This window comes from Poromitra crassiceps (assembly GCF_964638095.1).
Source record: "Poromitra crassiceps genome assembly, chromosome: 5".
Classification (NCBI taxonomy): domain Eukaryota; kingdom Metazoa; phylum Chordata; class Actinopteri; order Beryciformes; family Melamphaidae; genus Poromitra; species Poromitra crassiceps.
In genome coordinates, this window is record NC_139642.1 from 45,044,300 (window position 1) to 45,116,108 (window position 71,809).

General features: G+C 43.3%; 6 protein-coding genes across 10 annotated transcripts in view; 3 read left to right on the forward strand and 3 right to left on the reverse strand.

Moving 5' to 3' along the window:
* Window positions 1-6,602, reverse strand: part of proca1 (protein interacting with cyclin A1) — a 12,108-nt gene extending 5,506 nt beyond the window's left edge. Inside the window, exons 1-2 of the mRNA XM_083637290.1 lie at window positions 6,032-6,602; window positions 5,796-5,928 (exon numbers count right to left, since the gene is read on the reverse strand). Of these exons, the coding sequence (XP_083493416.1) occupies window positions 5,796-5,928; window positions 6,032-6,548 (650 nt within the window). The 5' untranslated portion in view covers window positions 6,549-6,602. The remainder of the gene's footprint in view (window positions 1-5,795; window positions 5,929-6,031) is intronic.
* Window positions 6,603-13,858: 7,256 nt separating this feature from the next.
* Window positions 13,859-16,352, forward strand: LOC310776512 (adenine phosphoribosyltransferase; the record flags this gene model as incomplete). The annotated part of the gene is made up of 5 exons (XM_083636695.1): window positions 13,859-13,981; window positions 14,242-14,335; window positions 14,688-14,834; window positions 15,753-15,848; window positions 16,210-16,352. The coding sequence occupies 5 exons, from the start codon at window positions 13,859-13,861 to the stop codon at window positions 16,350-16,352; spliced, it is 603 nt and encodes a 200-aa protein (XP_083492821.1).
* A 266-nt stretch (window positions 16,353-16,618) lies between these two features.
* rab34a (RAB34, member RAS oncogene family a) lies at window positions 16,619-21,070 on the reverse strand. Of its 5 annotated transcripts, none has more exons than XM_083637462.1 (11): window positions 20,894-21,070; window positions 20,146-20,224; window positions 19,921-20,012; window positions 19,710-19,778; window positions 19,131-19,232; window positions 18,985-19,049; window positions 18,655-18,706; window positions 18,494-18,575; window positions 17,721-17,811; window positions 17,521-17,624; window positions 16,619-17,425 (listed from the first exon to the last, which is right to left on the reverse strand). In XM_083637462.1, the coding sequence occupies exons 2-11, from the start codon at window positions 20,218-20,220 to the stop codon at window positions 17,339-17,341; spliced, it is 819 nt and encodes a 272-aa protein (XP_083493588.1). In that variant the 5' UTR covers window positions 20,221-20,224; window positions 20,894-21,070; the 3' UTR covers window positions 16,619-17,338. The 5 variants fall into 5 exon arrangements, with proteins under 5 accessions (XP_083493588.1, XP_083493589.1, XP_083493591.1 ...); XM_083637463.1 differs by having other exon boundaries at window positions 19,710-19,775; window positions 20,146-20,227; XM_083637465.1 differs by having other exon boundaries at window positions 17,517-17,624; window positions 19,710-19,775; window positions 20,146-20,227.
* A 2,742-nt stretch (window positions 21,071-23,812) lies between these two features.
* On the reverse strand, window positions 23,813-32,349 carry tlcd1 (TLC domain containing 1). The gene is made up of 4 exons (XM_083637278.1): window positions 31,649-32,349; window positions 30,426-30,508; window positions 27,629-27,711; window positions 23,813-27,170 (listed from the first exon to the last, which is right to left on the reverse strand). The coding sequence occupies exons 1-4, from the start codon at window positions 31,852-31,854 to the stop codon at window positions 26,766-26,768; spliced, it is 777 nt and encodes a 258-aa protein (XP_083493404.1). The 5' UTR covers window positions 31,855-32,349; the 3' UTR covers window positions 23,813-26,765.
* Window positions 32,350-43,761: 11,412 nt separating this feature from the next.
* On the forward strand, window positions 43,762-56,354 carry nek8 (NIMA-related kinase 8; the record flags this gene model as incomplete). The annotated part of the gene is given in 15 exon segments (XM_083637033.1): window positions 43,762-43,808; window positions 44,581-44,786; window positions 45,605-45,837; window positions 45,979-46,110; window positions 46,598-46,806; window positions 46,985-47,064; window positions 47,150-47,334; window positions 48,229-48,378; window positions 48,886-48,957; window positions 51,236-51,353; window positions 51,500-51,650; window positions 53,005-53,168; window positions 54,440-54,592; window positions 54,961-55,119; window positions 56,326-56,354. Coding segments are annotated over 15 exon segments (2,088 nt in total).
* Window positions 56,355-59,005: 2,651 nt separating this feature from the next.
* Window positions 59,006-71,809, forward strand: part of traf4a (tnf receptor-associated factor 4a) — a 38,326-nt gene continuing 25,522 nt past the window's right edge. Inside the window, exon 1 of the mRNA XM_083637221.1 lies at window positions 59,006-59,536. Within this exon, the coding sequence (XP_083493347.1) occupies window positions 59,394-59,536 (143 nt within the window). The 5' untranslated portion in view covers window positions 59,006-59,393. The remainder of the gene's footprint in view (window positions 59,537-71,809) is intronic.

Here is a 71,809-nt window from a genome sequence, read left to right on the forward strand (position 1 = left end):
TCCTCTGAAGTTGGTTCCTCTGTCCGACAGGATTTCATGAGGGTTTCCTCTTCTTGGGATAAATCTTCGTAGGGACAGAAGGAAGGCATCCACGTTCAGGCCATTCAGTAGATCCAGGTGGACAGCTCGAGTGGTCATGCACTTATAGATGATCCCCCAGCGCTTCTCCAGGCGTCTACCGATCTTCACAGTGAGTGGCCTGAAGCAGTCCACTCCAGTGGAGTAGAAAGGCAGCTGGTATAGGCGGAGCCGTGATGGAGGTAAGTCTGCCATCAAAGGAACACGTGGCTCTGCTTTCCACCTCTGGCAATCTGTGCAACTCTGTTTCTTCACAGCCTGTCTCCCTCTCAGAATCCAGTACTGCCTGCGCAGTTCGGCAAAGACCCGGTCAGGTCCTGGATGGAGAAGGCGACGGTCTGTGTCCTGGATGAGGAGTTTGGAGACAGGGTGTTGAGGATCCAACATGATGGGATGCACATCAAGAGGGCAGATGGTGTCAAGATTCCTCAGACGACCTCCAACTCGAAGCAGACACGTGGAAGGATCAAAGAATGGAGCCAAGGAACTGATTTGGCTACTCGTTGGGATAGCCTGATCAGCCTTGAGGGCTTTTACCTCTTCAGGAAAGGTCTCCTCCTGGCTGGTGCGCAGCAGACACCTCTCAGCTTCCTTAAAGTCAGGGTCAGTAGAGTCAGGACTCCCTTTGGCCGCCCCCTGTAGGACCTTGTGCATTTCCAATAGGAGCTCTTTCCAGTTGGTGTACTGTGAAGAATCTGGCAGCTGTTGTGGAACCGAACAGGTAAGACTGCAGAAGGTGGACCTTTTCAGCTCGGTGATCTCCTCCTTTCCAGGAGGAGATCCAACATGCAGGACTGGCCACTGATCCGAGGGACCTTGTTGGAAGAGGGGACTGCATCTCCAACGGCTTGGTGTTGCTAGCTCGGCTAATGTCTTGCCGCGAGTGATGTCGTCGGCCGGGTTGCTTGCAGAGTCTACGTACCTCCATGCTTGTGAATTGGTGAGGTCTTGTATCTCCGCAACTCGGGTGCATACACACACTTTGTAGCGACAAGACTCAGAGTTGAGCCAGTGCAGAACGGTGGAAGAGTCGGTCCACAAGTAGGTGGACTGTAATGCCAGCGTGAGTTCTCGCTCCAGAAGGGAGGCCAGCTGAGCTCCTCTGAGGGCTGCACATAGCTCAAGACGTGGCATAGAGAGCTGCTTCTTTGGAGCTACTCTGGAACGAGCCATCACAAATGAGGTACTGACCTTGCCCGCCGACTGGACATAGAGGTATGCAACACAGCCGTATGCCACCTCAGATGCATCACAGAAGACATGCAGGTCGTACACTGTGTTTTCTTCTGAGAGTGTCGGAGGAAAGTAGGCTCGAGGTAGCGTGATGGCTGTGAGGTCAGGCAGTTCATGTTCCCAAGATTCCCAGACGGTGAGAAGATCAGGGGGAATGTTGGGGTCATCTCAGCCACGTTTCTTGGCCCACAGCTGTTGTACAATGACTTTGGCCCGGGTAATAAAAGGGATGATATAGCCAAGAGGATCGTATTGGCTGGCAAGGACCTTGTAAATATGCCGCAGTGTGGTTGGGTGACTCTCAGGAGACCGGCTCTTGTACCGAAGGACATCCAGAAGGCAGTTCCAACGTAGGCCGAGAGCTGGCTCCTGGGGATCAGTGTGGTTCTGCATGAGCCACAACTCCGTAGCAGCCGACCTTGCGGTGGAGGGCAGATGAGCAACCACTGTGGGTTGGTTACTTGCCCACTGACGGATGTCGAACCCTCCGGAGGCGAGAAGCGGCCGCATCCTGTCAGCGCCATTTATGAGAGATTTTGGAATAGTGTCTCAGGCAGTAGTTTTGCTCACCCTCTGGATCAATCAGTAAAAAAATGTTGGCCAGGAAGTCATGTTTTTGGCCCTTTCTGTCTGTCTGTCTGTTTGTCTGTCTGTCTGCAGGATATCTCAAAATGTTATGAACGGATCTGCAGGAAACTCTGTAGAAAAGTAGATCATGGGCCAACTTAGAACTGATTCTCTTTCCATGCCCACTGGCCAAAGGGGGTGTGACAATGGGCGTGGCCAATCACAAAAATGCACTTAACTGCCAAACAGATTCACGTAACACCACAATAAAGGATGCATTAAAAGACCAGTTTATATTTTATTATTATATATGTATAGTGCCTCCATATAGACCAATCAATGTATTAAAAGAGTAAGAAAAACAATAAGAGACCACCTTGGGATGGGATCACACCTGCCGCGATGCCCGCAAATTGAAAAAATGAACGTGGGCCAGGGGCGTAAAGTGTGTGTGTGCGTGTGTGTGTGTGTGGGGAGGGGATTGCTCGGATCACTCCCATTTTCGAACTCGGCCTTCATTTTGATGTCAACTACACCCCTGGAAAGTTTCGTGACTGCATCTTGCACGGTTTTGAGGCTATCGCATTCACAAAATCTGTCCACAGACAGACATAAACACCTGTCTGATGTAGAATAAATTAAAGTAAGAGTTATTGAGTAAGATGTTCTTCAGCTTACTTGAATACAGGGTTCCCACACCTTCTTCAACATCAAATTCAATTACTTTTCAAGGACTTTCAAACCCCAATTCCCCAAATTCAAGGACCCAACATGGCATAGTTTGAGACAGAGATCAAGGGCAATTACTGCTTCAACTGAATTGTATAATGAGAACTTGTCTAGCAGGCTTTACAGAAACTCACAGACAAATGTATTAAAAAGGGAGAGGCTTGAATGTGGGAACGCTTCAACTGTGCTGTTTTAGTTGCAATGGCAGATAACAGAAATCCACAGACTGTAACGGTTGTTAGAAAATATTTTGTTTTCACTTGTCGAGAGCTGGAGGTGGAGCGAAGGGGGGCGCCTCATAATTCTCTATGCACGAAAAACCCTCCAGTATATTCAAGCACTTTCAATGACCCATGTCTACTAAACTTAATGCCTTGAATTTTATTTTTCAAATCCACAAACTTTCAAGTCTTTCAAGGGAACCCTGTGAATATATTTAATATGGTTTAAGGTCTCATGAGAGGAAGAGATTCAACTAGCAGCAATGGTGCAGGGATACATTTCTTCGAAGATTAAAATATGGATACAGTCTTTCAATGACGCACAGAGAGCTGACATCATAATAGATACGTTTGTACTGATGCAGAGGCACGGTACAGTAAGTTGTGGTACAGAGATTACATGTGTGATGACACGTCAGAGCATCCTTGGAGACAGTGGCATTGCTGATATGAGAGGACAGCAGTACAGGGCATGATAGATTAGGATTTCTGTGAGGTCATGTGAGATGAAATAGTGTGGGGGTATGAATGTTAAGGAGGGATGTGCTTATGGAAGTATAGATTGTGTGCGTGCGTGTGTGTGTGTGTGTGTGCATGCATGTGACCCTTGTAAGTTAAGCTACAGGTGGAACTATAGTGTGTGAGTCTGATGGGCCTTTTTCACAGTAGTCATTTTGTGTCTAAACAGCAGGGTAAACACAAGTGCAACCAAATCATTAATTAGGGTCCCAGCACTGGAACACCTAAATGGATTGTAAGATGGAACCCCTAATTAATGTTTGGTTGCACCTGTGTTACTTCCTGCCTTTTAGACACAAAATGGATGCTGTGAAAAAGGCCCGTTGAGATGTGCATACAGATTTCTGACTATATTCTATTATATTCTAACTATGGTCTCTCACACACACACACACACACACACACACACACACACACACACACACACACACACTGAAGCCGATTGTGTATCTTTTAGAAAGGCAGTGCCAACAGTTATGATGATTATTCAATAGAGTCAGCTGAGTTCTTCTGTTGTTATGCTTCAGGGTAAGCACTATCACACGGCATTTTTCTGATGATCAGTTAAAATGTGAAATATGAAAATGACTAATGATTTTGTTGTGTTGCGTGCGGAGCAGCAGGTTGCTGGCAGTCAGATTTGAATTCAACATGTCCAGTCTTGCAGTAGTTCACCGTACTGCCACAGGCAAACATAATAAACTCCTTTGTTGTTTTCCACCTGTATAGACTGAACAATTACCCGCCAAAAGGTAGGAAATGTTTGGACACACACACACGCACGCACGCATGCAAAAGAAAGGGGGGGGGGGGGGGGGGGCTGGGGGCGTGGCAGAAGAGTATTCATAGTATTTCCATGATGTCACAAGCATTTTCCTACCAATATGGTGCTACAATACACACAGCTCATTAGCTGGTTATGTCATATGCTGGGTATGTATTGTAATCACCTGTTAATTGATTACAATCACCTGCTATTTTCCTACCAAGATGGCCGTGTGGTGATGTAACAGAATACTATCAATACCAGAATGCATGATCCCTCTGTTTTAGTTTGTTAATTGGACCAGTGATGTATAGCAGTTACAGCCTTTCAGAGTCAGAAACATTGCCTTTTAATTACAGCGCCCCATCAGGCCAATCTTTTTTCTTCTTTTTCTCTCTCTCCTCGAAAAAGCATCCTAACACACAGGTTGTTCAAACTCATTAACACCGGTCCAACTGACCATAAGGTACGAGTCTGGGTGCCCTGTGCACAGTCGTGCTAAGTATACAGGGTGCAACTAGAGCAGGAACAATAGCATCCAGGAACAAGAAGCAATCCAGCACACACCAGATCTCCTTTTTAATTTAATTATTATAAAATATTGTGGTGAACAATGCGTTTTGCATCATTGCTTCTTCAGGTTTGCTCTTCACTTAATTGGCATCAGGTGTGAGTTTACAACTCTTTCTGTCCCACCAGGTGGCAATCCTTACAGATCATGTGACAACATGAATTACAGATGATGTGACAACAAGAGTCATCTCTTTATCACATGATATACACTATTTGATGAGTCAAACACACAAGTTACAATAACAAGTATAACAATATCAAGTAGTGAAACTGTCAAATCTCAAAATTGGGAGAAAAGGGGGGAAACAAACATTAGAAACATATCAAAAATATATCACGTTTCAACTATACTTACCTTACTACAAGTACTATTTCCACAGATGTGGCCACAAAATAACAACAATGCATGGCAATATCACAAACAACCCTACATAGACAATAGACATCTACTAATGCCTTATATTGGCTCAAGGGGGAGATCTATACCTCAACTCTTTTTCATAAGGCATTAGATATCTATATGGTTTTTTATGATATTGTGATGATACTGTTGCCATTGTGGCCTCATCTGTGGAAATTGTAGTAGTACGTGTAGTGGAACCATATTGTTCTAAATATTTTTCTAATATTTTATATTTTTTCCTATTTTGATAGTTGACAGTTTTGCTATAATGCTACTTGATATATACCTGTTATTGTAACTTGTGTTTGACTCATCAATTAGTGTGAAAACTGATGTGATATACAGTAGAGATTACTCTTGTTGTCACATGATCTGTAATTCATGTTGTCACACGATCTGTAACGATGACCACCTGTTGGCACAGAGGCTTTGTAAACCCACACCTGATGGCAATTTAAGTGAAGAGCGAATGTGAAGAAGCAATGACGCGAAACGCGTTGTTCGCCCCGATATTTTATAGCCTATGAAATAAATTAAAATGTCGATCTAACACTGTCTCCTGGTGTGCGCTGGATTAGCCTACTTGTTCCTGAATGACCATAAAGTGAGTTGAGTTTATCTGCTTATGCAATTGCCAAAATCGTTTTCTGTGATTTTAATTGAAGATTGATTACATGAAATATATAACAAAGGATAATTTACTCACGCAGTGTCACAATCACAGTGACAAATGGAATGAAGCTTGAAGTTGGTGTAGCCATATTTATACGAGAACGAATGGATGACATAAGGGCAGTGGTCGTGGACACGGCAACAGCTGTCGGTCTCTGCAAATTCTCCTGTAACATGAACGTCAGCATTAGTGAACTGGGTAGATATTTGAGACATTAGTCTGAAGATTTGCCTAAATCCTAAAATGAAAGGAGTCCACCTACAACCTACCCAAATTGTCATAATGATCAGCCATGTTGCCTGCTCCACACCAAAGGGTCCCAGGATAAGTGAATCCTCTCTTGGACCGCCGTTTAACAGTCTTGCTGTCATCTTCACCCAGCTGCTTTGCAGCGGGCGTCAGTCTCCTGGTGCGCTCTGGTCTCTTCTTAAACCCCTGGCAGATCAGTTTGGCTTCATCCATGCGCGCAAAGTGCGTCTCCAAACGTCGCTCGGTCCTCTGCTCTTTCAGACCCAGTCTGCACACGTGCATGAACGACTTCACCTGCATCTGGTTCACTATGACCGAGCAGTCCACCAGCTTCCCGGCGACGTCCACGACAGAGCGCACCTCTTCCACGCCGTCTGACACTTGGTAAAGTTGATTCTCTCCCACCAAGGACATTTTTGCGCAGAAGGTGCCGTTGAGCATAGAGAACATCTCTTTGCTCCCCCTGAGTGGTTCGCCCTTGGCAAATAGGTTTCTGCCCAGGTAAGACAGAAAGACAAAAAAGACCGTCCACATCATACAGCGAGTGGCACTTTCAAAAGTTTCAGCACCACGCGTGATGGAGACAGCTCCTTTTACTCCCTTCGCTCTCGAGCAGCCCACCCACTTTTAAAGCAACGCTGGTGTGGTATGATTTAATACGATAAATTATGGCAAATGCTGGGCGGAGTCAGCTGAATTAACCTCTTCCCATTTCCAGGCTGGTTGCAGTTTCTTTATTTGTTCATGACTGCTTTGTGTCGAGGCGTTTGTTAGACATTATGCACTGTTTTTCTTCCCTGAATTAACGTCCCAGGAGGAGGTTATAGGGTTAATATAGCCACACGGGGGTGTGTGCAGTATGGACCACTGGCACCCTGCTCTGCAGGGAGATGACCGCAAGTTACCTCCCAGCTCCCCTTACCCCCCCACGCACCCCCCAAAAAGTGGAGATTTACTTCGAGAACACGCATGAGGAGGTTCTTGCCCCGCTTCCCATGCTAACAGGGCAGTGATTGTGCCAATCCAGATTGGACATCTTTCAAATGCCACAAAAAGGGATTGAATTGGTGTTGATCTAAATCACAATGCAGACAAAACTGTTTCATTGTGGAGAAAGTTTGGCACTCAGTGGACCGAAAGACAGTTGCTGGGCAGACTATATATGGCAATGTATGGGGCAGTTGGGCACATGCGGCTGTGGCTCAGGAGGTAGAGTGCGTCGTCCACTAATCAGAACTTCTGAACCACAATGTGTCGAACAATGTGTCGAACCACCGACCAGAAGGTCGGTGGTTCGATCCACAGCTCCTCCAGTCCGTATGTCGAAGTGTCCTTGGGCAAGTCACTGAACCCCAAATTGCTCCCGATGGCTGTGCCAGCACCCTGCGTGGCAGCTGGCCGCCCTCGGTGTGTGAATGGGTGAATGTAGGCACATTGTAAAGCGCTTTGGATAAAAGCGCTATATAAATGCAGTCCATTTACATGCTTACCCCGCTAGCCAGGCGCTTCTCGCTCATACTGAATAGCGCCTGGCTAGCGGGGTAAGGCACATGCCACACCCAGCAACCTTAGCCAAATCTGAGCTTGTAGTTTTTAAAAACCTATTATTTGTCCCTATGTCCCTTGTTTGTTGCTATTTCTACCCTCTATTAATACATGTTTTTATATTTTATCTTTTATTTTTTACTTATTTTATGATATTATTTTATTAGTTTGCTTTTATTTGATTGTTGGATCTATTTGTAATCTATGGCCTGTAAAGATTATTATTACTTTTTTTCTCCTCATTATAATTATTAATTCATAATGATAATAATAATTATGATAATAATGATAATATAAGCAAATGCATACTGCTTCTGTGCAAAATTCCAGTCATTAATTAATTGCTCCAATCTGTCTCCAGAAATGTGTCCAGTTGATGTTTTAATGAGCCCAGTGTTTAGTCACATGGCTGGGCTTACAGAGAGCTCGAGCAGAGGCGGAGATCCAGCCTACTCAAGGCGCTGAAATCCGATTGTTAGAAGGCGGAGAGAAATGATGTAAAATCACCAGATACAACATTCGACCAAATCTCGAGGGAGAAGGGGGGGGGGAAACGTTCTTATCAATGGAACAGTCATTACAGGAAGGATTTAGGTCAGAACAAAATGAAGTTAACACCCCGTCTCAGCAGATGAGTTGTGAGTGTGACTCACGGTGTAATGGGAATTTGACTTGCTCAATAAGAAGAATCAGAAACAGCTTTATTGGCCAAGTATGTACACATACAAGGAAATTGGCTCCAGTTCACTTAACTCTCAGTGTATACTCTCACACAAAAGAAAAGAAAAAGTAGGCTCAGGCTAAAACAAACAAGAATCACAAAGGATAATGTGACGTTGTATTGATTCTACACACACACACACACACACACACACACACACACACACACACACACACACACACACACACACACACACACACACTCACTCACTCACTCACTCACTCACACACACACACACTCACTCACTCACTCACTCACTCACACACACACACACACACACACACACACACACACACACACACACACACACACACACACACACACACACACACACACACAGTAATAACACTTTATTTCCTGGGTCCGCAAGAGTAAATACTACTGTAGCTAGGCTATCCATAGACGGTTTTAACTTGACAACAAAAACATTCTAAATTGAACCCCCGCTCACTTCCTGTTGCAGTGTTTGCTATGGACATAAAAGAAAAAAAAACATTCAAGTGCAGGACTGACCATTCCGTGAAAACCGTCTATACAGCTGAGAAGCGAAAACAAAAGTAACGATGTCGAGTGAATATTTCTGCAGTTTGCCGAATGCAGAGAAAAAGGAAGTGCTGTGGGAAAATATATGATGGACTTTCCAAGAAAGAACCATGAAATGATGGAAGATGGAAGCCCCCGCTCACTTCCTGTTGCAGTGTTTGCTATGGACATAAAAGAAAAAAAAACATTCAAGTGCAGGACTGACCATTCCGTGAAAACCGTCTATACAGCTGAGAAGCGAAAACAAAAGTAACGATGTCGAGTGAATATTTCTGCAGTTTGCCGAATGCAGAGAAAAAGGAAGTGCTGTGGGAAAATATATGATGGACTTTCCAAGAAAGAACCATGAAATGATGGAAGATGGAAGAAGAGTCCAGTGGCGTAACAAGTGGCGATGGTCAAAGTGGGCCCTGCCCATCACAATGCAAAACAGACCGCTGTGGTATACTTGACAAAATCTGGTGCGAACACCATAACAGATGAAAACATATTCAGTGACGGCGCACTTCTTATAGTTTTTCACTAAGACAGACAGATAGGGGGTCAATGTACTCAGGACGAGTCAGAGGCTGAGCAGAGGGATCACTGTTTACAGCAGTCCAGACAATACCTTCTTCTTCAAATGATACCGTATGTTAGGAAGCAGTGAGATGGGAGAGCGCAGAGAGCCCTAAGATTGAGACAGTCAGGGTCACTTGCTTCTCACACCACAGCCCGAGAAATGCTGCTGGCACAAAACATCAGAGCATAACCATGTGTAAGCAGCATTGTGTTGACAGCACTGGCAGCAACCCATGTTAAGGGCTTGCCCGCCCGGGGGGTGGAGTGGGAGTCAATCCGCCCACCTCCCGCTTCCAAAGTGCACACGCTAACCACCATATGCTCTTGGCGGAGCCGGTTAACGGGGAGTGAGTTTAACCAACCTACTCGCTACCACTCAGGACTCATTCATGGAGGCGAATAAACTATATTCAACTGAGATCAATCTTCTTACATTATTTCTGAGTTAAAGTACTATGTTTGTGGACTCCTAATTTACCATCTTCCCCCGGCAACGTGGAAAGTCCACAACAGCACATTGACACTATGTAAAATATATGTAAAACTATTTTGTTATTGTATTATTTATTTGGTGAATGAATGATGTATTGGCTCATTGAGTACTATGTAGTCTACTGCTTACTGTTAAAGCTCAGTGGCTGTGTAAGTACTGTAGTCAGTATCATAGATCTGGAGAGTTTTATGATACAATATAGTGAGAGAAAGAGGAGGGGCCATGCATGCGGGCCCTAAACTGTTGCGGGCCCCAATGCAACTGCATTACCTGCATATATGTAGTTACACCTACCGGAAGAGTTCTGGGGTCTCCCTGAGAGCAACTGCTGGGGAGCACCCCAGGAACTAATTCCTTCAAGTTTGTTTTTTCTGTTTGCATTTGCACCGCCATAATCCGCGCTTAAGTGGCATGGAGTGGATGACATGCCCCATTCCATTTGTACTGGGAACTAGGAATCTCACAGTTCAAAGGTCAGGAAGCCCTGTGATGTCCCCTGATCTCAGATTCCCTACCCCGATCTCAGCAGAGCCTCACCAGCCCCGACCTCAAAATCCAAGATGGCAGCTGCGCGCTTCAACAGTAGTTAAAGTTATAGTAAATAAATACTGCTCATTAACACTACTGTTTTATTTGTGTCTCATTAAATCAGTCATCCACACAGTACTGTCTAACATCTATCTGTGTGGACATGTTGCTACAGTGTTTGTATGCGCAAAATACAGCAAAATGTGTTAACCGCTATTGCTAACAATGGCTAGCCTGGCTAGAGCTAACCTGGCTGTTTTCTGTTTTCCCGATTGTTTTAATGGAACGCGGCCAACTCGAGATATTCCTAGTTCTCAATAGAAAAGGAATGCCCCATTACAACCTCAGGCATTTCTGTTCGACCAATCAACATAGGCTACACTGAAAAAGTACCTACCCAGTCTAGACCATGACGTAGGAGCAGAAAAAACAATCCCTCAAAACGGTGTTCTACAGTATGGTTCCTAGTTCCTGCGGTGTGGACACAACAAAGAGGAAAAAGTTCATCCAGTCTGAAAGCACCTAATATCACATTTTGAAGAAGTGTCACTTCCCATTTCACATAATGAACGTCATGCTTCTTTCCAGTAAACCTATTCACCTCATGCTCCAACACAGGGGTCAGCCAGTTACTTCCTATTGTGTTTACACTTCCTGTGACAGTACAGTACTAGTGACCAGGTAAAATAGATGGTGTTTTGAACAGGAAGTCATAACACACCTGGGTCAAGTGGGCCGGGCTACATAAGGTGAATTAAGGAATTAACAGTTAGCCTACTTATCAACTCCTTTCAAGGAAATTAGGCTACTATTTGCTGAGAGTGCAGGGCCCGCTATAGAACAGTGCCTCCTGGATGAAATTTAATAAAATTATTAAACAGTGTAATTTCCAATCCAGGAAATGAATCTGAATGAAATGTGCTATAAGTAGGCTACATTAAAACGGGGCATGGTGTAAGACTTACACCATGCCCCTTTTAATCTTATAGCACATTTCATTATACTGTAAGTAAACAAAAACAAATGTAAACTAGAGGACCATGGAGGGCCATCTCCATAGATTGGCCTAGGAATTAAAATGTTCAGAGAGCATGCAAATCTGCATTATTTTAATGGTAAATGGTAAATGGTAAATGGACTGCATTTATATAGCGCTTTTATCCAAAGCGCTTTACAATGTCCCTACATTCACCCATTCACACACCGAAGGCGGCCAGCTGCCACGCAGGGTGCTGGCACAGCCATCGGGAGCAATTTGGGGTTCAGTGTCTTGCCCAAGGACACTTCGACGTGCGGACTGGAGGAGCCGGGGAACGAACCACCAACCTTCTAATTAGTGGACAACCCACTCTACCTCCTGAGCCACAGCCGCCATGTAATGTATGGGTATAAACCATTGTGTTCCTATTTTTGCTCTGACTGGTCTCCTTGTGTAATAATGCATGTGTAACCTGCGTTGTGCTGACAGCACTGGCAGCAACCCAGGGGTCCATCCACCGAAATACTGAGGAGTGACTTTAACCAACCTAGCTTGCTACCACTCGGGACTCATGAGGACTCGCAGTCATTTGTTACACTCACTTCCCTAAACTCACTCCACACCCACTGGGCATCAGGTCACAGCACCAATGTAACCTGCACTGTGTTGACATGACATTACTGGCAGCAACACATGTTACTTAAAGGTCTTGCCCAGGAGTGGAGCTGGATTCGACCCACCGCCCTCCCGCTTCCAAAGCGCACACGCTAACCACTATGCCAGGAGAAACACTAGCTCCCCTGGCAGAACTGGTTAACGGGTAGTCTGGGGCCAAAACCCTCGTTCCGTGTCTTCCGGCGGAAACACACCACATCATCCGGCTGATGAAGCCGGGAAGGGCTCCAAAAAAACAATTCTGCTCTGAAAACAGGGCGTCATGGTAACGTAAATAAATGTGATGTGCGTTATCTAGCTATGTAGCTACAAAAATAAAATGAACTAACACCATATAAAACCATCCTTCTATGGGGGACAAAGCGGAAAGACCAACTGGGGGGCAGGTCTTAGGGCGGATGATCATTCCGTGTAGTAATGGTCACCAGGCTCTCTCAAAGGAGAGAGAGCCTGGTGACGTGAGGTTAACGGGCCTTTATACTGGGGAGTGAGTTTAACCAACCTACTCGCTACCACTCTGGACTCACAAGGACTGTCATTCGGTTACACATGTACTGTATAACCTCAACCCTGTAATGCAAGTGATATACATCATTTTCCAGGACAACCTGGACTATCAGAATATGTGTGCTGCAATGATGTCACATGAATGTATAAATTGTTATATGGACATAAATATTTCTAGTCTATCTAATAAAGGCAAAATTCATCCTGTCTGTCTGTATGTCTGTCCATCGCATATCTCAAGAAGCGTTCGTCGGATCGACTTCAAATTCGGGGAGTGCACTTAGGGGGACCTGCCGGAGTGCAGTGCGACACGACGTAGTTATAGCACCATGCGCCACCTACTGGAAACACAAAAGGCGGTTTATCTGGAGAACTGTTCGTCCGATCGACTTCGGGTGAGTGCGCTGGTCGAAACGCGACAGAGTGTGGTGCTGAATTTCGGACAGGCACATAGTCATAGCGCCACCTACTGGCAAGTCAAAAATCGTTTATCTCGAGAACCGTCCGTCCGATCGACTTCAAACTTGCCGTGTGTGTTGCTCGCGCCCTGACAGGGTGCGGTGCCGGTGACATGTATAGTCATAGTGCCACCTACTGGCAGCACAAAAATGGTTTATCTAGAGAACCATTCGTCCGATCGACTTCAAACTTGGTGTGAGCGCTGCTGGGGACCCGATAAACTACAGTGTCAAATTCATGCAATTCGACCAATTGGGGAGGGGGGGGGGGGGGGTGAAGAGTGGGAGAGCGTGATGTGTGAATGGGGAGAAGGGGAGGAAGGAGAACAGGCACTGCACTAGCACATGGTTAACAAGCAAAATGCACTGTCCCTGCAAAATAAATGCAAATGGAAATAAGAGAAGTTAGAAGCCACCAGATTCTTTGTGACCAGTCTGACTCCTCCTCCTATGGTAGAGCAGGATAATGTCACATGATCATCTATCGCAACTGTAGTTTGACAATGTAAATGTGATTAAGACAGTAATCTTTTGATCGAACCACAACATCAATGTGCTAATATACTTTATTGGCAAAATGTGAAAAACAGTTCAGTGTAATATAGCATCACCCTGTTTGACCCCAAGGAGGAGCTGGACTAGTCAGAAAGTGAATCTGCTGACTCATTAGATAATTCTACACTATCCTACTGAGAATAAGTAACTAGCAAAGTTGTAGGGGTACTGCCCCCCCCCCCCCCCCCCTCCCCCATAATGCAACTGATATGGGCAATTGGCTCATTCAATCCAGACCCGAGTTTCTCCCTCTGACTGTGCGGACAAGTGTTTTGCCTGAGAATGGATGTGCTGGCTTTTCCAGCAGATAGGCAGAAAGGATGGTACCTTTCTCTAATGGCACCCAACACAAAAGGACCAAAGTTTGCCTGGCTGGACCCGTCAAGACTCTACTGCAACGCCCAGGTACCATGGAAAGTCTAACTTTTTGAATATCACCTTAATCCAGCAGGCTGTTGCACTGCTGATGCTGTGTGTCTGCTGTCTTATCCTAAACACAGAGCATTTGAAAAAATATATACAGTATATACCGCATAATGACTATAAAACACCACTTTTGTGCATAGTTGATATGTATCATTTATGAACTGTGATTCATCCAGATACTTTGTCGCCATTTGCATTATGAGAATACTGGTTTATATCTCCCTGATTATTTGATGCAGGCTCTAGCCGACTGTGTGAAAGACCTTCTCAGCCCATTCCACAATGACACCATTGACCTGGTAGCTGGCATAGATGCAATGGGATTCATTCTTGGTAAAAACAAGTCATTCTATTTGAACGAAGCACTCACTTGTGAAGAGCAACTGTACTTTGTTGCATAATATGTGACACTCACATTATGCTGACTGCATTTTAAGTGGCAGCCATGCTACAAATAGGGCTGGAAACCCAACCCGCTGGGAAAGATACTAAGTTTAGACCATGTGCAATGGTTCAACTTAAACACCTATGAATAGGAACTGCATCATTTAACATGACATGCCAATGTGTTAACTTGTACTACCGAATCAACAAATTATGGTTGAGATGTCTCTCCAGAGGATTATAATTTATTATGGAATGTCAGTTACTAGGTGGATGAATGTTCTTACTTTGCGACTTTCAGGAGCGTCTGTTGCCACCAGCCTTGGAAAAGGCTTTCTGGCGATCCGCAAAGCAGGACACCTGTGTATAGACACACAAAGCCAACCATACTGTGACTACTCGGGCAGGGAAAAGACAATGGAAGTAAGACTGGATGTGCTAAAACCAGGTTAATCTTCACTTTTTACTATAAACCTGTAACTTATTTCTCTGAATGTTTTCCAGCACATAGGAAATGTTTGGACAGTTCAAGTTTGAGAGTTGGGTAAAGCTGAAAGAAATTTACAAGCTTCTACAAAACCAATCAAGCATCATCAAGAAACAAACAGACCATATTAGGGTTTTATGAGGGCCAATAATTTTATAATAAAGCTAGATAATTCTAGACTGAAGTTGCCAACAGCTGATTCTGTATGTTATTGATAATATCGATAACAATATAACCATTTGTGTGTGTATCCCTTTAAGACCGTGAACCGCGTCATACGTGGTTCACGGTCTTAAAGGGATACACACACAAATGAGGGATATACACGCAAATGCTGCATCAGGTATCAATGGGTTAAATGAAGGATTAAAAAAAAAAAAAAAAAAGGGGGGGGGGGGGGCAGAAACATAAATAACGAAATTCAAATCTGAAAGAAACCTCCATGTCAGATGGACCGATTTTAGATATTAAAAGGACAACATCATTGTAACCCTAGGGCAGTGGTTCTCAACCCGTGGTACGGGTACCTCTGGTGATACGCAGGGCTCCCTCCCTCTCATACTTTCATATGGTGGTAATTTATGATGTGGTACTTGGTGTAAAAAGGTTGAGAACCACTGCCCTATGCAATTAGGACCCAAATGAAGGAAGACATGGGTAGGGTCATCTTCCATTATGATAATCTGATATGATTATCTCCTGTGACACAGCGCCCCCCAGTGTTGGTTAGAGCAAACTACTGCACATTCTGTTCATCACTAAGCTCCACTAACCAGTGACACCTTATTTGAAGTGTCTGATGCTCAGTATGAGACCGACGTGCCTGCAGTGAAGTCAAGGTTCAGTAGATGTAAGTAGACATGTATCTACTTTCTGCAGGTCTGCGGGTTCTAATAGTGGACCAGTGGATAGAAACTGGAGGTACGATGAAGGCTGCAATCGAACTGGTGGAGAAGCTGGGAGCCACCGTTGTAGGTCAGTTGGGTTTATTACCAACTATTAAACCCCCCACCCCCAACAGCCCACTAAATTGTGAGGGACATTAATTTATTCTTTGATTTTGGGACTGATATATTTGAGTTCAGGACAACCCTAACTGCATATTAACCCAAAATCAAGCATTTTTTTTTTAACTGTATCATTTTAGAGAATATAAACGTTAAATTCCCACATGTAACTTAAGATGGCTTCCTTTCCATATATGTATATATATGTATTATGTATTACACATATATATATACATATATGGAAAGGATGTATATATATATATATATATATAACAATACATGACACCTCACTGAAGCTTAATACAAATATGGCACCATGTTAACTACAGGTGTAGCTGCTGTGGCCATCGAGAACAGTGAGGGGGGTAAGTGGATTCAGGAAAACTACAGATTCTCTCACTGCATCCCAGAGGAGCTTCAGAGCCAGATTGACCAACAGCATCTTGATTCATTCAAGGGCTTCAAGAGTTGAACAAGCAAGTACAACTTCTAAGAAGTTCAATGAAGGAGAAAGGGATTCTTTGACTGTGATGGTCAAGAAGGAAATACTTTACTATCTGTATAGACATTTTTTTTAAAGAATTATCCCTGTTAAACATGAACAGAAGCCTAGTGTGATTTTCACTAAATAACTGTACGTGAAATAATATAATAAAATACTAATAATATAATAATATATTCAAAAGACTGGTTATATGATTCTTCATATTTTTATTGCATTTAAAATATACTAGGAAATGTAAAAGAAAATAAATGATTGTAATCATAATATATTCATATGAAAACACTTAAAAAATATTTTATTAAAAAAGAATGATACCTTCTTTGTTTTTACTCTTATTTACTCTCTGCACTAATCATTTGAGGCGAGTCATTAGTTTATGTACCAAAAGTAATGAACCAAAACATACCTATGATGCAAACACTGTAGATAAATACCTTTGACTTAAGATGCAGCTATATATATATATTAAGACATAAAAACAGTCATACTAGACATTATAAATCATCAAAACTGTGGGATATAAAGGTCCAGCATATAATACTGTGAGAAAAAAGGATCGTTATAAAAGCAGTATCATTGCAGCAACATTGACAAGAGAAAAATTGGTGGGCTAAGTAAGCATCATCCGTACATTCGTCCACTGGAAACATCCACAATCGTCCTTAGGCATTTCGGCAGTACCGGAACAGTCATTTCGAATAGACAGACGTAATTGCTGTGTCATAACTCCAGACAAGTTAAAATGAGCAACACCACAAGAATTCACATCCCAGGGAGGAAAATTCTTTCTCGGCCAGGAAAAACTGAATTCAAACATCTAAACATCCAAGGCAGCCGACTCCAGCTTCCCTCCTCCCACTTTTACCACAAAATCCCATGTCCTGGAGAGCGGCCATCTGCAGTCTGTCATTTTCCACTGAGAAAACCCTTATTTCAGTTCGTACCTTTGACTTTCAAATCCATGTATCGTCCTCACTGACAACAATTTGGCTGCTTCTTCTTGGACGCGGCAGACAGATTATTTGAATTGCTGTTAATTCCTGAAACAAGATAGATGCATAGTTTGGTATCAAATGGTTTTGAGGAACACAGAGGGATTGGGCGTTGTGAGCATGCTGTGTGGATACTCACTGACAATGTCTCCAATTTGCCTCGAGCCACTTTTCTCCAACTCGGCGAGAACATTGGCCTCAAACGCCATTGATGCAACACGGAAGAAAAACTCTTTGACATTTTCCCCTGTGCCGTGGCATAAAGACAGATAAACAAATTAAATATTGTGGTCATGTCATGGGTTTATTACTAAAGTTTCAAATCAAACTGTTAAGTATTTACCTGTCAATGATGACAATGCCCAGTACTCTGCCTTGATCTCCTCTGCTAGTCTGAGGGCATCCTGTTCAATCTGAGCGTACTGAGCAGGAGACTGTTCATTTAAAGAAGCCAGGGAGGGTCAAAGGTTAAACATTTAAGAAAATATATGCAGTCAGTGTAATGTCTATTTCAGAGGTGGAAAGAGTATTGGAATTATTCAACTAATGATGTTACCTCAGGCAAATTGTACTCAAGTCAGAGTGAGTTATTGGAAATGATTTCCAGTACAAGAGTAATTCTATTGAGTAGTAAGTTACTTGGAATCATTAGGAGATCCTATCATCCTACAATCATTTGTAAATCCTAATGATTTTGTCAAATCATTAGGATTTTGTGTATATTTAAAAAAAAAAATCTTCTCCCCACAATTAACAGATTTCCTACTTAGATTGCCTATTTTCAAATTGCCCTGGCAGATATTTGGGGGGGAGCAAAAACACAGTATAGAAGTTATCTTAGGTAAAGTCCAGAATGATCTTTTAATACTAGATACTCACTACTCTGATGTCTTAGATACAAACTTAGTCAGCCCACTATCATAAATGCTTTGGGTCTGTGGAGGGAGGAGAAAACACATTCCTGAGGTTTGAGTTGGGACACAAAGACTTTGTGCTGCTGGCATCGATCCAAGGCAACCCCCCCATTTGATTTTGGCTCAAGTAAAGACACAGAAACATGTGAAGTTAACATAGGCCTTTACATGTAAAACAGCTTCTGAAGGTGTGAACACTTACACTTAGGTCTTTCTTTGTGCCGACTAGAAAAAGCTGAACAGCAGTGGGATCGTTCTCTTTCATGGCGTCTTCAAGCCACTGCCTATGGACAAAGATGATGTTAAAGTATTCTGGATCAGTGTAAAAGTGCAATCAATTTTCTCATAAAGACATAAGCTTACCTTGCATGGCCCAAGGAGGCCACGTCATTCACATCAAACACAATAATCACAGCTGGAAGAAAGGAAAAACAGTGACCAATGTGATGATGCAAACATATTACATCAATGCCTTAAAAGTTATAGTACCATCATTTTTTGGTTGAATACAGCTGCAATATGACCTGCACTCATGTATCCATTGCTTTTTCAACATAGTTTATTTTCCAGCACTTGTTGTTGGTTGCTAAAACATTTATGGATGTAGTGGTGGTGAGTGAGATACAGTATTTATATGTTTTTGATGTATTATTCTGCCCTACAACAAATGCTATAAAATGTGCATTAATATACCCTGGGCTCCTCTGTAGTATGTCGAGGCGATGCACTTGAACCTCTCTTGCCCTGCAGTGTCCCACCTGTAAAGCAGAGAGACTGGTGAGCTGCAGCAGACACAGTTCACAGACTTGGAGTTATCATAATGAACACATCAGACTTACAGCTGCAGGCTGAAAGGCACCCCCAGCACCTCAAACCGCTCCATCTCAAAGTCAACGCCAATCGTTGCCTTGTAGTTCTTATCGAAAGCATCCTTGCAGAATCTAATAATGGAGTGTGCTATTAGAACATCCAGCCAATCAACCAATATGTAATAAATATATGTGTGCAGAATTATGTCTATTCCTGAGCCACAAATCTTTCTAAAAATGACATTGGCTGAATGTAAACAATAATTTAAAATTCATTAGAAAGTGTAAATATAATTTGGATGGAGAGCTTGTGAAATTGTGATGGGAAAGTGGTATCATACATGATTATTACATGGAATAAAATGCATCCAATATCAGGATTCATTTTCCTGCCCCACGATAGCCTATGTATTGTCACATTTTTTATTACAATATATTGACTTTTGATATATCGTCCCATCCCGAGAATAGAATATCTGCCACAATAGCTAGGACGACTGTCATTGGTCTAATTCATAAATCGCCAGTTACAGTATATATTTCCCAGAGCTGCTTTCTGACTCACACTACCATCCAACATTAAGTGACTGTTTGACTTCTTCTGCTTACCTATTAATCAGGCAGGTTTTCCCCACAGCCAAGTCACCAACAACAATGACTTTGGATATTTTGAACCTGCTTCAAAGAAGAAGAAAAAAAAGGCAACAGAGGGTAAAGCAGTGCCACAAAACACCCACTAATGGCAATGGCATTACTGTAGAGAGTGTGGCTTTAGGCTGCCACACACATTGTAGGAAATATCTGTGGCTTCTGTTCTCACCCCACTGTCCCGGTGCGCTGCTGCTGGCAGGCAGTCTTCACTTTGTTGTTGAACTCGTGCTTGGTGTGAAGAGCAGCCTCTTCACTGAAACACTAGAAGAAGAACAGGAAGACGTGAGTGAGAGGCAGCAGAGGTTTATTGCATGCCTCTACAGTGAAGAGCTAGTAGCCACTTTCAGACATGAACTCTGGGTCTTACCACAGTGAAGAGCTATCAGCGTCTTACCTGGGGGAGCTGGGCGATGATGCGGTCCCTTCGGACAGGAGGGAAGACACTCATGGCTGGGACACGGACTGACATAAGGCTGCTGAGTGAATGTTATATGAGAAAGAGAGAGAGAGAGAGAGAGAGAGAGAGAGAGAGAGAGAGAGAGAGAGACAGAGAGAGAGATCCTAAAACATTCATTGCCACATTCCAGCAACAAGACAACAGTGAAGAAACACACTGACTGTCCCAATCATATCTAAACAAATCAAACAAAAACATATTAATACATAAAATAGTTGCAGCCTCCCCTTCTCATCAACAGCAGCAAACATTGCCCCCCAAAAAATTAAAATCAGGCCCTAAGTAGAAATCCCTAGAGACAGGGAGACAGGCAGAGGGAGAAACTGGTTATCTTGTGTACATAGCAACCAGCTTACCAGCACATGGGCACATGCAGAGCCGGACAAGACAAGAACAAGGCTGTAAACAGTTGGCCTGAGATGATCCATCTGTTTTAATCCTATTGTTCAACAAAGCCCCGAAGAAATAAGTGTAATTACGTTACTACGTCAGAGGTTTGGTCCAGCGGAAATCACGCGAGTTTTCATCCGAATTCTAGGTAAAGCGTAGGCGGCTACGACAAGTAAAACATTATAAAATCAAACTTTAAACGGGGTGTTGCGCTAACGTTACAACAACAGACTACGAGTCATCATGTAATGTTAGCCAAGATAGTCTGTGTGTAAAGATGCACAGTATAGCCTACCTTGCTTGGTTCGGGACAGGATGGTAAACTCGGCTCCTCTCCTCGTTTCGGCTTTTTCCTCCCACAGATGGGTCTTTAAACCCATTCAAGTTGATAAAGTATGAGCTTTTCAGTCGACTGAGCTGAAACGTGAAACCCGATCCGCGGAAGCTGGGGGGAAATAACGTCCAGGGAACCGCTGACTCAGTTCCCAGGTTCCCAGCCCAATGGTTCTCAAGAATTTTCCTTGCAGATTTTTCTCCCCTGTTCCCCCTGGTGGAGAAAATGAGGAAGCGTCTGAAACTGATTGGGAAAATTGGGAAATAATGGAAAAGTTAATTGATAAAAAATTATTTAACTAGGCCTAACGTTACATAGCTTTATACTGGTGGAAAGTAATAAGTATGGTATACTCAAAAAATAAAATATTTCACACAGAATATATTTTGAGATGTAGTTCAAAATACCCCCCCCCCCCCCCTCTCACACACACACACACACACACACACACACACACACACACACACACACACACACACACACACACACACACACACACACACACACACACACACACACACACACACACACACACTCACTCACTACACACTACACACACACAAGGCAGTCCCCAGGTAAAAAGGGAGGTCCCCGATTTTCTGACACCCCACAGGTCCTCTTCTTTATATTTTCCTACAACAGATGGTCAACAGGGGAATCTCATGACCCCTATATGACCTCGGCAAACTGTCCAAACATAGATACATACATGCATGAATGTAAAGTCATACTATAGGTGTTGATTTCTGAGATGAAGCATGTTGGTTTTAATACAAGAGTATCCTTTTAATTTTACTATTAGCCTATATAATATACTTCCGAGGAAATGGAATTGTGTGCACAAACACAGCATCATTGTCTATGTGACAACATGCCCTCTAGTGGTATTTCACCAGTATTGTCACCCAGTAAATTATATATTATATAATTATTATTATAAAAAAAGAGAGAGAAGACCTTAATCCAGGAGGACTGAGAGGAACTGCATCTAGGGTGACCAGATTTCCCACTTTCTGAAGGACTGCACAGCATTTCCATGCCTTTTCCCATGTCCCACAAATTGAGATGATGTCCCACATTTTCATTGGCTCTAGTTTTCGAAAGTCAATACTGGGTAACAAAATGTCTTGTTTTCTGTTTTTGATTCTTTGTAACTGCTAAGTGTTGCTAATGTATGCTTTGGCAATGTAAGATGCACCTTATCATGCCAATAAAGCCCTTTGAATTGAATTGAATTGAGAGAGAGAGAGAGAGAGAGAGAGAGAGAGAGAGAGAGAGAGAGAGAGAGAGAGAGAGAGAGAGAGAGAGAGAGAGATAATTATCTTTGGGTTGTGGAATGTTGGTCAGGATAAGATAAGACATTTGAGGATGTCATCTTGGGCTTTGGGGGATTATCACCATTTTATGACCTTTGATAGACCAAACGATTAATCGATTAGTCTAAATTGAAATAATCAAAAATAATCAACAGATTAATTGATAATGAAAACAATCGTTAGTTGCAGCCCTACTTAGCATTGGTAACGTGTCCCACATTGTCCCACACAAACAGTCTTTGTCCCAGTTTTGGTTTGCTGGAATCTGGTCACCCTAACTGCATCAGGTGAGAAACAGTGCTGACTAGTGGTTTCCATGCTGGTCCAGAGTCCAGAGCCCATATTGTGTGGAGCAGCCTTACTGCAAATCTAGAGAGATGTGATGAAGTGAGCAGCTCCTCACCAAATCCATCCTTCTCCAAAGTGGGATTTTACCAGTGGCTCCCACTCATCCAGGCAGCCCAGAGTGGATCCACAGGGTGAGCAGCAGTCAGCCACAAATCCAGATGAGTCACATGAGGGAGCATAGTGGTATCTCTTTCCAACTTTCTCCAGGTAGTCATCATCAAAACTAAAGGGGGGGGGGGGTGCGCTGAAGCAGCCTCAATCTCTCAATTATTTTGAAGTCATCCGTCACTGGAGCCTCAACAAGGTGGGGCAGGTTGGACTGAGCCTGGGTGGATGGCTGCTCCAGCATGACCTAACATGTGTCTTCTGTCATGAGAGGAGACTCATTCTCTGTGGGAGAAAGGTCTCCTCTGTCCATATCCAAGAAGTCTGTATGAACCCAACGTTTGTTTACCCCCCCCCCCCATAATTATGTTGTTGTACCTGTAATTATTTCTTAAGTATGCAGTAATGCAAAAACAGTTACAACACAATTACTTCATAAATCTATCATAATTACAAAATTGTTACCCTGCATTACACCATTATTTTATTTATACCCCATCATTATACCGTAATTAGTGGTTTCTCATTTATTTTTCCTTCTTTCTTTTTACTCCTACTTTGACTGTTTTTTATTACAGGACACTGTCAGGAGGCTTGTTTGTTCTGTTCTTCTATTAAATGTATATTAGACCAGAGAGGGCGCCATAAGACTTCCCCGAACTATGCTGAAAGCCAAAGGTGCAACCACAATCGTGGTGTGTGTGTGTGTGCAAAGAACAGGTTTTGAATTGACTGATCTTAGATATTGTAGGCTTTGCATTAACTCTCCCCTTGCTCAGCAACTAGCTACTCTTCTTCCTGTTACCCTTGAGCAAGGCATTTCAACCCCAATTTCAGAGCTGCTCAGCTGTGGAAACAAAAAATACTGTAGTTTCAATGGGAAATCCTAGGTGTGAATGTGAGTAACTGTATTGATGTAAAACAAAACAAAAATAAAAAAAGCAGCATAAACACTTAGCAGACCCTTCGCTGGATATATATTTGATAAAAAATACTATACTATATAATACTTCTAAATAAACAAACAAACTTATACTTATAAATAAATCACAATACATGTACAGCCTACACATTGCAAAAAATAAAATAAATCTACAAATTCACACAAACATTGATTTTTAATATTTCTTTATTCACGGTCACTCAACAATTCAAAATTAAGGCTCCTGAAAAAACAAAACAAAACAAAACAAAACTGAACTTCAAACCACAACTTCAAACTTCAAGACAAGATATCAAACATTATTGTGTTCATGATCAAACAAATTTCAATTTCTCTCTCAAAAAGAAAAATATAAGTTTGCTCACATCTTACAAGGCCATAGGCCTACTGTATATCACTGATCTAGTATGTTCTTATTTTCAAAAGGCACTGTGGAAAAGGCACTAGCACAAGCTACCAGACACACTGGTAGCACTGTGTCTCTGTTATACTCTGTCCATGTCCGTTTAGATTTCCCCTTTGTTGAAATAGAAATAATAATAGCTTAAATGAAATGGACTGATTGTTATTTTTTAAATGAAACTGTCAGTACCTGTGATTTATGGAGCGGTTAGATGAAGGTTGGAATGTACGGTCAGCTTTGTACATGATTTGTCATTTGAAATGTATCAGAAAGAATGCACAATTCAATTATTTCCAAAATGCCTATGTATCTAAAAGGAAGAGAGAAAAAAAAACATAATTTATATTCACCTTGTCATTTAAAGCAGCTAAGAGCAACTTTTTTTTTATCTTAAAAATATAGGGGAACCATTCTGTAAAAATTAACCAAACAAATGAGGCACCATACGGTCTTTTAAAAAGCAGCATCATTTCAAGAGGTGGATATCTCAGTTTTGAACAAATCTCTTCAATTACTCCATATCAAGTATGACTGTTGCTACAATATCAGATACTGTATATTGATTGTGTTGTTGCCTGCTAGTTATGAAAGGATTGTCAGGCTCCACTCCCTGGTCTGACCACATAAACTATTAGATGCCAAGTGGAGCCACATGATCCAGCTCAGCTTCAGTTATGGGTGTGACAAAGAAGAACAGCTTCCAATGCAAAATGTAATATGAGAGCAAGTGTGAAACTGTCCTGTGTTGTGTTAGCTTAATGTTCCCCAACACCGCATGTCAAAGGGCCACTTTGTTCATTTTCAGCCAGCAATGTATCCTTCCATACAATGTGGATAGTATATTATGCAAATTAACAATGTGTAACTTCTCTTGATGTTGCCTGCACTCAGAGCTCCCCTTCATTTGGCAAAAAAAAAAAAAACTCTGATAGGTGATGCAAAAGAGGTTGGAGATTGGCCTGAGACTATACAAACATTTCCACATTTTCTGTAGTGGTGACTTCAAGGACAGTAAAATGTGGGTCTCCCAAAACACTCCCAAACCGTCCCATGCTACGCAACGCACGCAACAGGGAAAGGCAGACACAAAAAAATCATACTACTAAATACGTTAAAATATCACTATATTTGGAAGTCCGAAAACTAGTTTTATGATACGAGGCCGAATATCGCGCTGTTGAATCAGACACAACAGTGTGCAATAGGAAGCGACCACCGGACCGGAGCGATGTTTCAGCCACAGCTAAGCTAACGTGCTACCACTGGAGCTACAGCGTCAGCCGAGAGAGACGCTCCTCAGCCAACCAGCTCTGCTGAACCATGACCGCCGTTTCCCGGTTATGATCCTCATGGGGACTCCGTGCTGCAACAAAGCTCACGGTGCTTTGGTGAACCTTACTTTGTTTAATGGCAGAATAATGGACTTTGCCAACTCTGAATACAGAAAAACAGTGAGCAGCAACTAAACGTTCACTGTGGCTTGCGGCTACATCCAGCCAGCCGTTCAGCACTCACTAAGTTGATCCATAATGTAAGTGAGTGCAGCGTGCTGGTTTGTTTTAGGATCCTTTGAAAACAGGTGCAATTTATCCAGACTTGATGAGGAAAAACGGTTCGTAAATGGCATTAGCCTCAGGAAAGAAATAATGCTGCTTTGTCTCAGCTAACTTTGTCTTTGGTGCTACACTGTCCATGAACACACCGTCAGACGCACACAATGCATTCTGGTTGTTGTAGGATTCCTCCTTAGAGCAATATGGGGAAAACGACATCTGTTTTCTCGGTTTTCTCTGGTCATAGGGCTCCAATTTAAATTTCTACTACATAGGTGATCTTAGTTTTAATAAATCATCATATTTACAGCGGCAAAATTATTCTTTAAGTACCAGTAAAGTCTTCGTCCGGTTTCTCTTCAGCCACAGTGGGTATCATACAGAGAGAGGACATGTCTCCATCTCTTGCTGCGTTCACTTAAATGTCATCCACTACTGTTAGGTTGTACTTACGACCAGGAGAGAACAATGGATTACATTTTCCCTATATAAAACACTGTTCCCCATGCAAAAGCTAATGTTATGCCAATTATATACTAGAAATATCGCGCTCTTCGTGCGCTCCTTTCTAGTATCCCTCGCACGCCGCGCCTGCCCAACTGGCAGCGCTCATTTCTACCGTGCCTCGTTGATTTGCCCTCGCGGTCTCAACTGTTGGCCGCCGGCCGCCTTATTATAGGAGTGAGATTTAGCAAAGAATGTTAGCAACTGTAAATACAATGTTACATTTCTAATTTTAAGTCAAACTATAAGTATTATCACACAGGTTTTGATGGATTTAAGGTCATGTGATACTGAAAATCTTCGGTGTAATTTGAGGATTCGATGGATGTCGATGTGACGTCAGATAACTGCATCTTGGGAAAACTCAGCATTGAGGAATCATGTCTTGAGTTTCCTACCTGGAAGTCCGATTTAAAGGGCTGGTCCATTGCATTTGTCCTCGAAGTTGGAATTTCCGACATCTCTGAAACGCCGCATCTGAACGCTGCACCATGTTCCATCATCAGTTGTTGTGAACCAGGGAGGTTTGATCTTTGGCAGAGCAACATCGTGCAACAAGGCAACTTGTTGGCATAAGGAATGGTGTCAGTAATGGTTTAAAAGGACAAAAGGTAAATACTCCTAAAGAATATATGTACAGTGGATCATTGTCCAGTCACAATCAATCAGTGAGGAACTTTTTGGAGTTGTTATTGTGCGTCCCATTCTGGTCCTCGTAGCCCTTTTTCCGGGGCAGGAAGTCAGCGCGTAGTAGGCGGTAGAAATAAATCAGGATCATAATATTCATCGCCATCATGGTGGCAAGGAAGTAAGTGCCGTGGTCCAGCCAGGAGTAATTTTGGAAGATGTACCAGGTGAGGTAGAACTGGGCACTCAGGCGGAACGCGATGTAGGTGAAGAGGTTGAGCAGCCTGTTGATCTGGTACATGGGAGAAGACTGAGCGCATGCCAGCTTCAGCATGAGCCTGAGGTGAAGGGTGACACTGTTCACCTCCACAAAGAGAGCGATCACAGCGCCGGCTACATACAGCTGGGTGTAGAGGGCATACAGGAAACACCAGATCACCTGACGACACAGAGATATGAGTGGGTTACTAACCATGCTGTCAGATAAAAGATACAAAGCTTTAAAGATGACTGTACTGTAGTAGATCCTGTCATGCATTCTCAAAATCTTACTTCAGTAAATTGCAGAATAGACACATTCTTTCTGACATAGATGATGCAAGTATGTCGGTCGAGTTGCGTACACTAGCAGTGCAGTAAAGCTCTCTCTCTCTCTCTCTCTCTCTCTCTCTCTCTCTCTCTCTCTCTCTCTCTCTCTCTCTCTCTCTCTCTCTCTCTCTCTCTCTCTCTCTCTCTCTCTCTCTCTCTCTCTCTCTCTCTCTCTCTCTCTCTCTCTTCTCTATCTCTCTCTCATGTAGCTCAAGGGTTAAGTGGCTGAGTTGTGAAGGGTTATCTGAACCAGGAATGCATCGATGACAGAACTGAGAAGAAAATATGGCCACAGGCAGGCTGTCATACCAGAGCGTGATGGAGCAAGAATTCCCATGATCCTTTTGCATGTCCAGTCAGGATAATGTCCCCTGCATCTTGCACAAAGTATCCTGTGAGGAAAGATACAAAATAAATGACATACTCAACTGGCATGTGTGCTGTATAGGGTGACCGTTGATCAGTTCAGACCAGTAGTCAAATTTGATAAGCCTCTTTGGTCACAAGTTATTTGGTTAATTCAATGCTCATACACAGGACACAGACTATATAAAACGTGTCACTAAGAAGTCTACTGTGACACAACAGTGTGAAAAGTAGTATATAGATGTTGAATGTCTTGTATAATCTTGTTAATGTTATGTTAAGGTCTGGGTTATGGTTGTCTGTAGAGATCAAACAAACTGCCAGGCCAAATGGCACTTCCATTAGAAAACAAGACTAGGTAAGCCTAGTTAAGCAGGACCCGGGCTGCTGCCACTCAACTGCAAGTTCACATAAGGGGGCTAGCTCAACATTTAGTTCACACAGCTTAAAATGAAGTTCATGTTCATAGTTCACACTTTCGAATTTTGAACTAAGTTCACAGTGGAATGAAATGAGCAGTTCACGTTAATTTCTTCATGTGAAAACCCACATGTGAATTCACACACACACATTGGTTCTCATATGTGAATTCCTTTTTTAGTTGCACTGACCTCACGTCGTCACACTTTTACTTCAGAAAACCTTCGTTCCACATTTGACATTTTCTCCCATTTATTTGACAATATTGTTTCACTTGTGAAAACACAACATTCACATTTTCACATGAAAAATACTGTGTCAATACTGTGTCAGTACATGGATCACGGGTTTGTTGAACATCTTTTTGTCACCTGTTGAGTGTCAATATTGGACTATCCAAATGAAGTGTTACCACTTATTTTGTTTATGCTACTTACTGAATCACACACCATCACTGACAACTCACAACATGGAGCTGGGGACCTTGAACTGTTGGCATCAACTTTGCTGAGGCATCAATGATTACGTTGACATAGACTGCAATATTCCGCTATTAACCTTTAATTATTAATGCTTCACTGAGCTCACACTTCAAAAGCAGTGTTGCAATGTAACACTGTAACACATCAGCAGACAGCAGTTATGACACTGATCTCACCAACCAGTGAGAGTGGGGTTAAACTCCTCTCTCCTCATATTATTTTTAGAAGATGCCAACCAAACCGTTCACAATATAACCATGGTTGGCATAGTGCTTAGGCCTCATTAAGCTAGAGGTATTCAAGTGACTAAGAATCTGTTTGTGCCTCTGGATGGCTAGCATGCTGTGAATAGCTAGACTGATAACCAGTCACTATGTTAAACAGCATGACTTCCAATATGTGAGGTCTGCCTCAGTGGAGCTAACAGTTGTTTGTGGTTGTCAGGGTAGATCTCCACAGATTTGCGTCTTCATGGTGACACACAGATGCATGTGAGGTGCTTGGTACTAACACCTGACACCTCCAGCTAGCCCAGGAGCCAGAGCAGACCCCCCAGTCTTGAGAGAACTAGCTGTGGTGCCCATGGTGATTTGGAAGTGACGCCCATTGCCCTATTCTGCAGATCAGGTGAGATGGGCGGGTCTCTGTTGTCTCTGGAAAGCAGCGACTGGAAGGTGTGTCTCTCTATAGAGATTTTCTGCTCTAGTAAACATTAAGAATTCCCCTATTGTGCATAAAAGGGATAGGCCAACTTTTTGGGAGTTTAGGCCATTTGCCATATTGTCTATATTAAAGCTAGAACATACAGTACATGGCTTTATTTTCAATCTGCATGCAGTGCAAACTGTAGTAGAGCCCCTCACTGCTAATAACTTAGCGCTACAATGGCAGTCAATGGGATATTAGCCTACTTCACTTTAGTCGCCCAAAATGCACATTCAAACAGCACCATAAACACTCACATGTACATGTTGTGACTCGTGTACACCACCTCATGTACACCACTTGTACACTGCACCACGTGATGAAATAATAATCCAAAGTTACGTCAAACGGCCATTTTTGTAGTAAATCCACACCGAGAACAAAACAAAGAGTAACCGAACTAACAGAAGTGTATAGCCAAAGTTACGTCCTCGTTTGGCGCATGCGCTGTGTGCAGCAATATCCCATTGACTGCCATTGTAGCGCTAAGCTATTAGCAGTGGGGGGCTCTACCACAGTTTGTACTGCACACAGATTGAAAAAAAAGCCATGTACACACTCTAGTTTTAATATAGACAATATGGCAAATGGCCTAAACTCCCAAAAAGCTGGCCTATTCCTTAAAAAAAAACTCTGGGATCAAGCTTTTTCTAACCCATCAGATTGCAGACTGGTCGACCTCAACTGTGCTTGCACACTATCCACGGCACTTAGGCAGACCGTTTTACTTTTTTACAGTTTTGCCTTTGACAAGCTTGGTGTCATTAATATCAATGTTCAACAGATGCAAAATGCTAAAACAAAATGTTGCATTTACAAATTCACATTAGCGTTCAATACCCGACATCACTTGTTGCTGGACGTTCTGCTGGTCCTGACATCACAGGTGTACAGTTCCCTTTCAGGAACAGTGGGCAGCTGCTTTACAAAAACAGTCTAGATCCAGCTATGTGTTGTTATTCTTATTCCCATTAGTAGTAGTAGCATTTTATTTATTTATTATTTTTTGAAATCCCATTACTATATATTACCTCCCACATATTAATGCAATGTGGTCTCCAACCTGCACCATGCTCTTTAAGTTGTTTCAATGGTTTTCCTGGAGTATCATTCTTTGTCACTTCTTTACTGACCTGATGAGATGCAGACGAGCAGGTAGGACAGAGGGGTGTAGTAAGAGTGGATGTTGCGCAGCGTCTCCGGCCAAACAAACACACTGGAGAGGGACACATGTTATCAATAGAGGGGTCTGTATTCCCATCACACAACACACATCACATGGGCTCACTCCTGGAGAGAAAAGCCTGACTAAGCAGAGACAATATCAGGTATTATGGATTTTGAAACTACTACTACTAACCCTAACCCTTTAGCGATACTGTAGATGTCTATCCTTGTAGCAGTAGTACTAGTGTCATTAATCTGTTATTACTTTGTTTTGTTACTATCTTTGTATTTTATTATTTTCATTATTGATCAAAGCATATTGACTACTTGTATTACCAGTATACTATGGCTATACTATTGATTAATTAGTGTTACATGTCACTTTTTTCTTGTTGTCTGGTAAAAAGGGCACACCTTGCTCTGTGTTCCCACCCTGTATAAATAGGCCATACATGGATGAGTGTTAATAAATAACCTAGTGCTTTCATGATATGGAAAGAAGCACACCAACTATTGTACATGTTATCTTGTTATCTTAGTGATTATGGAACCATGGAAGCAAAACAACGTCTTTAAATCCAGTAATGAACCTAAACCACCAGTTTTCAATCATCGCTCATAGCTTTAGTGCAGTAAGAATCTGAAAAGTAACACTTCAACTACGGCTACAAAAAGAATGTCTCACTGCCAGCTCAAGTTTAACTTTATTTCACTGTCCTCAAAACGTGAAAGATGACTCAGCAGCAGCGTTGTCTCCGCCCTGTGACAATAGTTTGTCATGATACTTTCACACAGCTAGCAGCTAGCAGGTTTTTCCTGTTACTCTTTCCAGATTCTTGTTTGACTCTCAGAGATTGCTCTGGATAAACCCCGAAAGTGAGGTTTACTACAACCACAACTGGTAGTTTTTCTTTTCTTTCTGTGTCTAAATAAATCACAAAACAACAAGTAACTTCTGACCAGAGCTTTGTGTGGGACATAGCCTCCAGTGGTATTTTTCCTCCCCACTTAAAATAAATGCCATTGTGTACTGTCTACCCCCACATCCCTCGCCCTGTCCGAACACGCTCTTCTTCTCTTGTTGCCACAGACTGTCACTGCTCCACACGCCCTCCCCGGCCTGCACAACACATCATGTGGTGGACCCACTCACTGAATGAACAATGGTGTCCCAGTGTGCAAGACTCACCAGGTCAGGGCCCACGTCCCAGTGAGCAGGGAGTGAACCAGGGAGATGGAGAGGTTCCTCCACTTCCAGGCACGGAAGTCGTCTTGTTGCACCACCTTGGGTACGGGCAGGTTCTGCAGCAGCCGGTGGACCACCCTGAACAGCAGAGCGCACACCAGAACCGAAAGGCCCGGGTGAGTCCTCAACACAGGAAGCAGGGCCTCCATCCTCTCCTCCCCCGTTTTTCCTCTTCAGCGCTCGCCCTTGTTTTCCGTTCCTCTTCTTTTGCCCTGTTTGAGTTTGTCTCTATCCACGACGTCTCTTCTTCTTGCTTTGTTTTTCTCCACAGACTGCTGATGTGTGATGGGACTCTGTGTTCTCCTGCGGGCAGATCCAGGCTTGTGTGTCTGTAACGAGAGGTATGCAGGGGAGGGTCTGTTCCCCCTGCGGTTTTACAGCTCCTTCCACTCAACTGCTGTCCAACAGATGCAGCTTTTCCTTACGTTTTCGACTTCCTGAGCAGGAATAGGAAGGCTCGTGGTGGATCCCTGTAACAGCTCATTCCAATGTGACTCTGTTTGTCTTCCCTGCCCCCCTGCTTCCAGCCTGTTGCTTCCAGCCAGCCTGCCTGCCTGCCTGCCTGTGTGTGTGAGAGAGAGACAGAGAGCAGAAGTGGGAGTGGCCGAGAGGGAGCGGTGTGGGCGGTGGCCTGCCTTAAGAAATCCACCAAAAAACAAGGAGGGGCAACGACGGTCTCATCTTACTCAAGAAAACAAATCACAAACAGAGCTGCTGAAATCTGATGTCAGGCTAAGTAAGTAATAATAAATAAGTACCCTATTGTTATGTGCGAGGAAAAAAAAGAGAAGTTCACTATGAATCACAGTTGCAGTTTTAAAAAATATTCTGAATTTTGCAATTTAGCATTTCTTTGTGACGAAAATGTTGACGGTGACAGCAACAAGTCCTGCTAAATAGAGAACAAAATGAAACAGAAACTCTGTCAACGACGCCCTCTTCCTTGGAGAGAAGAAAGTGCCAGCTCTAACTCTTTCCATAAACACAGCGCAGCTCTCATTCCCCACAGCTGGCCCCTCCAGCCCAGGGGGGTAGGCGGGAAAGGGAAGTGGGGAGGGACAGGAATCCTCTTGGCAACTACAGCTACGACCCTGCACACACTGCCACCTGCAGGCCAGGGCCTTCATTGCTTTCGGTTGCCAAGCACACATGTGTGCGTGTGTATCCGTGTGAGAGAGAGTGAGTGAGAGTGAGAGAGAGAGATGTAAACACACACACACCCAAACTGCCTGCAGATCAAAAGATGTGGGTGTTCTCATTCAAAAGGACATAGGTTCAGTTATGGCGTCATATAAATTTGCAAATATGCTTACATGACATTTTCTTACATAAACATGAACAGTGATGCTGATAATGCCTTTCCTGTGTTATACTTACTTGGTCTGCCACAGAGTAGTTCCTCTCTCTCTCTTTATATATATATATATATATATATATATAGCTACGCGGCGCGCACTCGATTCCTAGTCGCTAGCTGGGCTTTGCCCGCCATACAGCTCGCCCGCTGCAAGACTCGCATATGCAGCTTGGACATTGCACAGCCCCGCCCGCAGCTCGGCTGCTGCGTGGCCTCGCCTGCTCTATTGGCATACGCAGCGTACAATTGCTCAACTTCGCATCACTGATGACATCACTCACTGATGTGATCACAATTGCTCGAGTGTCCATCACTGATCACATCATTCATGGAGGGCTCAAGTGACATCAGTCAGCACACAATTGCTCAACTTCGCGGCCTCGCCCGCAGCTCGGCTGCTGCGTGGCCTCGCCTGCTCTATTGGCATGCACAGCGCACAATTGCTGAACTTCGCATGTCATAGACATTGTGACATCATCAGTGACATCACAATAGAGCTGAACAGTCAGTCACGTGACTTTTGCCCCGGAAGTGAGTTTCCCATTCATTTTAACAAGTTTTAAGGGTGGAACCAAGCCAACCCGTGGCCTACTGAATCGTGAGTGAGCATAAAACATTTCAGTTAGAGCAAAAATAAAAAATAACTTTGGGGGAAAAAACGAAATTTTCTATTTTTAAATTCTTAAATTCTTAAAACTCGTTATATAAGGTTTTTTGGAATGTCTATGGAGAAAATGAATGGGAAACTCACTTCTGGGGCAAGAAATGTCACATGACTGTTGAGCTCTATTACTCAAGTGACCATCACTGATGACATCATCCAATGTGGGACAAAAATCGTAGAGAAACAGACAGACAGAAGCCACTTACTCACTGATGACATCACAATTGCTCAAGTGACCATCACTGATCACATCATGGAGTGCTCGAGTGACATTACTCAGTGCACAATTGCTCAACTTCGCATGTCATAGACATTGTGACATCATCAGTGACATCACAATTGCTCAAGTGACCATCACTAATGACATCATCCAATGTGAGACAAAAATAGGGGACAAAAATTTAAACGGAGAATACTGATGATGATATGATGCTGATGATAATGATGATTATCATTTAGCCAATAATAATTCTAGTGCCTATATATAGACATATGCTGCATTCCATTTAAACTGGGAACTTGGGATTTCCCGGTTGAGTGACGTCACACCCGAGTTGTTGGCGTTCCATTTAAACAATCGGGAAACCAGCCAGGGGTTAGCTCTAGCCTGGCTAGCCATTGTTAGCAATAACAGTTGATAACACCGCATTTCACGGTATTTTGCGAATATAAACACTATAGCAGCATGTCCACACAGATAGAAGTTGGGCTGGTGAGGCTTCCCCGAGTTCGGCAGTTAAAAATCCGACGACAGGTCATAATAGTAGGTTATGTAGTTCATGACCTTTGAACTGTGAAATCCCCAGCTCCCAGTTTAAATGGAATGAAGCAATAGATAACCTATAGATGTATGGATATCGTTATTGAGTGGCGGCTTTGATCTATGGTTCTCTGATATACTATCATACAGTACTTTGGCTCTCATCTATTCTTCAAAGTTAAGCTTTAACTTCCTTTACCGCAATCAAAGGTCAGCCACCATAAACTATGCATTTAGCCGATAATAAGTCTAGTGCCTATATAGACATAATCTGCATTCCATTTAGACTGGGAGCTTGGGATTTCACGGTTGAGTGATGTCACACCCGAGTTGTCGGCGTTCCATTTAAACAATCGGGAAACCAGCCAGGGTTAGCTCTAGCCTGGTTAGCTATTGTTAGCAATAACAGTTGATAACACATTTCACAGATAGATGTTTGGGCTGCTGAGACTCCCCCGAGTTCGGCAGAGAAAATCCGAGGACAGGTCACAGTAGCGTGTGTGTGGGCTGTCGTTAGCATTAATATTGACCCCGACGCGGGTTCTGGTCCGGCCCGAGGTTCCTTTGCCACGTGTCATCTTCTCTCTCTCCCCACCTTTCCTGTCTGCCTACTGTCCTATCTAAATAAAGGCATGAATGCCCAAAGAATAAAAAATAAAAAAATAAAAAAAAGGCCCTTACCTTAAAGTAGCTCTGGCTTGTATCTCGCTCTAGGTTGAACCACGCCGTCTCTCGGTGTCGAGTCGCCCCACCAGCTCCGTCTCTGGCGCGGTCCTCTGCTTGGCAGGCTCGGTCCAGTAGCAGCGTGACCAGCTCGCACTGTTGTTGTGTGGGGCCTATGCCCCAACGTGCAGAGGGACTGTCCAAATGGTCCGCAGACAAACAGCTACATACATAAACATACTGGGTTCAGTTCAATGTCAAACAGTCTTTATGGGCAGTTCATGGTTTTGGTCAGCAATGTGTCTTCAGAGTCCAACATTTAATACTGCCTACGTCCGCATGGTCAGTCCGCTGAACAAACATTCTACAATGATTTACACATAACACACGCCAATACTGCCAGCCCAGAGCCGTGTAAGAAGAGTTGCGACATCTCCATTCACTCCAATGGACCAGTTTTTTACTCTCAAGAGTTCCAGGAAGTAAGGTCCTGGATTAAGCAGCACTTGTCGAGTTGCAGCAAAATGGACAGTTTGTGTTGTCCTTTGAACGTTTTTTTTTCCTTGAATCAAATTGTACATTATCAGCTTTATTTTAGCATGCAAAAGTAGCGCGAGACCCATTCCTGGCTGTTCATTGGCTAATGAGTCTCGCATTTTGGTCCTCCGCTGACGCCACTCTCTCTCTCTAGAGGACACTATGCCAGCCTAGTGTCCTCTGTCCTCTAGAGAGAGAGTGGCATCAGCGGAGGACCAATGAGAGCTCAACATGACAATATTATGTCACAATATGGATTGATTTTGTTATATATATGATGTCCTTGAGTTCATCATAGTTCAAAACGTAGATGCTTTTATATTTTGGAGTCATGGCTTGTGAAAGTGAAGTGAATCCTGACTTAAATGTTATACATGAATACATAAAAGACGTAAATCTGCCCCCTAGTCTCAGAAATCCACACACAAGATACTTACAATATAGAGACACACCACCAGATGACAGCAAAACCTTATGTGAAAAGCAGACAGCTCTCTCATCAGAGAGGTTTTGTTTTTCAGCTCAGTATAGCTCACAGTTCATCATTGAACCACTTGGGGGCACTTAATGCAAACAGCTCAAGGAAGGTCCATCTCTGTGAGACAGTGATTATTGACGACGTGCTGGAAAATTCCCTGTGATGGATAAAGTTGCAATGCCTTCTGTAACATGACTCCGAAACGATAACAATCCAATTATGAAAATCCTTGTTCATTTTAATTTTAATTTTAATTTGAGTAATTATTCAAATTGACATCCATCAAGAGCATAGGTGTGTGTGTGTGTGTGTGTGTGTGTGTGTGTGTGTGTGTGTGTGTGTGTGTGTGTGTGTGTGTGTGTGTGTGTGCATGCGTGCATGCGTATGTGAGAGAGAGGGTGAGTGAGATACACTGGAGTATCAAATGTGCCATTTGAAGTAGTTTAGGCCTTTGCTATATAACAGGCTCAGTCAATAGATAATGCTCCCTTTCCCTGTTGCTACAGAAGATGAAAACTCATAAGAAGAAAGATGAAACTGATAATGAGCGTACATCCAATGAGTACAGGGATCTCTGTAACAAAACACCTTGCAATTACAGAGGGAAATGTAACTTCATGCCAGGGCTTGTGTTTCCCGGCTGCCTGACCGAGGTTCTTTTGTCATCGTTTGTGAGAGACTGCGAACCGGAGGATCTCTCGGCGGTTTCATCATCAAAACCTACCGGTGCAGTCTGTCCACCTCCAGGCTCCATCCAGCACAACACCCACCCCCACAGCTGTGCGTGGGACGGGAGGTGACATGGACATCAGAAGAAGATAAGGATTTGTGTTTTCAACATTTGAGAGGTCACAGGGCCATAAGAAGGGCTTGATAGTTGCTGTGGCTCTGCATTATAGGAAGGAAAGACATTGTATTGTGGTCACAGCTAGGTGTCCTAATAGCATGTGATGTGTGTGACACAGGAATCTTTGTGCCTGGCTAACACTCGTGAACCATATTGATCACGGAGTGATTTTCTCCCCCCCCCCCTGAGGGCTGTTGAGAAAGGGCTACTGTGGAGACTTTGAACAGGCAATAGAGGGATAATCTAGGGGTTAATTGATTTCCAGCCAGTGCATTGTAAATAGCCCAACAGAAATAGGTCTGTCTTTGTCGGGGGAGGGGAAGATTTCATTTCATTCCCTGGCAGTAACAAGGCAGCATTGCTTTGTGGACAGACAGACAGACACGCAGACATGCAGGCAGGCAGACAGAGAGACAGACAGACAGACACATACGTTACAGCCTAAAACCACATAACAGCCAGACCTAAAACCATGTAACAACAGCCTGGTCTAAAACCACATAACAGCCACACCTAAAAGCACATAAGAGCCTCACCTAAAACCACGTAACAGCCAAACCGCAAAGCACGTAATAGCCTGACCTAAAACCATGTAACAGTCAGACCTAAAACCATGTAACAGCCAGAGATAAAACCATGTAACAGACAGTCAGACCTAAAACCATGTAACAGACAGTCAGACCTAAAACCATGTAACAGCCAGACATAAAGCCATGTAACAGCCAGACATGAAGCCATGTAACAGCCAGGCATAAAGCCATGTAACAGTCAGACATAAAGCCATGTAACAGCCAGGCATAAAGCCATGTAACAGCCAGACATAAAGCCATGTAACAGCCAGACATAAAGCCATGTAACAGCCAGACATAAAGCCATGTAACAGCCAGACATAAAGCCATGTAACAGCCAGACATGAAGCCATGTAACAGCCAGGCATAAAGCCATGTAACAGCCAGACATAAAGCCATGTAACAGTCAGACATAAAGCCATGTAACAGCCAGGCATAAAGCCATGTAACAGCCAGACATAAAGCCATGTAACAGCCAGACATGAAGCCATGTAACAGCCAGACATAAAGCCATGTAACAGCCAGACATGAAGCCATGTAACAGCCAGACATAAAGCCATGTAACAGTCAGACATAAAGCCATGTAACAGCCAGACATAAAGCCATGTAACAGCCAGACATAAAGCCATGTAACAGCCAGACATGAAGCCATGTAACAGCCAGACATAAAGCCATGTAACAGCCAGACATGAAGCCATGTAACAGCCAGGCATAAAGCCATGTAACAGCCAGACATAAAGCCATGTAACAGTCAGACATAAAGCCATGTAACAGCCAGACATGAAGCCATGTAACAGCCAGGCATAAAGCCATGTAACAGCCAGGCATAAAGCCATGTAACAGCCAGACATAAAACCATGTAACAGTCAGACATAAAACCATGTAACAGCCAGACATAAAGCCATGTAACAGCCAGACATGAAGCCATGTAACAGCCAGACATAAAGCCATGTAACAGCCAGACATGAAGCCATGTAACAGCCAGGCATAAAGCCATGTAACAGCCAGACATAAAGCCATGTAACAGCCAGGCATAAAGCCATGTAACAGCCAGACATAAAGCCATGTAACAGTCAGACATAAAGCCATGTAACAGCCAGGCATAAAGCCATGTAACAGTCAGACATAAAGCCATGTAACAGCCAGACATAAAGCCATGTAACAGCCAGACATAAAACCATGTAACAGCCAGACATAAAGCCATGTAACAGCCAGACATAAAACCATGTAACAGCCAGACATAAAGCCATGTAACAGCCAGACATAAAGCCATGTAACAGCCAGCTGCCAGACCTAAAGCCATGTAACAGCCAGACATAAAGCCATGTAACAGCCAGACAAAAGCCATGTAACAGCCAGGCATAAAGCCATTTAACAGCCAGACATAAAGCCATGTAACAGCCAGACATAAAGCCATGTAACAGCCAGACATAAAGCCATGTAACAGTCAGCTGCCAGACCTAAAGCCATGTAACAGCCAGACATAAAGCCATGTAACAGCCAGCTGCCAGACCTAAAACCACGTAACAGCCTGGGCCCGGGCCGCATGGTATTGGTCGGCCGGGGCCTTTGGTTTGGTTTGGTTGTGATGTGATGTGACACAAAACGTGAAGCAAATCGAGACTGACAGACACAACCTGCCCGGCCGTCCACCTAGTCAATTTTAGTATAGGAGGATAAATACAATGGTAGCCTTGCAGTAGCGGAGCGTACACCGGGGCAGAGGGTGCGCCCACCCCGGGGCCCACTCGTCAGGGGGGCCCATCAAAAAATGTTTTTTTTTTGTTTTTTTTGCAGGCCAGGCCAGGCCAGGCCAGGCCAGGCCAGGCCACCGGGCCCGGCTGGCAACCTGTGTTTTTCTTTTTCTTCTTCAGAACAAGCTTGTCTGTAAAGTGCTTTCTTGGACATAATATTACTTGGCTCAATGAGTGACAAATTGTGTTTTCGGATATAGGGGCTATCAGCTATTTTACAGTTGTGACTTAAAATGACTATTTAATCAAGTCAGTGGTGTGAGTGTGAGAGGAATTCAATCAATAGACAATAACATTGGTGTGTTTAAAATGAGATATTCCACTAAATATGGCTAAAACCGATTCAAACATGCAAAAAAGGCAAATTTTTCTTCGCGGCCTGGCCTGGCCTTCAAAAAAAGAAAAAAAGATTATTTTTATTTTTTTTAATTTTTTTGATGGGGCCCCCCTAAGAGCTTCGCCCCCTCTGGGCTGATAGGGTCGCTCCGCCCCTGAAGCCTTGGATAGCACATTGATATGGTATTGGTCTCAAAATGGACTCGTAGTTTTGCAGTATTGGTCTCAACCCTCTCTCAACTCCCCCACGGTTGTGGTCTCGAATCAGACTCGATTCACCAATGACTCGAGTGGACTTGCACTCGACCAAGCCCTATATAGATACAAAGTGACTAAGTGATGAAGTTACTGACATGCTGATAAAAGAAGCAGTCTGTCAGAAACAAAACAGAAACTCGCCTCACATTCACACAATACAGTAGCTGTACACACACACACACACACACACACACACACACACACACACACACACATGCACAAGTGACACGGCACGACTGACAAACAGGTTTCAGCGTGGTGCTAAAGGAAAGCACATGTATGTATTGTCTTTGTCAACAGGGACACACCTAAGGCTAAAGCTAATTACACTGACTCCAGTTACTGCCATCGTTACTGTAGGCGACACAAAGTGGATAGCCATTATTGGGCAATTGTGGAGCCATTCACAGTGAACACAAGTCAGTCAGCAAAGAGGAGAAGAGTAATGGCTTTGTTTTGTTTGTGGACTCAATTTGTAATTTTCAAAAGTTCCAATTAGAACTAGAAGAGCATTTTGGAGTTGCATGATAAGATCACATCTAACGTGTATATACGTGGGTACGGTGGCGCAGTCGGTAGCGCTGTCGCCTCACAGTTAGAGGGTCCTGAGTTCGATTCTCGCCTGGGACACTGTGGGCGCTGTGGTTGTGTTCCCCCCATATCTTCAGTGCCTACTGGGGGGTTCCTCCGTATATAACCCCCCCCACTAAAAACATGCAGAAGATCAGATCGTCATCGTCATCCGACCAGTGACGACAACATCCGAAGTTGGTCCCCGGGCGCTGTACGAGAAAGCGACCACTGCTCCTGGCCTGCCCCTCGGAGGAAAGGACATGCCTGGATGGGTTAAATGCAGAGGACACTTTTTACCGGCCACCGTCAGCATGAGTGTGTTGTGGCCGCATGCATGTATTGTGGTGTTCGTGTGACAATAAAAGACGGGCTTGTCCGTTACGAGAGAGTATCCCTTTTCTAAAACATAAGTGTACCTTTTAAATGAGATACTTTTGACTTTGACTTAAATGTCCCATCTTGTGTAAAACAAGATGTCCTTGCTTCTTTGGTAGCACAAGCACTCATGGTACCCAGATAAAGCCACACCAGCCATGTAAGGAAAAAGTGCCCTCAAACGAGCCGTTTTGACTTCTGTGATTTTGTGACATCACAAAGTACTACTCACTCATTTCATTTGCCCCCTTACAGCGCCGCCCCGCCAACTGAATGTGGAAGACAGACCTTGTTGTCTACAGCATAGTAGACTGTAAAAAAGTTCATAAAACAATCAACTACACCAAACATGGATCTATCCCAACAGATCATCTTATCAGAGAGGTATCGCTCGCTTCAAAACAACACATAGTTAATGAGGGGAGAGACAGAGCACTAGAGAAGTCCCACAGAGGATGGATTTGAGTTTTAAAGACCCCAAAAAATAACATGATATGGGACCTTTAAGTAGACGTTTACAGCAGTACTTTTAGATCTATACTGTAGTACTTATTGTATGTAAAATATCAACAAAGTAACGATACTTCTACTTGATAGGGCATTCTAGTAGTCTTTTCCACCACTGCTCACACCAGCATACAACAAAGAGACTGTATCAACAACTCTGCTGCTAAACTACACTCTGTCACTCAACCTCATTGTGAAGAAGTTATTATCATAGATCTTCTATTACTAATCCCATTAAGTCTTATTTTCTGACAATCACGTGGAAAGATGAGACAGAAAGAGGTGAACAACGAGACGCCTCCTTCACCCACAGCTTCCTTTTAAATGTGAAAGTCTCTTTGATGACCAATAGTGCTTGCTGCTTGGGGCACTTCTCACTGACAGGTGCATGCCGAGGGTTTATCAGCAGTTTCACTATGCAACCTGCATTCCTCCACACTGACTGTTGCATCCGGCACAGACAGATGGAACAGACAACAGAACCAAGGCCAACTATGTCACCAAGCTGGTCTGACATGTAGCAACACACGTGAGGTCCTCGTCTTTTTTAGACAGTATACTGTGGGAAAAAAAGCATATACCATCTCTCTGCCTGTCTCACTTTCTTATATTCCTCCCTAGTACCTATCTTCATCAAGATAATGCAAATTGTAGAGAAGGGTATTAGTTCAATTACATGGCATTAACCGTTTGTTGGTGATATATCATTATTTCAGATTGAGCATAATAGTGTAGTGTAGCTGCTTCAGCACAACACAGAGCAGGCTTTGTCAGAGCACAAAGCAATTATTATCCCCATCGTGGCAGAGAGGGGAACCAGTACTCACACAGACCCCTTCCTGCTTATCTCAGACCAGGAAGGCGCTTCATAATCGCCCGGCGTCTAGACACATGTCTACCCACTGTCGCATCTCTCTCTCTCTCTCTCTCTGTTTTTCAATTTCAATTAACTAGAAATCTTGTGTGCACTAGGGATGTTCATCAATTATCGAAAATCGATAATCGATCGTTAAGGATTGGAATCGATCCTGTGGCATTTGGATCGATTTTTTAATTATTAAAAAAAAAAAAAAAAAAAAATTTTTTTTTTTTTTTTGGACTAGGTTTGGGTGGAATTCGTTCCTCCTCGCCCCACTCCATTGCACAGCCGACTAACGTGAGGTGGAGCTTCATATAGTCTCTAGTTTTCTGGCTGGGCACGGGCCTTTGTGCCAACAAAACTGTTTTAAACATGGGAAATTCACACCGGCATGCGCCGGGGACAGCAGTGTTGGAGAGGAGACACATTGAAATAAAGAGTTAATTGAGGAGAACACGTTGTCTTTCGTATTTTCTGCCATAGGCATTCATTTTGTAAAAAAAAAAAAAAAAAAAAAAAAAAAATATTGAAAATGTTCTAAGTATTAATAAAATCGATGATCGATAATTGATCGTTAATATTAACCGATTATCGATTTTGGAAAATTTTCAAAATGAACATCCCTAGTGTGCACGCTCGATTTCTGGAGACTCTGGGGACAATGTGGCATGTGCACACTTTTTTGGGGGGATGTCACTAAACACGTCAACTCATCCACATCACTTGACGATTGTGGGTCAAGACATGACAACATCAGTGGTTATCATCCTAGGATAGGATTTGTTTTATATTAAGCATTGTAGACTACAGTTGAATACAGAAATGTAGTAGGCTACTTGGTACTAGGTGTGGGTGTGTGTGTGTGTGTGTGTGTGTGTGTGTGTGTGTGTGTGTGTGTGTGTGTGTCTCAAATATATCTCCCAATTCAAATCATTCCTCTAAATTCTCTGGAAAGCACATACAACTTCAGCAGAAGCACATGATTTAGCCTCTAGTTTTTGTTCATGAGAGAGGACAGAGACAGCTCGCTGGTATGACAATTTAAAAGTGATTTAAACATTGTTTTTCTTATGTTATTTTGTAGATTCAAACAAGAAATACATCTCTGTTTCTGTCTTGTTTAGATGACTCCCTCATCTGATAGTCAGAGACACTCTGAGGTTTGAGCCATAAACAGGTGGCCCGTGGCCGTCTCGGCAGATCAGTCAACAGATTCGTTTTTCCAAGTTTCACTGCATCTCTCTCTTTCTCTAGTCTTCGCTATCTTTCTCTATGACTGAAAGCTATGCGTGGACAGTCTGTGTGACACGTTCTTTTCTTTTCATTATTTGCTTACCTTACCTTGCGTTTGGGCCATAGACCACGGTGGTTTGGCAAACTTTGGTGGGCTTGTTCTGGGCGGCTTGGGGCAAAATGAGCAAAATGGATGCAGCCCACTCTTTTGTCCCTAGTTGTTTCCCGTAGGAGGAGGGGAGGGTTGCCTGGAGACGACGGAAACGTTTGGGGCGAGACGTCTGTGATGGAGAAGTATGAGAAAATCAAAGTTGTGGGAAGAGGAGCGTTTGGGTAAAGTTATTTACTTCGTAGTTGCTTTGTCATCTCCACGTTATTCATCACACAGTGTAGACTACTTACAGAATACTTTGAAGATGAAGTTAGAAAGTTAAAGCTCGCAAGGCTCTTCTTTCCAAAATGTACCAAAGTGATGCACCGCCCCTTAAACGTTGGCTAGCTAGCTTAAAAAAGTGACAGCGTGGAAAAAGCACACATTGTTCTACATTCATTGCCAAAGCTACTTTAACCAGGGTCCTCATTATGAAAGTCTTTGCATGTTTTTTTTTTATATATGACGAGCGCCATTATTGCAAATTATTGCGGAATGTACAGGTACAGACTGAGGACCTAACTTTTTTAAGCCAGTGCTCATTCACCTGCACTGTTATACTTTGTTTACAACTGTTAATCGACTCCATTTTAAAGATGTAGCCAGTTATTATTATAGAGAAACAATAAGATGCAGCTAGATAATCTGTATTTACAGTATATCACGTCAGTTCTTACATGGAGCATAGAGTGGGCTTCTCAATATCTTCAATCTTATATTTCAAACTATATAAAGCTTTCTTTCTTTCTTTCACCTCATCTTTCTAGTTTTTCAAATTGAATTTCCCCGCTCAAATCATACTATATACTTGTCTACTCCCAAAAACCAGTACAAATCCTCACTAAGATGACTCAGTCCCTAAATATAAACTACTACAAAGGGTTCTGCTACACCGCTTTATGCAAGAAAATACACTTGGTCTTGTTTCTTCTTCATGTTCTCACCCTCTGACAGGATTGTTCACCTGTGCCGGCGGCGGAGCGACGGGGCTTTTGTCATCCTGAAAGAGATCCCGGTGGAGCAGATGTCACGAGACGAGCGTCTGGCAGCTCAGAACGAGTGTCAGGTCCTCAAACTCCTCAACCACCCCAATATCATCGAATACTATGAGAACTTCCTGGAAGACAAGGCCCTCATGATAGCCATGGAGTATGCACCAGGTAAGCTTACTGTAATATCTCATTACATTGCCTCCTTTTGTTTGTTATGTAACGGTCACTTTTCCCAGGGTTTTGTGCTATAGGGCTGCATACCTTCCAGCCGGGATAGCTCTAATGTGACACCTCATGTGTCAGTCCCTGTGGTGGTATTTGAGGGAAGGTGTGATTAGTAGTAGGCATCCTAAGATCCCATGGGACCATTGGACCAGCGTTCTTGGTTGTTCACTGTGGTGCTGGAGCCGCGCCTCTTGACTGTCCCCGAGTGGCAGACAGTCCTTCTGGCCCTGTTCACAGGTGTAGAGCATGGCTGGTCCTGCAGACTGCAGTGTGCAAATTACACAAACTCTTTTGTCTGGGGGGGGGGGGGGGGGTCTTTTGCCATAAGAAAGGTTCAAAAATGTCAAAAACTGTAATGCAAATGCATGCTCAAGTTCAATGAACAGGAGTCTTACTGTTGCTGCATTAGCAAGATAGATGCAGAAACAACGTATATTGAAAGGCAGCAAAACAGACATGGCAAGAGTTTAGAAATATTTTGTAAATCCGTTAGAATATGAAGTTAGTTTCTTTTATATTGATTATTTGATCTAAATATTGAAAATCATTTTCTGTGTTTCCTTTGTTTCATTTAAGAGACCCCCATAAAGATACGTTTGCTTCTTTAGGGGAGCTCAAATGTCATTCAGGGGTGCTCAGGCCCCCAGATCCTTCCATAATTCACGCCCTAGGCAGCTGTCTGCACTGTGAAAATGCAGCTTCTATGTTCTACTGCAAGGAGATGAACCTCATAGTTTTTTTCTCTTGGCTGCTTCATGCAGGTGGGACCTTGGCTGATTACATACAGAAGCGCTGTAACTCGCTGCTGGACGAGGACACCATCCTTCACTTCTTCGTACAGATCTTGCTGGCCCTTTACCACGTGCACAACAAACTCATCTTACACAGGGACCTCAAGACACAGAATATTCTTCTGGACAAGCACCAGATGATAGTCAAAATTGGTGACTTTGGCATCTCCAAAATCCTCGTCAGCAAGAGCAAAGCTTACACGGTGAGCCACATCCTTATACTCATGCCACATCCTTATGCTGTGGATCTTCACAATACTCCATGAGCAGTGCTAGCACAAATGTATGAGTCCTCTCTCTCTCTCTCTCTCTCTCTCTCTCTCTCTCTCTCTCTCTCTCCATAGGTGGTTGGTACCCCATGCTATATCTCCCCGGAGCTGTGTGAAGGAAAGCCATACAACCAGAAGAGTGATATCTGGGCTCTGGGCTGTGTGCTCTATGAGCTCGCCAGCCTCAAGAGAGCCTTTGAGGCTGCTGTACGAAATACATTTTCTTTGCGAACACTCTCAAATGATCATTTGTGTTTCATTGACGGCCCCCCCCCCCCCCCCCCCCCCCGCTGATCTGGAAATAGTGATTCAGTTCATCCTCCTTTCATGTTCGCCTTTGAAGTGTTATCGTTTTAACTCGATGCATAATAGATTAACGATTGCTGTGAGGATTTTTACCAAAGGCTACGAAGTCAAATGAACCATCCTAACAAGCATCAGCGCTACGTCGTACAACCCATGGGAGCTGCATTCTTAAGATTCCTCAGAATATTGAATTTGAAGATCTCAAATTGTCCCAATAAACCATGTTAAAGTATGAAGCGAATTCCTGGGGCTGTTGATTTTAACACAGATATTCAAGTCTTTTCGCTAGCACTCGAATGTTCCTTCACTACTGATTACTAAAAGACAGAGAAATGCATGTACTTAGTTAGAATTGCTGATAATTTTGCTCCCTCCTTTCTTCTTTCAGAATTTACCCGCCCTAGTTCTGAAGATCATGAGCGGTACCTTTGCTCCGATTTCAGACCGATACAGTCCAGAGCTCCGACAGCTCATCCTCAACATGCTCAACCTGGACCCGTCCAAACGACCTCAACTCAATGAAATAATGGCTCTTCCCATTTGCATTAGGCCCCTGCTTAATCTCTACACAGATATAGGCAATGTCAAAATGCGCAGGTAAGTGCCTCAAAGCATGGACTAGTGTCAAACAACTGGATAACAACATATAAAATATATGGACATTGATTTTGATATTAAGATTTTCTGTATTATGTGCAATAAGTTATTTCTTTATCTACATCCCATGAAAAAAAATCACTGACATTGACCATTATTAACCACTGTATTTTTCCAGAATTGAGAAACCACTGTCCACTTTCCCGTCTGGTGCTCATGGTAGAGCAGGAGGGAGAGTGCCTGGCAACAGATCCAGAGGTCATTATTTGATACCAGCTGTACCAGGTTGACTGTCATTTACCATATCACTATAAAGACACGTTTTTGTCCTGTGCTGAAGCAGATGGATCACTAGGGTTGGGAACAGGAAAGCTGCACACCCTCCCCCTGTCCTCTGTCTACACATGGGGCAGTGGCATCTCCATGCCTCTCCGTCTGCCCATGCTCAACACCGAGGTGCTGCAGGTTTCCCTGGGCCGCACTCAGAAGATGGGGGTCACAAAGTCAGGCCGTCTCATTACGTGGGAGGTTGGTGCGCTCCTGTACTTGTTTTTCTGTAGAAGCCCTTAAAGGAGAACTTCACCGAAAAACAATGCTGATTTATTTTGCACACGTGTGCAAAATAACAAGTTTTCGGTTACTAATAAATCAGCATTGTTTTTTGGTGAAGTTCTCCTTTAAGAGATTGATGATGTTGTAGGTGACTTACTTGCATCACTGATTATAATATATACTTATATAATATATAATGCTTAGATAATATATAATATATGTTTATAATATATCATATTTTCCTTCCTTGCATTTGAAAGGAAAAGTCCACCATCACTGTTAAAAACAGCTGTTAGCCATGTTGCACCTTTCTGGGCCTATTTTGTTGTTTGGTGGTGTATTTTTCTTATGTCAAATGTAGAAGATGTTTCCAGTGCAACTACAATTAAGTTTGATTGTACAACATTCAGCCATATAAAACATCAACAGTAAACGTCACGTCACGTGTCAGCTCCAATATTAAAAGTTAAAAACAGATTTGATTGAAAGCAACAATCAGGCGCATTCTCTGGTGGTTGTTGAAAGTAATTCTGGGAAATGTAGGAAATTACTCACTGAAGTAGAAGACGTGGATGAGGCAGGTTGAAGGAAAGGGGGAAAAAAGTAAATAACAATATTTCATGACAAAATAACTCCTATACACTGAACATCACAAATTGATTATATTTAACAGTGTTGTGAGTATCCAAAGGTATTTTTTTTTACCCCTTTAACATTTGCAGTTAGGTTTATCAACACATTCTCCAGAGAGAGTGTTGCATTCTTACTCTGTAAGCAATATAAAGATGAATTATCCCTCTTCTCACCACCGCCTAATATAATAATTCCTTCATAATCCTTATTTTCCTTCATAATCATTTACTGTCACAGGCTCCATTAGTAGGAGCGGGTGAGACCTGTCTGCCTGGTGTGGTGGAGCAGATGCAACCTCAGTTCATTTCACGCTTCCTAGAGGGCCAGTCTGGAGTCACCATCAAGTCTGTGTCCTGTGGAGATCTCTTCACCACCTGCATGACAGGTTGGTGGGCCATCTCTCTTTGGATAGCCATCGGAGAGGCGGCATCCTTGTCCAGTGAGCCTAGCCGGGAGTTTCACTATAGGAAATCAATGTTTATTCTCTGCTTTTCTGCCCTCACACACTGCAGCGCATTGCTATCATAAAACACTGAGACAGCATGCGAATTGAACCCGCAATATCAAAGTGTGAATGCAATCACCTCTTTTACTGGAGTTTTGATCAGATGCCATGAATCAGTATCCACTTGTAAAGTAATCCTCTCCTCTGTGCTGCCCTGCCTGCCACTATGGAAGTTTTCTTCAGCACAAACCATGCTACACCGTTAGTCAACGTCGGGAGTGTCGTCAGTCCAGACAACATGGGATTAAAGAACCTTTCTCTCAGCTCAGTTGCTTCTCTTTCACTTGTCACTGTGGTGAAGCAGATTAGTGTTCCCTGCTAGTTAGGGATTATAATCACTCTGTTGTTCCACACAAGTCCCTTCTTTTTATTTTCCATTTGCAGACAGAGGTATTATCATGACGTTTGGAAGTGGAAGCAATGGCTGTCTGGGACATGGTAATTTCAACGATGTAATACAGGTAAATGTTTACCATTTAAAGGAAATGCTAGAATGTGGTAGAAATATTATCTATTAGAATTTCTGCTCCTTTCTATAATTTCTCTGCTATATAAGATCTAGACCGGGGGTCGGCAGCAACCTTTTTGATATGAAGTGTCATTTTCAAATTTGCTTGACACTCAGTGTGCCAGAGGTTTTTTAGCTGGAGGACCTGACATTATCTGTTCTTTCGCGCCCACATTTTCATGTGCTCTCTGCTGCGTTGGAATGTATGGAACGCAAGGAGGCTAACCAATCAGAGCCAGAGTAGCGTAGGACCACTACTGTAAATAGGCTGCGCAACTGCAAATGGTTGTGAAATAGGTAATTTGGCAGGGCATTTCAACATTTCTACAAAAACATCTCAATTGTGCACTTACTTATTGCTACTGTGTGCTGCCATGCCACTGGTTAACCCTTGGCGTGCCACAGGTGGGTGGCGCCCGTGCCATAGGTTGCATGCTGACGCCTGATCTAGACCATTGTTCACAGCTTATACTGTATGGGGCAGCGGACAAATTTAAGACTACTGAGAAGCCGTCAGAGGCCATATCTTTTCCCAAGCCAGCTATGGATCTGGCCAATGATCTGTCAGCACGCACCGGCAACTGAGAGACCGTCAGTGAGAAATGAGAAGCCGACTATTGCTTTGTCTTACCTAGCAGTCCACTGGATCATCTATTGGCTAGGCTGGTCATTAGCTTGTCTAGGCTGGCTATTGATTCGTCTTACCTAGCAGTCCACTGGATCATCTATTGACTAGGCTGGTCATTAGCTTGTCTAAGCTGGCTACTAGCTTGGAGAGGCTAGCAACCCACTGGATTAGTTATTGGAAATACAAGGAAAATACAGAGCCAACTTACAATAGTTCATATTTATTTATTGACCATGTAATACATGTATGGGTGGAAGATGACCAATTGTAAATCAGAATAAAACATGATAGTTTAAATCAGCCCAGTGAAATGAGGAAATTCGAATAAAAACTAAATTCTCAGCTCAGCAGCTGTGCTGCTAGTTGTTGGTGACATCTACTGACACTTACACATCCATTACATATGAAGAAATTGACTTTGTCTGAGTATGCAGCGTAGTGGTCACATCTATAGAAGACTAAATCTAGGAAAGATGGAATGAAAAGAAAAATCCAACTGTCCACCTCAGCTTGTTTGCTAATAAACATGAGGGAAGAAGAAGAAGCTAATATAATGTTAGCTAGCCTAGGAAAGCCTGACCAGCCCATCCAATAACTAATCCAGTGGGTTGCTAGCCTCTCCAAGCTAGTAGCCAGTTAAGACAAGCTAATGACCAGCCTAGCCAATAGATGATCCAGTGGGTTGCTAGCCTCTCCAAGCTAGTAGCCAGCTTAGACAAGCTAATGACCAGCCTAATCAATAGATGATCCAGTGGACTGCTAGGTAAGACAAATCAATAGTCGGCTTCTCATTTCTCACTGACGGTCTGTTGCCGGTGCTGGCAGATCATTGGCCAGATCCATAGCTGGCTTCTGCAAAGATATAGCCTCCGACGGCTTCTCAGTAGTCTTAAATTTGTCCCTTATGCTGCCCCATAATACTGTAATTCTTTGTGATTTACTATAGCATGTCATACTACCTTCTGGATCTCTTTCAATTTACTGTAAAAGTCCACCAAAACTACTGCTAACAGACGGCCTTTTTAATTCAAAACAATATGCATTCATGTGAATTAAATACATGTTCTCTATATTAAAACAATAAAACTAAGAAATGGCAAATTACTTACAGATATTGTAAAATCCTAGGCATCTCGCGTGCTACGCGTGCTCGATTCCTAGGCTCGCCTGCTACGCAGGCTCGCCCGCCCTGCATCTCGCCGGGCTGGCCCTGCAACTCGCATACGCAGCTCGGCCACTGCACGGCCTCACCCACAGCTCAGCTGCTGCATGGCCTTGCCTGCTCAGTGATGTCACTCGCTTATATAAGATGATTTATGACATCACTGATGATGTCACAATGCCTATGACATCATCAGTGCCTATGACATCAGTGATGTCATAAGATGAATTTGCTCTTATGACATCATCAGTGGGACAAACCGAGAGAACAGACAGTGGGACAGAGATTGCCCACTTGGCCCTTTTATAGAAGATAGATAGATAGATAGATACTGTAGATAGATAGATAGATAGATAGATACTGTAGATAGATAGATAGATAGATAGATGATCATGAAACAGGGGGAAAGCTTGATATCCCTCTCTATGTTTTTGCACCTAGCCCAAGATAGTGGAGGCGCTGCTCGGCTATGAGTTGGTTCAGGTGTCCTGTGGCGCCTCTCATGTACTTGCTGTGACCAATGAAAGGGAAGTATTTTCCTGGGGAAGAGGAGACAATGGTAAATGAGCTAGTTATCTTCTATCTACCTCGGTATTCTGCTTTTGGCATTAGTTTTTATCTCACTATGACAGCAGCACCTGCAAGATCTCCTGCCATATGACTTGATCGTCAGGTCTCTGTCCTTTCTGTTCCCCTGTCTGACAGGTCGCCTTGGACTGAGCACTCAGGACTCCCACAACTCTCCTCAGCAGGTGTGTGTGCCTGTGGACTTTGAGGCCCAGAGGGTGCTGTGTGGAGTTGACTGCTCCATGATTATCAGCACACAGTCTAACATTCTGGCATGTGGAAGCAACAGGTGCATATCCTAGATTTCCCCATCTAAAACTACCATCATTAAAGGGATAGTTCTGATTTTTTGGTGTGGGGGGTTATATCTCAGGGATTGTGGAGAGTTTTTTTTTTTTTTTAACGTTTTTTCCCGTGACCCTGTTAGCACTCAGCAGACAGCTCTATTTGCCTGATGCAGCTGGTCTCCATTTCTCCAAACTGGGACCACGCATGTATTACACTGACTGTCGTACCTCATACAACCCCACATCAACAAATCTGAAATATCCCTTTAATGTTGGTGAAATTGAAATTGTCACAGGCCAACATGGATAAATGATTACCAGTGAAACATTTAAAGACCCCCTAAGTCATGTTTTAATCAGATGGCGTCGACATGTCTGTGTTCCAAAAATTAAGCATTGCGTTAGTTCATGCAAGACACGGAAGTCAAGTCTCTGCGCCCCAGCTGTAATCAGCTGACAGCCCACTGATTGGATCAGCATTTAATCATTCACCAATCACATCCATTCTCACAACAAGGTGGTCCATTTAAATGTGGCTGCCTTCTACACTGGTCTTGGCTACTCCAATGCTGCCACACACATTGCTGCTGCTGCTGCAAAGCGTTGCCTCCATCTTTCTAGTTCAGAGTCTTGCATGGCTCAAAGAGTAAACATGTATTCAATGTCTTGCTTTGGGTTCACTCTTGTATACCCATGGGGGGTTCTGCATTGTGCTCCCTGATTAGCTTAGCATGCTGCTTTGATAATCCAGGGAACATCTTCTGTAAAGAGTGGAGCCATCAGCGCCAAACATAACTGTATGTCCATTTGTTGCAATAAATGGTTAAATCTGTGACAAGAGTGTTCCTGACTGAAAGGATACATTTTATGAAAGTGATCTTCTATTGAAATCACATTATGGTGAAACATACTACGTCAGTGACATGGGTGGAGGCAGATTAAAGGAGATGTGACAGCTTCACTCGCCAGGTGCCCATCCTGTGGGATGGCATTCTCTTAAAATGACACAAGCACTTTTTCTCTCATTGTTAATTGTTCCGTCAGAAAGGCTCTGGACAGGATGTAGAGTTGTGTAGGAGTAGCACGAGGAAACACAACACAGTTCATTGGAGCTCTGAGTGGAGTCAGCATTGCTTAGATACCTGTGGTTTAGCTACTTCCTGCCAACTCATGACATTCACCCCCACCTGTATGGAGGGAAAGGTTGCAGCTCAGAGTTTTAATATTATGATAGATTTAATATAATAATCATAATGCATTCAAAATCATAACTTTTCAAAGTTACAAAGTGATTCAAAATCAAAGAAATAACAGACTGATCTCGTACCTTGACTACCTTGATTTTGTTGTTGTCAGGTTTAACAAGCTTGGGCTGGATAATATAACTGCTGAAGAGGAGCCAAACCCCTCACATCAGGTGGAAGAGGTCCATTGTTTTACCCCGGTCCAGTCAGCCCCGCTGCACATGGAGAAGATTGTTTACATTGACATTGGTACAGCCCATTCTATCGCTGTTACAGGTGAGATATTCCACTTACTTAAAGGATGCACATATCACCTTTCAAAACTCCCACACTATGCTGCACGAGTGCATCCTCATTCAATCCCACGCTAAACGCTTTTTTTGTTTTGTTATGTTTGTCTGTCATATTGTCTTTCTTTTATTAAAGGAGCGTTGAACAAAGTGTAGCATTTTAACATCAATAAATTAGTACATTAAAGCTGGAGTGCGTAACTTTTACATATAAATTAATGTCTCTTACATTCAAGCCATTAAAACAAGCTCCCACAATGCTGATTAAGCCTATCAGCACCACATAACTATTTATCCACTATTTTACAGCCCCGACAGACTAGGCTACGTAGCCTATGACAAATGTTGCATTCACGTGCTGCTTGGATTGTCCCATTTCCCGAGTTGGGAAGTCGTTCTTCCTCTGTGTGTTCGTGAGCTTTTAAATCGTAATGTGGAAACAACATGGACGCTGCAAAGAAGATGTGTTGGATTTGAATCGCACAGAACTTTTAAACAACACGCGTGACAACAAAGAGCAAAGGAAATGGTCGCAAAGTAATTTTCCTGACACCACATGAATGCAGCACATGTACTCTCTGTGCCAGAATGGTCAGAAGGGGGAGACTACACTACAAAAGTTATGCACTCTAGCTTTAATTTTGAGACATAAACAAACCATAAACAAACGAGATCATCAACAAAGATATTGGATTTCACAGAAAACCGTCTGGATCGCTTTACAAAGGGAGACTACGGTTCAAAGGGAGACCAAACAACGGCCACAGAATGAGGCCGTTGTTTGGCCCCTTTCGGAGCTAAAACTTTTATTTTTCTTGCAGTGGCAGATTTGTGCAATGAGTGAAAGACCAATGAAAAAATCACTTCCAACTTGTTCATTCTCTTCAGCAAAGCTAAAGAGAAAATAAACACCTGTGCAGCAACGGCAGGGAGCGGAAAGGGGGAAAAGTAGCAGCATAATCTTTGGGACTGGAAGCAACTGGAAATGTGGTCTTTATTTTGAGAATCGTTACCACTAACAATACCACTGGCATGAGATTGGGCCTACCAGTCATCTCAACCATGGTCTCGTTTGGGATTCAGTGGTTCCCTAACAGCTACCAGAAATTTGGAGCCACAGTGGACATAGTTACAGACACACAATTAATTTGACACATGGATATCTTGATGTTTAAATATGCAACACCTTGTAAAGTGAAGCTTGTTAAATGCCCACCGATTTTCTTGGTTTGTTTCACCCATGTTGTGCTTGTCCAGAGAGGGGTCAGTGTTTCACCTTTGGCAGCAACCAGCACGGGCAGATGGGCTGCAGCTCCCGGCGGAGCAGCCGTGTGCCGTACCTGGTGCCCGGCCTGCAGAGCATCACCATGGCTGCCTGTGGAGATGCCTTCTCCTTAGCTATTGGATCTGGTGAGTAGTAGGGGGCAAGTAGATCATCTTTTGTAGATCATCTTTTAAACACATGGGGAATAGATACTGTAGATCTATGTGTGTGTGTGTATATGTGTTCTTCTGTCATATAGCTGAGAGTAAAACGGGAAAACTTCAGATTGTGTCAATGATTGCCTCCCATTGGGAGAAAGCAGGCAGTACCAGCCGAGCCTGCAGGTGTTCTTTGTTAAGGGAGGGCTTTGTTCGGCTTTGGCTTCCTAGAGATAGAGCTATTATCCTGCAGAGAGAGAGCTGCCAGTTAAAGATTTGTGTGGATTAATGAATCCTGGGGGTGCTGTGTGAATTTGAAGAAGTGCTGACCGGCGCCTTCCTCTCTCTTGCCACAGAAGGGGACGTGTATACCTGGGGCAAGGGCGCCCGTGGCCGCCTCGGAAGAAAAGAGGAGGATTCTGGGATACCGAAGGCAGTGCAGCTCGATGAGAGTCACCCGTTCACAGTGACATCAGTGGCTTGTTGTCATGGCAACACTCTGCTGGCGGTGAAACGTAACATTTCACTTATTACCTCTTGTTAACAAACACTGCGATATGTTAGGATGTGGTGAAATCTAACGGCACTCGCTAATCCCCGGGTGAAAGAACGGCTAAACTTGAGACAAGCTGGCCTCCGTGATGTCGACAGAGATGCACGTTTTTCCTTGTGGAATTGGGGACGTGAAAGGGCTCATTTGTACTGTTTGAAAGCCAACCCCCCACAATGAAGATAGTACTAATGCCTTGTTTCACACAGTCTATTGAAAAGCGGCCATGTCCCATCTTTACCTCTTTGTACTCCCATAGCCTGAGGGGCTTCTCATCACAGCACCTATTTCACTTGGGTTGAGGCAATCTGCTGTTCCTTACTCTTTATAAGCAATAACACACAAAAAAACTGTGGCTCCCATCTGGTTACCGTATTTGTTTTTTTGGGGGCGCACTCATACTGACATTAACAAACCAGTTCCTCTCACTCTTCCTCTGTTCACTTGGTGAGAGCGTTTCTATCCGAGTGCCCATGTAACGCAATTTTGATATCATCTTACTCATTACTCATTATGCATTGCTGATATTGATTTCAGTCTGTTTGTATTCTGCGCACAGATCTGAATGCTGTGAGCATAGATCCCTAACTGAGAAGAACACAAGACATTTAGGCTGCTTTTACCTCTCCCTCCCAACAGTGCAAAAGCCAGAGATTCTGGATGGAACAAAAAAACAATGAAAGTGGGATTAAATCATCAAATAGATGCAGATTTAGAAAATATGAAATTATTCAATAAAAGATTAAATAAATTAAATTGCATCACAATCTAATAAGTAACAGAGATGTAGGTAATCCTTGGTAGAGACTACAGGGCCCATGACCCGCACCATGTGACCGGGGCCTGAAAACCAACATGACTGCCCCTTTGGTCACACTCATAGAGGTCATTAGCATACATAAATACCTCCATTAACAGGTTTAGGTTCATATCAATGGAACTATGGATTTGGCAAAAATGTACAAGTATTCAGTGTGTCATCCAGACTTGCCTTCTTGGCAGGGTACATACATTAGACCTAAAAAATGTAGGCGTAGTCAGGGAAGAATCTCCGTCATATGGGCAATGGACAATGGACGACATGATTGGCCGATATCTGCTTTTTAAGATCATAGGCCAGATTTTTTCTGCAAACTGCTGATGCTCTCCGCCCCTCCCCCTTCTTTTTCAGCTTTGCTCGAGGAACCCGTCCCGAGATGATTTCCTGTTGAAAAGTGATCCACACCCACTCAGCGGCTTGTCGGTGGCGTAAAGTGAAGGACAGCTTCCTCTGAATAACTCCTCCCGGATGTCCAGCCACGCCGCAGCTGAAAGACTCCCTTTCATACTACAGTGCACTTCCCTCTTGTGCAGCGTTTCACTCATTCTGCCTCTCTGATTGGTCAGTTTTCTAGGAATGTAATGTTTTCTTTCATTCAAGTAATGGTGCCATGATACGATGGAGAAAGTCTAAAGGGGTCAGACATTTCACTATCGACGCCATTGTATTTCACAAGCAGGTTAGCTAGGGGACTGTTCTAGTAATATTACTGTCTGCAACTGGATTGCAGGAAGTCATTTGGGAGCTTTCATGCGGTGAGCTTTTGTCGTCTGGCACAAACAGGGTGAGCATGATAAAACAGCAGAAAGACAAACTGGTTTGATCTGTCTTAAGCCAGTGCTGAATGGGATGATACAAAGCACATGGAAGAAAAGATTGAATGACACTTAAGTGTTTAGTTACTCAGTCACAGTCAAACAGATTAATCTTGAGCACATTGTCAGTGGTCGTGTTGTGTTTTATTGGATTAGTCTGCCAATACATTTGCAACTAAAGAAAGAATAGTATTCAAACCAGATAACGATGCATTGTTTAGTGTCAGTAAACTGACCTAAGCATGATGAGCAGTTGCTGCTGCTAAACTGACTTTGGATATCTTTGGAAGATTCCGTAATGTCATGCAACTCACGGAAATGTGTGGGGAAAAGAAACTGCCAAAAACAGGATCCTGAAATCCATTTCATTTTGTTTTGATAAATGTATTTTTATATTTCCATCAACATTGTATCATTGCCATAATCAATGCCCATGATCTTCACATCTGGTCGCAGGACATTCTAAATGAATCTTTGTCCAGAAAAAAAAGATAGGATGGTGAAGAGACGACTGACATCATTGTACTCTGGATAGCACCCAAACAAGAAGTGAAGTTAAGGTGTTTAGACAAAAGTAGAGCACACACATCCACTCAGTGTTACAGGTGCAGGACAAACAGATGGTCAGCAACAGGTCCAAAGTAGAGTCCGCACACTGTGTAGAGACTTGCTCCCAGTAGATGTATTGCATGTATAACGTTTCGGGCATTGCGACCTTCATCAAGGTGTTAAGGTGTCTAGACAGAGAAAACCAGTTTTAAAAGACACTTTATTTTTGCATCGTTCTCTCTATTAATGAATTCTAAGTTCTGTTGAATTGATGTTATAATGTTGAATTTATCCAATAGAGAACATAATGGCTCTATGAGCTACTGATGGATGACCAATGTACCAAAGATGGAAAATATGACATGATTATCATGCTTGATTTTAAAATGAAGTCATGTTGCAGATTACCAATTACTGTACCTGCTTGCTTAGAATTAATAACATAGTGCTGGATTGCATAGTGACATAATCTGATTATTATTTTTTGCATTACACAGCCTCCAAAGCTTCTGAATTTAAACCGATATTAAACAGACCTCTCAGATGTATTATGTTGTGTACTATATCATTTTATTAGAGTAATTGTCAGTTTTATTGCTGTGATTATTACATTTACAGCTATTATTAAATTAGGCTGCATTTACAGCCATGCACATGTTCATTGCCTTTCAAAATGTCCTTTCCTTTAAATTTGTTCACCATTAATCCAATAAGTAGGCCAATTAAAGTATTTGTAGTATGATTACTTTTTTCAGTAATTGTAACAGATGAGAGGTTCCAGTGTAACCTGATTGTTGCAATATGATCCATAATCCTCATTCCTGGTTATGAAAATTAGGCATGTATGTACATGTGATTATAATTATGTTATCAATATAAAATGCAAACATCGCAAACGCAAACAGTTAAGATGTGCTACAGGTACACCTATTATGAAGACATGAATCTATTACAATTACTTTCCTCTATGATGATGTAATAATGATGTAATTCAGTGGCAATATTGTAGGCTATGTGGAAACATCCAAATATGTGGCTGTGCACATATTGAAAATTTCAAATAAGGGATCTCCAGTTTTGTTGTGTTTTTATTTAAATTTCTTACCGCATTATTCACAATATTCACCAGTTTTATATTGTCTAGTGTATATAAAACATGAAATACAATAAAATCCAACAATATTCCTCGAATCCCTGTGTCTGCTGCTTTACCACTAGAGGGCAGCGGATCCCTCATCACTTATAGATTCATACTCATACTGTATTACGTCAACTATAGTCAGTGTTTGATATTCTGCAATTATTGACCTAAACCTTAAAAACAAAACCTTGGCTACTAATGTGTCTTTTATTAAGCATTAGACATTATATACCTACAGTAGCCTAATTCTAATGACAAGGTTAGGTGTGCTTACAGTAGGCTTCACGGTTACACTTTACATGAACAACATACAATTGATCCAATTTACATATCATTATAGGCCGATCACAGCCGGACAAATGTCCCATTATCGATCCATCAGGGGGATAAAACGCCTGGCGTGAACACCCCAGACTGGAGACTCCTCCTGCGGGGAGCAGTGGGCGGGACTCCGGCCACCTAAACAGATAGAGCGATGTGTGTATTGTGTTCAATCTGTCAGTAGCCTGCATCTCCAGAGGGAAGACACATATACACAGAGACACACTGCGAGGAGAAATACGCCTGTATTGTGACCTGTAGAGGTGCTGTCAGGCGACATCTGAGATTGCAACGTTTGAGGACTGTCGCGGCTTTGTCTTTTTGCTTGGTTGCCATATGATATCAGTCGCTCGGGTTGCAGGAAAAGACTGGAAGACAACTGGAATCGGTCAATATCCGTCGGATCGGGGACAAGGGACATGAAGCTCCTCGCATCGGCGTAGACGGGCCGTGCAGAATACCAAATAGCACCGGGGGAAGGGGCGAGGAGAGGTGGGGGGAGCTGGACACAAAGAAGCGGTATTATTGTCGTTCTTATTATTTGTACCTGTCAACCTGCAGCGGAGAGAGGAGGCCCAGGTTTGGCCGCAGCGATGCCCGGGTTTGATTACAAGTTTCTGGAGAAGCCGAAGAGACGCTTCCAGTGTCCGCTCTGCAGCAAGGCCATGCGGGAGCCCGTGCAAGTGTCTACCTGTGGACACCGCTTCTGTGACACCTGTCTGCAAGAATTCCTAAGGTATTTGTGTGTGTGTGTGTGTGTGTGTGTGTGTGTGTGTGTGTGTGTGTGTGTGTGTGTGTGTGTGTGTGTGTGTGTGTGTGTGTGTGTGTGTGTGTGTGTGTGTGTGTGTGTGTGTGTGTGTGTGTGTGTGTGTGTGTGTGTGTGTGTGTGTGTGTGTGTGTGTGGCAGACAGACAGACAGACAGCTCTGCAGGCGATACTGAAGGCTAGTTTCGGTAGAGCAACAGTAAATAAAGGATGTGTAGGTGTGCCCTCCTCACCTTACCTTCGCAGGTTTTTACAATGGCACGTTTTCCTTCTACTATCCTATGACCATAACGTGTATGAGGCCTTGTGTACATGTTGCTGCCCAGTGCCTTACCCCCACTTTAGCTTATAGCTGGTGTGTTATTATTATTATATTATCCTACTTCCATGTCCTCTTGTCATATGAAATGGTTCACTGAATGCATTCATGACTCACACTGTCAACATGAAAACATGAGTGAGGAACCATTTGAAAACCACATTTGGGATGTGATGTACATTTGATATCCAAAGACATGGCAGCCTGCACAGACCCCATCATGTCTTTGTTTTATGCTCCATAGGATTCAAACTGGCCCAATAGCCGGAGATCAGAAAGACATGGGAGACGTCAGGAGTTGTTATTGTTTTGGGCCATGTCAAATGTCAATGAGTCGACTAAATAGGCTTGCAATGCTGCAATTTAGCAATTGATTAATAGTTCTGCAGACCTTGCCTTTGCACTGGCCGGTTTAAACTTTAATCTCTCTTGGCAGGGTCAGATAATCCTATATTTGTTTGGGTGGTGTGCTTTTTGTGGAGTGTCTGTCCTGCAGAGCGTCCATGCTTTCCCATCCCGTCTGTGTTTTTGCCCTGGGGCTGGGCTGTGTGCATGGCTGCATGGGTTTGGGGTCGGGATGGGGAGGTGAGAAGGAGGAGGGGGGAGGTCAGCCTGGCCGGGGGCGCAGTGGGGTCTGCCTGAGTTGGAGGATTAGGCTGATTCCCTCATTGGTGTCGGAGCACCAGGGGCACCGAGAGACCTTTCACTGCAAGGTCATGAGACTGAGACGCCGGGCAACCCCTTTCCTTTAATCTGCTAAACATGGAGCTCTTTGTCAAGATGGATAACTTACAGAAACATTGTGTGTGTGTGTGTGTGTGTGTGTGTGTGTGTGTGTGTGTGTGTGTGTGTGTGTGTGTGTGTGTGTGTGTGTGTGTGTGTGTGTGTGTGTGTGTGTGTGTGTGTGTTGTTGCAAGATTATACTGTGAAAAAAGGGGTCACTAAAGTGTCATACACACACACACACAAACACACACACACACACACACGTGAACATGATGGTTTTGTACTGTCATTGCATTTGACACTACAAATTGTACAGGAACAGGAAAAACAGAAACAATTTTACTAGCAAAGATGACTAAGTACGAGACAGGATGATAATGCTGTCATAACAACATCCAACTTGCAAAGAAAATGATCAGCATGATATAATCACAAACAGTTCCTTGTTGTTAGGCCAATATACTCCTTGACAGCAAGTCAATTTCTATTAGTTTGAGTAGACTAGCCAACCTAATGTCAGCGTGTTGATTTAAATTCAGTTTATATCCTCATGCTGTGAATGGGAGTTTATATTCCATATTTACACACAGAGCAACCTGACATTGTTTATTGTGGCCATCTATCTATAAGATCTAGGGATAGTTTATGTCCCTGCCTAGCTGCAGTGCTGTAGACATCACTGGTGTTGACATGTGGTGTCAGTCAACTAAAAGCTTCAGTGATGTATGGAAACTGGAAAGCTAGTCTGACAGACTGACACGCTAAAAATAGATTTGCTGTTGGCTCATTTATAACACGTTCTGCGGGGGAAAGGAGCAGAGGATCTGCTGCAGATCCTGAAAAGTCTTTAAAAAATCACATTACCTAACCTCAAGGCCTTAAAAGGTCTTGAGTATAGTTAAATATAGCTTTTTAAGTTTTAACTCCGAGAGGTCGTAAAGATGTTGTGGTTTCATGGTGTGCTCTTTTCCTAGTGAGACATCAGCTCAGTCATGCAGACCTCTATCGTGAAAGTCAGTGTCTGCTGTTTCTTTTCATTTGTATCTCAGTTATATCTAATTCTAACTAGCACCGAATACGGTCTTAAAATGTCTTAACATTTTACTTGAATACAGGGAGAGGGAAACCATGATATTTGCACGCCAACAAACACTTCTTAAACTATTTGGTGTGAAGTACTTTTGAACTTGATGACAGATGATTTGACATTCTGGCTGTATAGGCTATAGGGCTGTGAATCTTCACTGGCCTCGAGTCATGATTCTATTCGATTATGATTAATCTGTCTTCGATTCCACGATGCATCACGATGCATCTCGATACAGCTCAAAGTATCGCAGCTCCAAGTATCTCATCCTCAACTTTCTATATTATTATTACTGCACATGGCATACTTTTTCATCGATTAATAATACAAGCAGTCAGATAAATATCAACTCCCTTTTTTTATTTAGAAAGTGCTTTATAATCTGAATGTCGACATCAATTTTAAACATGAACGATTCATCTGTCAACGATTCGATTCCACGTCCGCATCTTCAAAACGATGAAATTTGACACCCCTAATAGGCTACAGTGGAGACTGACAGGGGAGAGGTGGACATAAAAGATGAACCAAATCCGTGCCTACATTGTCGTGAGTGCCTGGTGTTCACCTTAGCCGTTAAGGTGAACACGAGCCCGTTGAGTCACCAGAAAGCCCCCTCTTGCTTTGCAGAACATTGTATGTGTTTGGAAAGCTGAAACACAGACACAGAGAGGAGGGGGAGGCAGAACCATCACTGCTTATCAATGCATTTCGCCTGCAGCTTTGTCTCTGCCCGCCTCTGTGTTCTTTCTCCAGTTTAGACTCCATTACTCCCACGACACAGACTGACTGAATTTAACAAATACAAAGTTAATAACCCTATGAGGGCTGAACAATATTCACATGAAAAATCTAATCGCGATTTTTTGACGGAATATTGCAATTGTGATTTAAACGGCGATTCATATTATTATCCCCTTCCTTTTTGTTCTTGTTTTCATTTCAGATGTGTCTCAGTGTGCAGAATTTAATTAGTTTTGAGTATGATGAAAGGTTCTCACCAATATTGAACTTGATCCATGGACCAAAGATTATCTGCAGCACTACCGAAAAACAATGCTGATTTACTTTGCACATGATCTCACACATATCTGAAAACTGTAAGCAGTTTTGCAGACATTCATTTAGTAGAGTTGATTTGAGTTAAGTTGTGGACCAGTGATGTCATGACTCATTCATGCAGACATCACTGGTCCACAACTTAACTCAAATCAACTCTCAATGCCCGTCAAACTAAATGAATGCCTGCAAAACAGTTTACAGTTTTCAGATGTGTGAGATCATGTGCAAAATAAGTCAGAATTGTTTTTCGGTGGAGTGTCCCTTTAAGTAATAAATTGAAGCCTATGCGATTTGAAAATTGCAGACGGACACATTGCGCTTCCGATCACCCCCCCCCACACACACACACACACACCCCGATCCCCCCCCCGCTCTCTATACCCTTGAACATAAAAAAGTTGAACATAAAAAGAGTAACTGGGTGCTTCTTTTGGGTTTTGATAACCAGCGAGCTCAATGGTCAAATCAGAGAATGACTCATCAGTCAGCTGAAGATGTAATTGAAACCGTGTCCCTTAGATCAATCACCAGCTTCACAGTGGCTAATGCTGTGCTCGGTTATATGAAAAGTTAATGGGGTGGTAATTTCACAATATGAGACGTTTTCCCTTTCTATATTGATTTCCCATATAGGTCAACTGCAGAGGTGAACAGCGCTCATCTAAGTATCTTATGTCTGATTTTATATCTGATATAGCTGTGATGAAACAGTGTAACTGCAGAGTGCTATATAGATTTCTCAGATAAACTAAAATATGAAAAGATCACTTTGTCTCCCAGAGAATAGGCTAGTTGACTCACTTCAGCCATTGCTGTGAGTAAATGTGTTATTTGTCAACTTGCCAGGTTAAATAAACATTGAATAAATATTAATATCAACAGCAGATGATATTTTAGCAACACTTCAACCCACAGTTATTCTCAGAGAGAGAGAGAGAGAGCTGCAGTAGGGATGCACTGATATGAAAATGTTGGCCGATACGAACCGATATTAACATTGCTGTTATAGCCGATATAACCGATTTGTCGATATGATCTGTATAAAAACACATTTCCATGATAATCACATTTTGTATATACAGTAACTGAAAAACACGTGTAAACACTATGAATTTGAAAACGTAATGTATTTCGTTATTTCCGAAACATTTGGAAAACCAATGGGAAAACCCCATAAATCATAGATTTACCAAATTGTTTACTGGCAATGTGAAAATTTTGGTTGATATCGATAATAACCAATATTAACATCGCAACATCGGAGCGATGTCGAGATGTTAAAAATGACTAACGTTTGACCGTCATACCGATATGATTGCCGATATATCGTGCATCCTTAAGCTGCTGCGGCTAAGCTAACTGGCTGCATTGTCACCGGTTTAATTAGCAAAGTGTGCCAGTTGAGGCCGCAGACAGTTCAGCTCTCAGGGACGGCAGCACAAAGGCCAGCGTGGATCAGATTGTGAGGAGAGTTCAAGTTTATTGGAGCTGACAGAGAGCAGTTCGCTAATGCTATGCCCATTGTGCAACAAGGTGAATCCTTTCCTGTAATTATCGAAGGTTGTATAAGATCCAGTCGAGGCTTGCCAGCAGCACACACTGACAGTTCTGTCACCATCTCCACAACTCACTCGCCCTCCGTTGCAACAAGCCTCCCAAGTCTAAGAATGCTACTGCATGACAGCACCTCACTGTTAATCACTTCATTGGAAACCTCTTCAAATCATTATCAAATATGAATTGACGAAGATATCATCCTTCTCCAGGAAATAGGTCTCCACTATTAAATCATCCATTTTCCAACACAAAATCAGTTCAAAATATCTTATATTAAATATTGTATCTCCTCTCGTCACGTTTTAGCCCGCTTCAAAGGAGATCAAAAGCACACGTGTGTGTGTGTGTGTGTGTGTGTGTGTGTGTGTGTGTGTGTGTGTGTGGAGACACACACACACACACACACACACACACACACACACACACACACAAGTGCAATGTTTTTGCATCGCCATGCCTTAATGCTGAAAGGAGCTGGTGTGTGCCCCTCTGTCTACAGGCGTGTTAGCATGTGATGCTAATGGGCTGTGTTTCCGCCTGGGAGGAATGTGTAAATACTATAGAGCAGCAGCCCTGCAGGCTGCCCCAGCGCTGAGGGAGAGTCACGGGGGTAAAGCAGAGAGGCTTAACACTCACTCAGTGCAAATCTAACATGAGTCACATGCTTCGGCGTTTCACGGCACGCTGGTTTGGGGCAAACCTCTGTTTTTTTTGCAGTACAGTGAGTGACTCATTAACAAGAGAGAAGAAGAAACACTTCATGGTATTTTAATACCATTTCCACCCGGCTTTAGGGCCACACATGCCACGGCTCATCATGGCTCATCAATCTTGAGTTTATTGAGCCCGCGCAATGTCATACGATGCTACTGTGGTATCTCTGTGGGAATGATCCAGTGCTGTGGGCCGGGCCTTGACAGGGGTGTAATTGGTTTGTTCTGCTCCATAACGCCTTCCTATAGGCCTCAATACAGTAGCAGAGCAACTGCTGACTTACCCAGAGTCACGAGGAACTCCAAAGTAGGCTAATATGAGAATTCTTCACGGGTCGATGATTCTTTTGCATTATTGTAGGCCGGGAAATGAGTCTTGGAAGGCACCATGATTCATGCCAACTTTTCACACATCCTCTAGTAGTCTATGAGCTGTTCTGTTTCTCTCTCTCTGCTGTAGGTAGCCTACTCGTTGTTCTCTGTGATAGCCTCCTATGCTGGTGCAATCTGAATGGCCTGACGCATCCTCACCACCCGCATCATCAGAACATCTGAATCAGAATCAGTATCTGGCGCCTCTTCCCTCTTGTTCTCGTCTTCCACTGGCCCCTGTCTCCTACTGTTTGGGGGGGAAACACAGAAAGTGGATAAAGATCTTGTTTGTGTGCAAATAGCAGAGTGTAGTGTAAGGAAATGGAGATGAAGGATGTGATCTGAGACAGCAGAGAGACTTGCTCTGTCAGCATTGGGCTAATCTAGTAGCTTAGCATTTCTCCCCATTAGGAACCAAATGAATTGACCTCTGTCCATTGTGTGTGCAGCTGATTGGAGGAATGTATATTATATAGAGGCACTTTGGCTGCAGTGATAGGGTGTCTCTTAAAGGGGTAAATGGAGCCGGCACAGCATTGGTGCCCAGCGCTGTGTATAAGCCTGGCGCTTTAGGCAGCTGGGGGCTTTGTGCCTGTGTGTGTCTCAGTGTGAGGGTGGATCTGTATCTGAATGGGACTGCCGCCATGCATGGCTGATGAATGACTGAATGTGTGTTCAACTGTTCATTTAGCATGCCCGTCCCTCGGTCCCATCACTGGGACATTCACACAGCCCCCCGCAGGTGTCCGAAGGCGGCGCAGGGGCATCCTGGGTGGAGATCCGGCGGGGAGGAGGAGGAGGAAGCGGGGGACTTTGCTGTCCGTCCATCCTCTGACTACAACGGTGGTCAGTGAGCTGCACAGAGAGGGATTCTGTTTAGGCCAGTGAAAGCCCTCAGGCCTCCGCTGTGTGCTCAGGGCTGTGTGAAGGCCTCTGAGAGAGAGAGAGAGAGAGAGCGCAGCGCTGAGACTGTCAGCCGATGCGCTCGGGGGCGACAGAGCCGGAAAACAGCCCAATAAACTCCGACACATCAACGCATAGAAGCAGCAGCCACTGACACACGTGGGTAGAAAAAAGCCCTAAGTGGTTCTAAGACACAGTGGTTCTAAGACACAGTGGTTCTCAAAGTGGGATCCGAGGACCCCCCAGGGGGCCTTGAGGGGGTTCCAGGAGGTCCCCCGCAAAAAGGGGAATCATTTATTTTCACTACAATTCCATCCGTAAGTAACACAATGACAGAATGTATGACTACAGTATTTTGGTCATGGGTTTCATACACTTTTTGTAATACAACAGGAAAAGCAAAAAATCTTATCAGATGGGGGACCCTGGGACAAAATCTTATCAAATGGGGGTCCGTGGTCTAAGTTCTGTCAGTTCAGGGGTCCTTGATGTGGAAAAAGTTTGAGAACCACTGCCCTAAGATACAGCAGCCTATGTCTGGGGAAAGAACAATCAATACCCTGTCTATGTAGGCTTGCCTAACAGTGTCTATATGCCTCTGTTGAATAGTACCTGTTAAGTGAAGAAACACAGTGACCAGTGAGGCTATTGTGATGTGGTGCTTGGAAATGCCCACTGTATCTTATTTCGGGAGCAGTGGGCAGAGGGGGAGTTGCTGTTAGCTGGCACGTCACTTGGACTTTGAAACGAATGATTGTGCGAAACGTCATTGATCTTTAAAGTTTAACATGGTTGTTGACTTTGTTTGCTTCAAACGTTAGAAAGAATGAGAAACTGAGCTCAGCGAACAACATTAGAATCACAGGCCTGTCTGTCCTTCAGTACGTTCACACCAGCCATGTTTGGAGGAGGGGTTTATCAAACTCTGCAGTGTTTACTCCTTCAATGGGGTTTGTTTGGGCAGGTGGGAAGAACAATGCAGTTCAAGCTTGTGTGTGTGTGTGTGTGTGTGTGTGTGTGTGTGTGTGTGTGTGTGTGTGTGTGTGTGTGTGTGTGTGTGTGTGTGTGTGTGTGTGTGTGTGTGTGTGTGTGTGTGTGTGTGTGTGTGTGTGCACCGAATCACCGCACTGAGACCGCCTCAAAATGCAGGCCTCAGTCCTGCATTTTGAGGCACAATCTACTACACTGTAGTAGATTTTTCCTTTTCCCCCTTTTTCTCAAGTACCCCGTGTAGTACCTCCATGTACCCCTAGGGGTACACGTACCCGAGTTTGGGAACCACTGTAGGAAACGTCCCCCAAATGTAAGGTTTTATGGGTTTAAGGAGATAGATGTTGACATCTGATAGCCAGAAGTTACTCATGTTGGGAAAGTCTAGCATAACAAAATGAATTGAGGGCAAAGTGAACTCTCATATTCAGCTGTTTTTGTGTGTTCTTGGCAGGTATGAACACTAGAGAAGGGACATTACTGAAAAAAGGACAGACAAGTCTGAACTAAAGTTAGACAAGTCCATCATTCTGAACTCAAGTTACCAGGACTGGATTTGTTTGGACGCCCTCGCTTACCGCCAACAACCTTGTGGAATGACAAGTTACCAAAACTCTGTCCAATAAACAAGCTACGTGTTAGTCCATGTGACCTGGTTCACTTGTATTTGGGCAGAGTGAACCTAAATGAAATCAGATACAAAAAATGTGACTGAGTAAACTTTCCCGCTATGCGACCAATGAAAACAAACTATCATAGGTGTGACTGCTTGTTTGTCAAAGAACTGGTCAAATAGTTTAACAGCCTAGTCAGGGAGAAAAAAACGTGGTTGTGTATATCAAAACATGGCACGATATGGCGATAAGATAAGAGCTGCCGAAACCGGTGAAGTCACTCATCTGCTTAACTGCACACCGCTGTTTTTCTCATTTGGGGAATTTGGTATGAAAGCCTTAAGCACTCCCAGAGAGCACACCCATCCCAGAGAGCACACCCATCCCAGAGGCAGAAAGATGGATGTCGGTTGGCTCTTTTCAGGATCATGTAATTGTGGAGAGTCTCCGGAGAGGAAGCCAGGCGGCTTATAGAGATCCAGCTGTGATGATGACATCGCTGAGAGAGGAAGTGCTCTCTGACCGCTTCACACAGCTGCTGAGGTCCCCCTACAGGACAAGTCACATGTTCTTGTGAGGCTCATATTGTGACAGCTGTGTGTGTGTGTGTGACTGGAGAATAAGCATAGGCACTTGTGTGATGGGATGAAATCCACACTTCTCACAAGATAGAGGCCACTTAAAACTCTTGGTGGATTCACTCCATTGAAATGTCCAGCCTCTCCCATTCTGTGACTGGCAGGTCTCTGTGTGTCAGTTCAGGGGTCACGTCGTGTGTTTGCTGCCAAAAGGAGTTTATTAGACAGTCACACGGCCAATTCACAATGTGTTTTTGAATGACTCTTTAAAGTGACTGACGTGATTTATTTCATTCACAAACCAGTTCAATCAACTGCAGAATGAAGGTCTTTGCAGTTTGCACACACGGTCCCCTTTTCTTTTCTTCTGTATGCGTTTTTTTTGATCCGTCATCCGAAAACGCAGATTTGTCAGATTCTCAGGCTAGTGATTGGTTAGGGAAAATAAAATCCCCTCCCCCCACAGAAATCGGTTAGCCTGGAAGCAATGTCAGACTAGAATATGGAAATGTAGTGTAACAAGTTGACAATTCAGGCTGATATCAGGCTAGAATTAGACTAGAATATGTCCCAAATTCTCAGACTTGTTTATTTTTTGAATACTCGAAAAAGCACTCGAACCCTCTGACTTCCCCATGAATCATGACTGTCAGCCCAAATCAGTCTGTGACCACAGTGTCCTTTCTCTACTGAGCACTGGTTTGGGAATGATTTGAAAGTTTACACAAAGCCAGTTTACAGCCTACCTCTCTCCTCTGGTCAAATGAAAAACATTTTAACCCGGGACTCGACTTCAGCAAACCTGAATCAATGCACTGAACAACGTCCAATTATTGCTTAAATGGACTTTACATGAGTTGCCTCACAGGTTGCTTGGCAGTTATTGAGTAGATTAGTTAGTGAATTAAATAATCAATGAATAACAATCTCATTATTGGGTCCATTGTCGCCTGTAAATATGAAAACACGACTCAGGACAATTTGCAAAGCAGATCTACTGCACCTCCTTAAGGCCCAATTATGCTCAACGTTAAATACAGATACGCATATGGATGAAGCCTTCTGTCTGTACTCTGTGTTCATTTCGTGCGTAATTCTGTACGTTTTTCTGAAAGGTTATGCATACAGATGAAACTGAGCAGGACCACACACACTCACACATTTTACTCTCTCTACTGCCCACTAGTGCATGTATTGCTTAACATGATACCAACATAATTGGGCCTTTAGTCTCAGCATTAGGATTTGAGACTTCAATTTGAAATTTGACTTTAGTCTGTTTGGCCTGTATTTAGAGGGTTATGAAGTTCTCCTTTATCAGCTTGTGATATGGGAGGGGGCGGCAAGCTGACTTAAACAGCTATTAACATGAATTCATTAGATTTTTGCAGCCTGCATCAAATGAATTAAAAAAACAACTACTAATATAACAGTCCAAATGATTAAAATAATCGTCTCTCCCGTCACTCGACTTTTAGCGGCGCCCGTGGCAGCAGCCTGAGAGCTGCTTATAGACTTGCCCCAACTTGTCTGCCGCTATAAGAGGAGATCTCCCGGACAAAGAAGGAAAACATCCCAGCTATGCAGCCGAGCACCTTAGCCGTCACACAGTGAGCATGCTGGGGCCGCGCCGCCGGCCGAGCCCCAGCCCTGCTGCTGGAGCTCAGCCAGCTGGCCCACGTCCCAACGCATGGCCCCGTGCTCACACGTGCACGGCTATGCATGCTATGTGCAACAACACCTTCAGATGAAGGCCTGTTTGTCTGAACACATATGTGCTTTGCTCACACTGCTGCAGCAAAACACGTGTTATCTACCGGATCCCCTGTGTTTCTCCCTCGCTGCACATACAACAATTGTAGAATTACTGTACAGTCAAAGTTTGGGAAGAAGTTGGTAATGAAGCCTTTTAGTGTGTGGATACGTCTAGGCAGATTACCGCTAAGGACCATTTTGAGGTTGAGCATCACACATGGAAAGGTATAGGTCAGGTCTCAGTGGTGCAGCTTGTGCAGTTTAAATCCATCTGCGCACTGCTGCCTATTGTACTAATTGACTCCCCCCCCCCCCCAATCTGCTGTATACAGGTCACTGCACCGACAGCCTCACTGTACATACTGTACAGCAACACACACATGTTCAAACTCCCACACATATTATTCTGCCAGACTGCTTTTTTTTTCAAGATTGTTGTGCAGAATTTAATTTCCAAAACAGGGTGCTAAATCAAATCTGCATCAGAAGACTGCAGAGTCAGGCACCATCAGGCCCACATTCATTACGCCCCCTTGCATTTTCCGAATTACAAAGTAAATATAGAAATAGAAAATGTGCCAATTGACTCTGATGATGCAGCAATGTACAATTATGATATTTTAATTTTAATTTGAGTCAAACTGATGATTATTACTGAAGTAATGTTTTGTATTCCCTTGTTCTAGTGGGAAACTCATTGTATGCTGCTAGCATAGAGTAAGGAAACGGCTATTGCACGATTAAAGGGACACTCCACCGATTTTCAATGCTGATTTATTTTCCACATAATCTCACACATATCTGAAAAGTGTAAACAGTTTTGCAGACATTAATTTAGTTTGACAGTTACTGAGAGTTGATTTGAGTTAAGACCAGTGATGTCATTTGTGCATGAATGGCATCACTGGTCCACAACTCAAATCAACTCTCAATAACTGTCCAACTAAATGAAAGTCTGCAAAACTGTTTACACTTTTCACATTATGTGTGAGATTATGGGGAAAATGAATCAGCATTGAAAATGGGTGGAGTGTCCCTTTAAGATTGCCAGATTTTTGTATTCTATAGGCACACAAGTACCCAGTAATTACCAATTTACAGTGTAAACACATCACTGATATACAGTAGTGTTTTCACTTTATCACCCATGTCATCTTAATGTGAAACGCTTTGGAGACATGCCGGCAGAGGGCTTGTCATCAGTATTAGGGAGTTGTCGTTGCGATGCGGGCAGCTGAGTGACCAGTGCTGTGGTTGCTGAGCTGACAGGCAGGCATGTGAGGAATCTGTGTGTGTGAGGAGTGAAAGGAGAGCAGCTGGGAGTGAAGGAGAGAGGGCCAGCGCGGGGAAGCCGAGGGAGGCACCTGTCTCAGTGAAAGGCTCCTCTATAGAGCGGAACAGGTGTCTGCCGAGCACTTAAGCTCTTCACTTTAAGCGCACACACTCTGAATTATAGTCATTTATCCGTGGGGCCCCGTCAATGTTAAGGTCATTGCCCGTTTGCCCTGGGCCTTTCCGCTCCCCCGGCTCCTCTTGCCCAGTGAAAGGTCTGTGATGATGAGGGCTTC

What these genes read in the sequence shown, in the direction of transcription:
- rab34a (XM_083637462.1), bottom strand. Translation starts at nt 20,220, where the DNA reads ATGTCAGTCCGTGTCCCAGCCATGAGTGTCTTCCCTCCTGTCCGAAGG. An exon ending in CAGCGCACCGGGACAGTGGG is followed by an intron (nt 19,779 to 19,920) that starts GTGAGAACAGAA and finishes TCTTCTTTGAAG; the next exon opens with CAGGTTCAAAATATCCAAAG. An exon ending in AAAACCTGCCTGATTAATAG is followed by an intron (nt 19,233 to 19,709) that starts GTAAGCAGAAGA and finishes CTCCATTATTAG; the next exon opens with ATTCTGCAAGGATGCTTTCG.
- tlcd1 (XM_083637278.1), bottom strand. Translation starts at nt 31,854, where the DNA reads ATGGAGGCCCTGCTTCCTGTGTTGAGGACTCACCCGGGCCTTTCGGTT. An exon ending in GCTCGTCTGCATCTCATCAG is followed by an intron (nt 27,712 to 30,425) that starts GTCAGTAAAGAA and finishes CTTTCCTCACAG; the next exon opens with GATACTTTGTGCAAGATGCA. An exon ending in TCTTGCTCCATCACGCTCTG is followed by an intron (nt 27,171 to 27,628) that starts GTATGACAGCCT and finishes CTGTGTCGTCAG; the next exon opens with GTGATCTGGTGTTTCCTGTA.